Source organism: Notamacropus eugenii, chromosome 7 (assembly GCF_028372415.1).
Source record: "Notamacropus eugenii isolate mMacEug1 chromosome 7, mMacEug1.pri_v2, whole genome shotgun sequence".
Classification (NCBI taxonomy): domain Eukaryota; kingdom Metazoa; phylum Chordata; class Mammalia; order Diprotodontia; family Macropodidae; genus Notamacropus; species Notamacropus eugenii.
Genome location: NC_092878.1, coordinates 12,643,540 through 12,715,628, shown reverse-complemented (window position 1 = coordinate 12,715,628; position 72,089 = coordinate 12,643,540). Strand labels below are relative to the sequence as shown.

Below are 72,089 nucleotides of genomic sequence, written 5' to 3'. Positions count from 1 at the left end.
ATCATGAATATGATTATATCTCATGCTCTTCACTTAAGCCTAGTGTGGCAAACTGTCCTGGGGTAGAGTTAGGGAGAACAATAGTTTAACTTAAATAAAGCCAAATCATCCTGTTCACATTTTCCTCACATTTCTCCTACTTCTACACTGCCTGGCCAAAAAAACTAAGTCTAATTCCTCTTTCACGTGAAAACTCTTTGAAAGAAATGATTAGTAATAACAAATGATTTGGGGAAATTCAGAGCTGCCCCTTTTTCTATTTTCAAGACCTCAGTCTCAAGGTTGAGTTAAGCTTCTCTATCAACCTCTACCCAAACTTACAAGAAATCTCTAGTCTAAGGTAAATTTCATTCAGTCAAACTTGGATGGAGACAGACTCTTTTGTCTAAATTGTTCAAGGATGGGGGTGGTCTAGGTATAGAGATAGTCTCTCTCTGTCCAAAGGCGGCATGATGTCACTCTCAGCCCCTCATTGTAATATCCGTTCTCTCATTACTTGTTAACAAATTAGGATAGATGCCCAGTGGGGAATCACCCTACTCTCCCTCCCTTTCCCATGATTGTCCATGGTCTAAGAGAAATGACCAAATGACCATCCTTTTATTAATGAACATTCTGGTAGGTGCAGAGTCAAGATGGCAGAGTAACAGCATGGACTTGCTAGAGCTCTCCCCACCAAGCTCAGCCAAATACCTGTAAAAAAATGACTCTAAACAAATTTTGGAGCTGCAAAACCTACAGAATGTTGGAGTGAATCAAATCTGTATCCTAAGACAGGGGGACGGTTGACGGGAAGCATCCATTGTGCCAGGCTGGAAACAGGGCACAGTCCAGCATGGGCCATACCAGCACAAACGGGACCTGAACAGACATAAGGCAGGGGACTGAATCTGAATCTGGTACCAGTGGTGGTTTCTAGACTTCACAACCCCAAATCACTGAGGACAAATTTCAAGATCAGTGAAAAACACCTGTGGAGCCCGTGTGAGAGAATAGAATGGTCCAGCTCTAGACTCAGGTAAGCGAAAGGGGTGGAGGAGCCCAGGGCAGCAGTAGGGGAAGCAACAGCAACTGTTTCTGGAACTCCAGGCCCACAGATTGTGGGGGAAATCGAGCAGCTGACAGTACACTCCCCCACCCCCATTGGAAGGAGAAAACTTCTTTGACAAAGAGCTCAAAAGTCAAGGAAATAAATGGGGAAATGAGTAAAAAATGGAAAAGGAATCAGACTATAGAATCTTACTTTGGTGACAAGGAAGACCAAAAAATACAAACAGAAGAAGACAACAAAGTCAAAGCTCCTACATCCAAGGCCTCCAAGAAAAATATGAATTGGTCTCAGGCCATGGAAGAGCTCAAAAAGGATTTTGAAAATCAAGTAAGAGAAGTAGAGCAAAACTTGGGAAGAGAAATGAGAGTGATGCAAGAAAATCATCAAGTCAACTGCTTGCTAAAGAAGACCCAGAAAATGCTGAAGAAAATAACACTTTAAAAAATAGACTGACCCAAATGGCAAAAGAGATCCAGAAAGCCAATAAGGAGAAGAATGCCTTAAAAAGCAGAATTGGCCAGATGAAAAAGGAAATCCAAAAGCTCAATGAAGAAAATAATTCCTTAAAGATTAGAATGGAGCGGATGGGAGCTAATGACTTTATGCAAAATCGAGAAATTATAAAACAAAACCAAAGGCATGAAAAAATAGCAAATAATCTGGAAAAACAACTGACCTGGAAAATAGATCCAGAAGAGACAATTTAAGAATTATTGGATTATCTGAAAGTCATGATAAAAGAAAAAGAGCCTAGACATCATCTTTCAGGACATTATCAGGACATTAATTGCCTTGATATTGTAGAACCAGAGAGCAAAATATATATTGGAAGAATTCACAAATTGCCTCCTGAAATTATCAAAGAAAACTGCCTTGACATTCTAGAACCAGATGGTAAAATAGAAATGGAAAGAACCCACCAATCACCTCCTGAAACAGATCCCAAAAGGAAAACTCCTAGGAATATTGTAGTCAAATTTCAGAGCTCCCAGATCAAGGAGAAAATATTGCAAGCAGCTAGAAAGAAACAATTTGAATATTGTGGAAATACAATCAGGATAACACAAGATCTAGCAGCTTCTATATTAAGGGATAGCAGGGTTTGGAATATGACATTCCAGAAGCCAAAGGAGCTAGTATTAAAACCAAGAATCACCTACCCAGCAAAACTGAGTATAATACTTCAGGGGAAAAAATGGTCTTTCAATGAAATAGAGGAATTTCAAGCATTCTTGATGAAAAGACCAGAGCTGAAAAGAAAATTTGACTTTCAAACACAAGAATCAAGAGAAGCATGAAAAGGTAGACAGGAAAGAGAAATCATAAGGGACTTACTAAAGTTGAACTGTTTACATTCTGAAATGGAAAGATCGTATTTGTAACTCTTGATACTTTTCTCAGTATTAGGGTGGTTGGAGGGATTTGCCTACATGTAGACAGAGGGCACAGGATGAATTGAATAGGAAGGGATGATATCTTAAAAAATAAATTAAGGGGTGAGAGGAATATATAGGAAGAAGGAAAAAGGGAGAAACAGAATGAAAAAGACTTTTCAATGAAGGGGAAGAGTGGGGAGGTGAGAAGGAAAGAGTGAACCTTACTCTCATCGGATTTGGCTTAAAGAGGGAATAACGTACACTCAATTTGGTATGAAAATCTATCTTACACTACAGGAAAGTGGGAGAAAAGGGGATAAGCAGGGGGAGGGGTAGTGGGGAGAATGATAGAAAGGAGGGGAAATGGGAGGATGGAGTAATTAGAAGTAAACTCTTTTGAGGAGGGACAGGATCAAAAGAGAGAATAGAATAAATAGGGGGCAGGATAGGATGGAGGGAAATATAGTTAGTCTTTCACTACAGTCTTTAATACTGTTATGGAAGTGTTTTGCATAACTACACATGTATAATCTACATTGAATTGTTTGCCTTCTCAGTGGGGATGCATGGGGAAGGAGGAAGGGAGAGAAGCTGTAACTCAAAACTTTTAAAATTAAATGTTAAAAATTGTTTTTACATGCAATTGGGAAATAAGATATACAGGCAGTGGGGTATAGAAATCTATCTTGCCCTACAAGAAAATAGAGGGAATGGGGATAAGAGAAGAGAGGGGTGTGATAGAAAGGAAGGCAGATTGGGGGAAGTGGTAATCAGAATGCATGCTATCTTGGCAAGGCAGAGGGGAGAGATGGGGAGGAAATTTGGAATTCAAAATCTTGTAGAAGTGAATAGTTAAAAACTAAAAATAAATAAATAAATTATAAAAAAATAAACATGCTGGCCTTATTAATAAAATTATTAAATTAACTAGAAATTATATCTCTCAAATCTTAATTACCATACCTTCAAATACTTGAAGACATCAATCACATTCCCCCTAAATTATCTCTTTTATAGCTTGTTATTGCTGCTTCAATCTGTCTGATTCTAGATGACGCCATTGAGGGTTTCCTTGGCAAAGATACTGGAGTAATTTGCCATTTCCTTGTCCAGTTCATTTTATAGATGAGGAAACTAAAGCAAACAGGTTTAAATGACCTGCACAGGGTCACAAATCTAGAAAGTATCTGAGGCTGGATTTGAATTGAAAATGAGCCTTCCTAACTCCCCAAACAAAACTCTATCCCCTTTGCCACTTAGGTGTCTACCTTTGCTGATCAGTGGTTTTAGTGGTAACTGACTCTTCATGACCCCATTTAGGTTTTTTTTGGCAAAGATACTGCCATGCCCAGGGTCACACAGCTACTAAGTGTCTGAGGCCAGATTTTTGAACTCAAAAAAGATGAGTCTTTCAGAATCCAGGTCCAGCAACAACAACAACAACAAAAAAGGAGACCATTTGTTGAGTTTCCTCTTCTCCCCTCCTCATCTCAGATCACTCAGATGCTTCCTTCAATATCTCCTTCAGAGGTAACCTTGCCTTGTCAAGGCAAGCTCTTTTACATGCTCAAGTAATCCTATTTTAACACTCACACTGACTCAAACATCTTCAGCACCTACTGGAAGCCTACAAACAAGTCCTTGTTTCCCCCACCTTTTTAGCTATTGTCCTATATCTCTCTTCCCTTTTATGATTGGCTCCACTTCCTTTCACCTCAACTCTTCTTAACCCTCTCTAATTTGGCTTTCAGTTTCATCATTCAACTGAAAGTGCTGTCTCCAAAGTCACCAATGATCTCCTAATTGCCCAATCTAATGTCCTTTTTCTCAGTCTTCATCCTTGATTTTTCTATACCTTTAACTCTGTTGATCACCCTTTTCTCCTTGACACTCTCTTCTCTCTAGGTTTGACAACACTGCTCTCACCTAGTTCTCCTCTTACCTGTCTGATTGTTGGTATTTCATTCAGGTCATGACAACTAGTTGTAGACGTCCCCCACCAAAGGGCTCTGTCTTCTGCCTTCTTCTCTTCTCCATTTAAGTCGTTTCACTTAATGATCTTATCATTTCTCATGGATTCAATTTTCATTTCTATGCACAAGATTCTCAGGATTTTCATTCTGCCCTAGTCTCTCTTCTGACCTACTCTCACCCTCTTCGTCTGCTTATCAGATCTCTAGAACTAGATGTCCTATAAACATCCATTACAGATTCAGCATGTCCAGTACTGAACTCACTATCCTTTCATCATTGCCTAACTTACCAAATATTTCTGGGGGCACTGCTATCCTCCCAATCACCCAGACTCACAACCTAAGTGTCATCCTCAGCCCTCACTCCCCTATATCTAATCTGTTAGATATTCTTCATCAACTCATGTCTGTACCATTTCTGATTGGTCTCCTTGCCTCGTCTCTTCCCGGTCCAGTCCTACCACCACTTAACTGTCAAATGATTTTCCTAAAACTCAGGCCTTCTCTATTCAATAAAGTTCCCTATTAGTTACAGGACTAAATATCAAATCCTCTGTTGAGCTTTTAAGTTTCTTCATAACCTGGATTTCTCTTTTCCTTCCTTTCTAGTTTCCCTACAACCTATTCTACTCCTGCCTCACGCTGCTGAGGTATGATCCAGTGACACTGGTCTCCTTACTGTTTCTCAGACAAGACCAAAAGAATTTGTGAAGAAAAACAATTCTGAAAGACATAAGAATATATATGTATACAAATATAAATATATATGTGTGTGTGTATAATACATATATACAATACACACACACACACACACACACACACACACACATATATGTGTCAATGCAATAACCAACCATTCTTCCAGGCAGCCTATGATGAAGCATGGCCCCCAGCCCCTGACAGAGAGTTGAATAGACGCAAAGCACAGAGACAGACATGTTGGATTGGAGTCACTATGGATTAATTTTGCTTGATTTTGCTGATTTGACCTTTTCTTCTCCATTTTAAATTATGGGCGATTGAACAGAGTTGGAGTTTGCAAAGTAATGCAAATAAAAAAAAGAGCCATTGTAATGTTCTTTAAAATGAATGGAACAGAACCAAAGATTTTGAAGAAAGCATAGACAAGCAAGACAGTTTTGAAAGTAAAATATAGAATTTATAACACACTTTTAAAAAAGTGGGAACCAATAAAGATGCCAGAATGGAAGTAGTACAATGAAACTCATCCCCATAACTACTTCATAAAGATCTATCCAATCAGGAAATTCAAGAATTAAAAAAAAAAAATCACAGTGAGTCATTTTTTTAGCCCTGGTCATATAGGGAAAGAGACAGAGATGTGGGGACAGAGTCTTGAAATATCCCAGCTGGGGACTGAATGAGGACCTAACTTCAGTCCCCCAGGGCAAGGAGAGATGGGAAGAAGGGTCTGACCTTTTGCAAGGAAAGAAGAGGTGCCAACTGAAGTCTCTGTTGCTCATACCCCAAAGCTGGGCCACAAATCCAGTGCAGAACCAGGAGGGCACCTATACCTACAAGGCTGTGTATTAGGGAAGTAACAACAACAGAAGTAAGCAGCAGCTTTGTGGCTCTGGCAATAGGAATACAGTAGAATCTCTGATCCAGCCTCCACCTCAGTCAGAAGCCGTTTTGCATACTATAAAAGGTAAACACAAACAAGCAACCAAAATGGACAAAGATAAACTGTTTACATTCTAATGAGGAGGTGGTGGAGGAAATTATGTCATATAATTTAGATGCATCAAGTAGAAGACTAAATGAATAAGGGGTGGAGTGAGCAGGTCACACACTGGATTCTCACTTTCATCTGAATTGGTTAAAGGAGAGAAGAAACATGCAATTGTTAGATATAAAAATACATTTCACTCAACAGGGAAACGGGAGGGATAGGAAATATTGATGATGAAACATGCTCCTCCACTTCCTGACACAGAGTTGATGGATTCAGGGCACAGATTGAGACAAAAATTTTTTTGGACATAGTCAAAGCAGAAATTTGTCTAGTTTGAATATGCATATTTATTACAAGGATTTTGCTTTCCTTTCTTTTCCCATTGGATAGGGGTGGGGAGAGGTGAGAGAAGGAAAAAGTAGATTTTCATTAGTGGAAAAAATAAAATTAAGTACACAAAAAAAGAGGGTATAGTTGCATGTTGTTACAACCACAAGAGAAACAATTAACTGAGGGAGAAAAAAATCTTTGCAGTAAGTTTTTCTGAGAAAGGTTTTATTTCAAAGATATATAAGGAAATGATTCAAATTTATGAAAAAAAAAACAGCTGTTCTTCAACTGATAGTCAAAGGATATGAACAAGTATTTTTCTAAGAAAAAAAATCCATTATCTCAATAGTAATATGAAGAATGTTCCAAATGACTAATAGAGAAATGAAAATTAAGGCAACTCTGACGTTCAACCTCACACCCATCAGATTGGCAAAGTTGAAAAAAAAAAAAGATTTACTTCTAAAGGCAAAGAACTGGAAATTAAAGAAAGTGCCTGTAATACAGGAATGGCTGAGCAAATTATGGTACATGAATGTAATATAACATTATAGCACCAAGAGAAACAACAAAAGGGTGAATTTCAGAGAATCCTGAGACTTGTAAGAAGTGCTGCATAGTGAAGTGAGCAGAAGCGGAGAAGTGATACATTCTAGAGGCAAAATTCTAAAAACTTGATCAATGCAATCATGATTCCAGAAGACTGATGATAAAGCATCCACATCCTGACATGGAGGTAATCACAAGATGAAGAGTGACACATACATTTTACAGCTGAGGAAACTGAGACAAACAGGGTGAAGTGACTTGCCCAAGGTCACACAGCTAGCCAAGTTTGAACTCAGGAAGCTGAATCTTCCTGACTCCAGGCCCCCTCCCCTCTACTCACTGCATGATCTAACTGCTCTAAACAGGGAAAATAAATGTTGGTTAACAGGAAAGAAAAAATCTAAGTTAATGATATGAGATGGATTCAAAGTTTCACATAGCACTCACTTTGTGTTCTGCCATGTATGGAAATACTTTTTTGGTGTTAAAGTTCAAAATAAAAACATCTTTTTAAAGAAAATTCTTTATAAAACATTGATTAGGGTTAAGGATGAGAACTCAAGGCATTCCATTACCTTGCCCCATGCAGTTGATTCATTAATCAAATCTCTTCTGTATCATTGTTCAATAAACCAAGAATCTGATAAACTGTATTACCACTCAGTTTACATTTCTCTAGTTTATTCAAACAGCCTGCACAAAGTTCATGTAAAAGATAAATTGGTCCCTTATTGACAGACCTTATATAGATAGAAGTTCCTTATTATGGATGACATTTTGATTGCGCCTCATTCTGAATTGCTACAAGGACTCCCCAGTGATATCCCAGACCACTTAAGAGATCTGCCTAGTTATACATACAGGAAAATTCACATAAATAAAAAACACACACAGCACAGATTGCCACACAGAGGATAGACAACCAATTTAATTAATCTGTACATGTTATCTTAAGCAGTAAAGAAAAATGAGCTGGTGCTGAATTAAGCAGAATGACCTGGATCATACTTGAGCGTCCGGTGTTTTCTTAAGACTTTTCAATGCTACCTAAGCCCATATACTTCTCCAATGACACCAGAGGACTAAAACGTGGAGGATCCTAACTCAGAAGAATCGTAATCATAGATGATTGATGGAAAAAGTAATGGAAACTCAGACTAAACAGACTGAAACATATTAACAAGGCTAGATTGTGTGTGAGAAGTAGCCTAAGACACCCATCAATGTATATGATCTAAAAAGAAAAGCGATCTGATCATGCAGTTAGGGATATTTACAGAATAGATTTAGAACTAGAGGAGACCTTAGAATTCATTTCGTCCAAACAGCCAAATTTTGCAGATAAGGAAACTGAAGGACATGCATCCATAGAACTTGTCTGAAGCCACACAGACATGAAGTAGCAAAAACATGCCCTGAATCCAAGCCCTTTCAAAGATCCCAAATGTGGCACTCCCAAGTGATCCATTATGTTGACTATAATATGATACTTGGACATGTTAAGCTCAGTTCCTTAGACATAGCCTCTACTTTGTCTGGATTTACCTTAGCACAACCTCTGAAGACTTGCCCCTGGTGAAAGAATCCAGTATGTTGAGCGGATATATTTACAGAAGATACCCACATAGATATTCCACAGGACAAAGGGGTAGAATGATTTCAATTATGTCCTAATAAAGGACTAATTCACTAATTATAATTTTTAGGTCCACTGAAGTTCTGAAGTATCCAGACTTTGTCAAATCTCTGGCAGAAATTAAAATAAAATTTCATAAGCTTTCCCTGACCTTGAAAGACTCCTAGAAACAGAAATTTAGTGATCACTTCATTTTCTAACTCTTCACATAACATTTGTTTTTTAAATGCAATCTAGAATTGACACAAATGCGCATCAAGCTGGTAATTTTTGTGAACCTGGACACTTTTTTACCTAGATGCTTTCTGAGGCTTCATTTCTCTTCATATTTATTTTGCCCAGTTGTCTTAACAGAAGCAAAATATTTCAGCAATTCTTTGTTCTCAGTCAATATTTCATCATCATAACTAAGGGTTCTCTATGCTCCTATTTCTCTTCTCCAGTTACTCATATTTTCTTTGGCACTTTTGTTGTCATAGTAGATTCTAGAAATCTGCCTCCTTGACATTATCTTTGATATCTCTAAGATGTCAGCTCATCAAAAAATTCTGTTCAGTCACATTTGATTTACAAGTCTCTCCTTTTTCTTCCTTTGTGACTTAATGGTAAGAATTCCAAATTTTCAAGCCTCCCATCACACTTTACTACCCAGGCTCAGGCCATTTGTTATGTGTATTCCTAAAATGTAGAACACACATTGTTTTATTATACTCACATAATGATCGCTTTCTCCCAATGTTTTCATCACTCCTGTATCACCGTTGGTTAGAATTAACACCAGAATAAGAATAAAACTACAGACTACTTTGAACAGAATATTCCAATTGTTAAGGTAGCACAAGTGCCTCACCAACACTCTACCTGGCAGGGTCTGGGCTATGTCAGTTTTGTGACTTATTTGGAAAGCGCCAACATTGTCCATCTGGTCAGATCTGGCGTATACTCTCACAATAGCTTTTGCTTTCCTCTCCTTTTATCCTCAGTGGGTTAATGGAATTCCAATCAGATCTGCATCAACAGTTAGCTACAGCAGAAAGTGATGAGTTAAAGGGAACTAAGTTTAAATCCCACATCTACTACTTCCTATACAAAGTATCTTCCCCAATTACTACATGAACTCACTGAGAACAGACACTTCTTTTCCTATTTGTATTCTTTTTCTGAGTTTAAAAGCTTAAGAAATGTGGTTTTTTTTGATTTGGCAGTGAGTACGCCCAGAGCCACACCTTCCCATTCTTTCCCTGCCCTCATGCCACCCACTCCACCCCACTGTTGAAGACAGCTGTTCACCAGCCCTGGTTGCTTTCTCCACCCTTGACTTCAGCAGTTCCACTCTTACTTTTGCTGCCTCTTCATCTTCGTCCTGACCAAATAATTTACATTTGTGTAGCACTTCTGATGTTCAAAAAATGGCTTTAGCTCTAGCTCACAATTCTGCCTGCTTACCAGGCACCTGCTATTTTACCTAAGCCCAGAAAATTGTAGCTTTTAGGTTGCTGATAAGTGATGTTTCAGGATGTGGGAAGTATACAGCCATCTGGAACCCCCTCAGGAAAGTACTCTGGAGAGAAGTGATGCTGGAGAATTAGGGAAACGTGGCCTTCGTGGGAAATGAAATTGGAAAGCCTGACAAATCTGGAAGCTGAAAGGTTGGGAAGAGCCATGGTTCAAAAGACACATAATAAAGCATATTTCAAGCACTCATTTTGCACTTATTTGGCTTCTCCACCAGGCCCCCAGTAACCTTATCCTGGGGGAAATATCATCTTGCAAGATCCAATCAGCCATATTACTCCATTTTTGAGAAAGGACCAACATCTCATATACCATTTCCCAAGCAACTGCACAAATTTTGAACTTCTTTTCTTCACCATGTCCTACCTTCCATTCCCTCCCCCATCCACTTCACCATTTTTGTCCTGTATTGGATTTTGAGCTCTTAGAGGGCTCATATCTGTATCCTCAGCTGTTAGCCAGTGCCAGATAAACGGCAGGTGTTTAATAAATGCTTACTGATTTAAACGTGTAGTATCTACTATAACCAAGAGCTAGGTGGTGGAATGGATACAGCAACGGTCTTGGATTCAGGAAAATACATCTCCGAGTTCAAATTGGGTTCAGACACTTACAAGCTGTGTGACCCTGAGGAAGTCACTTAACCCTGTTAGCCTCAGTTTCCTCATCTGTAAAATGAGGTGGAGAAGAAAACAGCAAAGCACACCAGTATCTTTGCCAAGAAAGCACAACTGAATAAAATAACCAAGAGCAAATCATTTAAACTCCTTAAGGCTTCAAACTTACTCATTTGTAAAGTAAAAGGGTTTGGCCCAGTTGGCCTTCCAAGGCCCTTTCATATTTAACGAATTATCTTGGCATACAGTACTTTATTACAAGATTACAGACATACACTGCCATGGTTCTTTTATTTTGAACGCCTTTCTCTCACCAAATCTCAAGACATCAGATAAAACAGTCACTGGGAAAGGTGTTTTAGTTTGGTAAGCCACAGGGAAAACTAGTGGGAGGGAAAAAGGCATTTGGAGTACAGTGTTCAAAAATGTCAGCTATCTATGTAATGTTAGACAATTTACTTAACCTAAGACTGCTTACTCACCTCTAAAGCGGCCAAGATTGAAGTTCTAAGGCCCCTTCTAGCTCTCTATGATCCTATGATCTGAGAGGGAATTTGATAAAAAACACCTTTCCACAGCCACAGACAGTGGAAGGGCAAGTGGCAAGACGTCTGAGGTAAGGTCTAGAAGCAGGGTAATAGTCAGGACAGAAGCTCCAATAACTTGAGAATTAGGATCCTCCATAATATGATAGTTAATACATAAATACAATACATGCATGGCCAATAACGATCCTTTGTTCTCTGTAACTTACAGATCAGCATTTATATGCTGGACAGCACAAAGTGATAAGACAGAAATTGCCAGTACGGCAATCTTTTTATAAATAAAACTACCTACTTCCTCATTTCAACAAATCTTTTTGTTTGACCAATTTTAAACAAGATGATGTCCCATTTCAAATTATATTCTTTACTTGACACAAACCCTTGGGTATCAACAAAACACAAATACATAATCGCTAGTAAAAGAAGCAATGAAAAGACAAAGTGAGAACTGTGTTCTTGTCTTTCTCTCCTCATTCTGTGACCTTGGGCAGATGGGACACTGAAAGGAAGACTTCTGAATTGAACTGTCTCTGGTGCTTGAGAACCAGATTTGTGTTGAGAGGCACTGCCCATGGAATTCAAGAAGCATCAGAAAAACCTCTAACTGGCCCAGTCACACACCCTCTGTTTGGGTTTAACCGGACCCTGGCTGCTCAAAGCTCTGACTTCTGGTTTCTTACTGGTCTGGTCCTTCCTTTCACTTCTGTTGTTTTGTTTAGTGGTTTCAATCACGTCCGATTCTTCGAGACCCTATTTGAGGTTTTCTTGGCGAAACAACTTAAGTGGTTTATCTTTTCCTTCTGCGGCTCATTTTACAGATGTGAAAGCTGAGGCAAACAGAGGTAAGTAACTTGCCCAGGGTCACACACCTGTTGTAAGTGTCTGAGATCAAGTCTGAACACAGGAAGATGAGTCTTCCTGACTCCAGACCTGGCACTATCCACTTAGCTACCTAATTGCCTTGACTATTAACTAACCCTTGCCAACAAAACACTACTGTCCACTTCCCAGAGATGTTACTTTATATTTGATTGCCAGTGCAATCGGAAAATAAAGGTGAAAAAAAGCCCACCATAATGAATGAAAGGGTAAAAATAGCACATTTTAACTTTTAACCAGTTCTACAGAAAATGTTTACCTAAAACCCTAACACAGTGTGAATTTTAAATAATATGGTTTTTTAGAGCTGGTGGGCCTTTAAATGGTTGTTACAACTACAGCTACACCTATAAGACTGGGTAACACGACAAAACAGGAAACTTACAAATGCTGGAGAAGATGTGGGAAAATTGGAACACTAATGCACTGTAGTTGGAGTTGTAAACTGATCCAAATATTTGGGACCACAATAAAAATGTACATACCCTTTGACCCAGCAGTACTAGGTCTGGGCCTGTATCTCAAAAAGATCATAAAAATGTGAAAAGAACCCATATGCACAAAAATACTTACAGCAGCTCTTTTTGTGGTGGCCAAGAACTGGAAATCAAGGGGATACCCATTAATTGGGAAATGGCTGAACAAATTGTGGTATATGAGTGTAATAGAATACTATCGTGTTGTAAGAAATAACGGGCAGGTGGTCTTTAGGAAAACCTGGGAAGACCTGCATGGACTGACACTGAGTGAAGTGGGCAGAACACTGTACACAGTAACAGCCACACTGTACGATGACCGACTGATAGACTTAAGCTTTTCTCAGCAATGCAAGGACCTATCCAAGACTCTTGATGGAAACCGCCATCCACATCCAGAGAAAGAACTATGGAGTCTGAACGGAGCGGAGGCATACTATTGCTCTGCTTTGGTTATGTTTCTTTCTTCCTCCCATCTGTTCTAATTCTTCATACAACATGGCAGATGTGAAAATGTTTAATAAGAACGTATATGCAGAACCTATATCAGATTTGCATGCTGTCTTGGGGAGGGGAAAGGAGAGGGAAGCAGAGAAAATTTAAAACTGATCAAAATTAATGTTGAAAACTAAAAACAATTTAAATTTAAACATTTAATAAATTAAATATTAAAATAAAATTAAAACTAAAAATAAATTAAATTAAAGCTAAAAATTAAAAAAGAAACCCGCCAGAAGTGTTCAATTGAGTTAAGATGTTTCCCTTTTAAAAATCAAATATCCTCTGCAAAGATTAAGCCATTAACATTAATTATTTTGATGAGATAATTTCCCTCATTCAACTGTACTACATAAAACTAAGGAACTGGACTTTTTGAATGAGGAGAAGATTGAAACATGGGGCACTCTGAAGCAGGTTCAAATTGTAGGACTTTTTATTCAACCCCAGAAGACAGCAAGAAAACATACGGTACTTGCGGAGATAGAAGTCATCCAAAAAAATTAATCTACTTTTTTTCCCCTCAAAACTATCCTGTGTGCTAAGGACAATCATATCCATTTTAGAGGCTCCTTCTGGCTTAGAGTAAGGACATTTAGTTGAACCCCTACCAATGAACAAAAAGGAAAGCACAGACTGACTTGCCCAAAACCTTAATGACAGGGAGGCCAATGGTGAGTCATGAGATCAAAAATTACTAACCCAACCATTTACTAGCAGCATATGAGCTGAAACCACTAAGCGTTTCATGCTTAATGTAAAGCCAAATGTTATTACTATTTTGCTTTTATTATAAAAGCTAGGGCTGGAAAAACAAGATCCAAAAATTGCCATTCCCATTAAGGACTACTGCGTAGTGACCTGGAGACCCTTACAAACTCACTGACTGGTTGTTGGAACAACAATGATACTTTCTGGAAATAAAAGTTGGTGAACGTGTACTCTGAACTAAGGGCTGATAGTAAGAAAAGAATCTGACAAACAGCTTTCCTTATCAGTTTCCTAATGGAAAACCATGGATGTATGGTGTTTTAGAAAACGCACAAGATGGAAAGATTTTAGACTCATTGCTCACTGTGTTCTAACTGCAAATTAAAATGACCAAATCAAGAAATACCGATAGCATAACTGACTTTCCTGCAGTCTATTTTTTAATGAATAAAACTGTCAGATATTAGGCAGCTTTCGAGCCCAAATTAAGTGTAAAAATACTTGAAGAACTCAGGACATTTTGACCTTTGCTTCACCAAACTGGTTGTGTCACCATTATTAATAATTTCCAAAAATGAAAAAGACAAAAGCACATGTAGACCAATCTCCCCAATTTAGCAGGATCACCTGCCTTGGGGAACGTTGTAACCAAGAACCTCAATCTCCCTACGCATCAACTGATGCCATTTTGTCCCCAAACTTTACTTCTTGCTCTTTTTAATTATTTTAATCATCTAACAATTACAGTTTCAACTCCTTTGTTCTGGGAAGGCATTACTCTCTCCCTAAAGAAAATTATTAAGGAGATACTCATAATTCTTAGTAAGCTTAATGATGTGAAAATTATCTTATTCAAATTCCACTGCCCTGGCTCAACTCTGTGTCTTTTGGTTATTTACTGACTGGCATGAAATTTATTTTCACTCAAAATGAACTCCCAATATGTAATTAAATAACCACAGACACCATCTGAAAAAGGATCCATAGAATTCAAAAAAATTCCAATGAGGTGGTACATCAACTCCCTAAATTCACTCCACAAAGAACCCCCAACTCTGGCCAAATGCAGCCTTTTGAAACAAAATTTAAGCAAGAAAAATACTGAAGTGAGTATTAATCGGACAGTATGACCTAAAGTTGCTAAATCCCTTAAGTCCTAATTAAACCGGCTAAATTCATGGAAAGTTCATGGAAGTTCAATAAACAAACAATTACAAAACAGTGAAAAACTTTTTGTAAAAAGAAAAACCAGGGGTTGGGATCATTTTTTCCTCTTCAAATTCCTGGTTTAATAGATTTTTTTTATTTTGAGAAAAAAGTTCCAAACATCAGGCTGTTTCACATGAATAACCCACAATATCAACTTTAGAAAAACAAAGTCTGTTTAAAAAAAAAAAAATATAAGCACACACTAATTCCTCTTCTGAATGTACCTCTTTATGCATTTCTACTGACAACTGTCATTCACAAAAAAAAAAGTCATCGTTACATTTTTGTAGCCCCACATTGTAATCCTAGGCAAAGGAGAAGACACTCAAAGTTCTCAGGTACAGGGAACTGAATTAAATGAGATTGCCTTTTCACTTTTGGAAGTAGCTACCAGTCTCTCATGTTTGAAGTGAACAGAGAACTGTGCTTACTCCCTGCATAACAAGAGATTCCTTTGGAGACAGCTGATAAAAACCATACATCCTTTTTATTGTTAAGTCATAAAGAGGTATCAAAATTAAAAGAGCAAAATTACAAGAGACAATGTAACTACTAGGAGAATTGAAGGAAGTGGCAAAGGGACTAGGCGCAGGGCAGAATTAATGAACATGGGAAGGATAAAGTTGGGTACAACAGTGAACATGTGCTGGAAGATACTAAGGGAGAGGATCTGGTGAAAAGTTTGATCAAAGACAAGCGCCTAGGTAAAGAAATAATGGACGAGAGTTCTAAAACCCCAACATGTGCTTAAGAGTCGTCCTCGCCATTGGCGCTGTCTCTGTCATCCTCTCCTTCTTCAGGTTCTTTTTCATCATCCTTGATCAACTCCAGCTACAAAAGAGACAAAAGAACAGAGTTAGAAGCATTCCAGCTGTGCCTAGGCCCCACCCTTCCACCATATCTTTCTTTCCTTCCCCACAGTTTTCACCTGGTCATCCCCCCGATCTTCATTATCATCATCATCCAGTAGGTCCCCCTCCTCAGCAGAGTCATCTGCACCCCCCTCAGACTCCATCTTCACATTAGTCTCATCTTTCTTCAGGGAGCTGCTGCTCTGCTCCTCTTCTGACTTATCATTCTTCATCTCTACTGGGGATGAGAAGGACAAGTCTGTCTAGGGGGCAAGTAATGTCCACAGGATGTAGACAATCCCCAGCTAATGATCATACAACTGCAGCACGAGTCTAAATCCTCCCACAAAAATTCCCTTCCCAATTTCACAAAGTTTCATATCCCACTACTCCATCATATTCTTTCAACTACCTTCTGCGATAATGGTACCCAACAACATCTGAGACGGAACACCATTTACCTGTTTGTTTGCTTTGCTCTTTCTCAATTTTTTCCAGGCTCTCCAATAAAGAATCCACTTTCTGTTTTATCTGGGTCAACTCCTTCTTAATTGTCTGAAGATCATCACCTTTCACTAGAACCCCAAACAACAAACCACTAGGTTAGATTCCACCAAGAAACCATAAGTATCTATAAAGCATCCCCACAGGACTCTATACCATCAGATCATCATTAGACAAAAGCTAAGCAGGAATCAATGAACTTGTGAAAATCAGCTGAATTCTACAGGAGATGTGCAACAGCACTCTCCTTTATTACCCTCATTCTATTTTAAGGACTCTTTTCTTCTACTTTGTTACCAAAATGCTGTTATCTATAGGACTACAAAAGAATAACAACAAAACCAAAAACACTTCTCTCGAAGCAAATAAAAATAAACTTTTATTTATGTTTTTCCTGTACACAAACTTATAAATAATTAAACTGTAACTTCCCCATGGAATAGACTATGGTACACTTTAGTTTTAATATTCCATACCAATGTCTGATTCAGTCCGCCCTAAAAGGGTCTTTTGAAGGTTGTAAAACAGATTAATGAATGAGGAAGGCACAGAAAAGTAACACCAGAACTGCTATTCCTGCCACTACCCCCCAAAGCTCCACCTTCTAACACCCCTGTCTGCTTCTAACAAAGCCCTACGTCCTTAAGAGACTAAAGTTAAGAAAGCTGTACTTGGTTGCAATTATAATAACATACATTTGCCAGATTTGGATGAGGAGCCCCGCTGCCCACTCTTGGAATTAAAGCCACTTTTGCCTCTGCGGGAAGTGTTTCCTGATACACGTTGGCGTTTGGAGGGCACCACTGCACGAGCAATGGGAGGAGGAGGTGGTACACGTGCTGGGTAACTGTACATCCTATAAAAAAACAAATAGGATAAATTTCTTTATATAAAGAAAACCTGCAACAAAAGAAAATATAATACCTAAAATATAAGGCCATGTCACCTAACCTATGTAAAACAATAAATCTACTTTATCTTATCCATGGCTTTCTGTGCTTTTGGAAGACAAAGCTCATTTATATTATCCAAGCCCAGCAAAAATGAGAGTGAAACAAAGAAATTTCCATTTCTTATTAGTCTGTAAGAATATAATTCATAAACAACGTGTTGGCTGCAAATTCAAACTGTGTAGAACTTTATTTTCTAACATACTTTTTTCACTATAAGCCAATATGTAAGCTAATCTTGGGTATTTTCCTTAAACTTAATAAAAAAGATAACCAATTGCGAAATTAATGTAGCTGTCACTACTTTAGAGCACAGCCTTTTTGTGGTAAAGAGGTAGCAACCATGATTTCATCAGATAATATAAAATGTCCACTAAAACATCACAGTTGTCATTCAATTTGTGTGTACTACGTTGTCCAATTTACACAAAGGTAACAGAACTTCCCATTCAGAAGCCAACTGCAAACATTAATTAACCAAACAGTAGTTATAAAGTTAGTTTGTGCAAAGTGGAAAAGACTGCCCAGCCAACCATTACATTAACTACAGTGCATGTCAGTGGCCATGAAGTTATTTTCTCTCATCTCTGAATATCAACCAGGATTGCTGAATCTGAACTAACACTTTAATTAAGGTCCTGTTTTTAAACTTCAGTCATATGCAGCCATAAATAAGGACTTGCCTTAAAACCTGTCTAATGTAAATAGCTCTTCTGCTATAGACTTAACCTCTGGCCAATATAGCACTGGGCCCAGATTCATGAAGTACCAAGCTCAAAACTCACCTCAGACACCTCCTAGCTGGGTAACCCATCTCAACCCACTGGTTTGCCTCAGCTTTCTCAATTCCAAAATGGAGACGACAACAGCACAGGGTTGTTGTGAGGACATAAGATGGGTCTTACATGGTCTGTTGTCCCTCTCCCCCTCAAATAAAAGTACTTAGCACAATGTCTGGCACACAGCAGATTTCCATTCACTTGCATTATGTACTGCCCAGGGTTGTTGATGAAGAAAACTCTTAGTGAATAAACATTTTATAAATGAGCTATCATTTACTGCAAATACACATCTTAAATTTTCTAGATTTTCCTTTACTGATGACAAACAATATCCACAGCTTGCTGAACCTAAAGAGGCTGAGAAGGTGAAGGGAAGTGGGGAAGAAAGTACAGACCAAAATGATGGCTTAATACTGCCCTTAGCACTTCTGGTGAATTATTAAAAACTGATTTTATCAGTTTACCTACTACATTTTCACCTAGTTAAAGTGAATCACAAGACATAATTCATGTATCAGGATGCACAGTTCAAAACTTGTTATATATAATACTTTTTGCTGCTTGCTGGCTAGCCTTTTTCTCTAAAGTGCCATATATGGTAAATGTAACTCAGGATATGAGTCAGAGAATGGTTTAAAAAAAAAAAAAAGACAGTATAATTAAGAAAAAATCTGGTAAGCTGTGGCAAATTCAATCTTGATGGGAAAGAACTGATTAAGAATGTGGGAGAACTTCAGAATCAGTTGCCCAAGTAACCAAATAGACTATTTACAGCAAAGGTCAAAATCAATATCAAATTCCAAAGGATCAAAGATGGGAAAACATTCTATATAATCACCACACATTATAATCCAGACAGCTGCTGAGGTCAGTGAGTTGATAAAGGCAAAGATACTGACTCAAGTTATTTCTTAGATAAATTGAATTGACATAAAACAAAAGCTTAATGGCCTAGGAATCATCTCTAGACATTAATATACATATATATTATAATATAACATATAATATATACAGTAATAATATCTAAAGGTATCAATGATCCTGGTGTAAAATACAAGTTCATTTGCATTAAGGAAAAGCACTGTGTGCGATGCTCGAAAGACAACCCAAAATAATAGCCGTTTTCTATCTTCGTTATCAATATTGGAACTACTTCATTCAGATTAAGTGAGAGACACTCTAAAATAGCAATTATAATGAATCAAGTTAGAGCGAAAGATGAAAAAATGCACCAATACCATTTTACTTCAGAGGTGGGGATATTTTTTGGAATATTTCATGAGGGTCAGACAGTTGCTGTATTTATTGGTCTAAGTTTCTCAATGCTTATTTTTTTCTCTTTCACTTTTAATATTTGCTGTAAGGAATACATAGCCCAGATAAAGGAGGAACAGTCAGGAACATGAGATGTAAAAACAGGAAGACAATAAAAATTAAGATTTTTTTAAAATGTTATTAATTAAAACAGAAAAAAAAGATGAGCTAGACTAGACATAACACTTGACCAAGTGTATACAGAAGAAATCAATGTTCAATTTTCATATCCTTTAACCCAAAAGATTCTATCACTAGGTATATCTACCCTAAGAAATGAAAGAAAATTTTGTATATACCAAAATAGTATTTTTGGTATAAAAGAGCTGAAAACAAAGTACCCATTCATCAACTGGGGTATTATTAAAAGAAACTGATACACAAATGAAATGAAAGACTGCTTTGCTCAATACAGTAACTGGAGCAACATAGGCACTGAAACAGTGACAAGAACGACAAGTTCAAGCACTATCTTCTGCATGAAGCCCTTCCCGATCTTCCTCACTGCTCTTATCCAAACTGGCTTAGAGTTAACCACTTTGTTTATTTTTTATTCATATATGTACATCTCCCTCAGTAGATGCAAACGCCTTCTGAGTAGGGATTATTTCATTCACTGTGCCCCTAGCACAAGACAGAAATTAATATTTGTGAATGGGATCTTTTTTTTAAATTTCTTTAAGGAGCACTTTGTAACTGAAAAGGTATGTGCTTTAGTAACAAAAAAATGCTCCCAAATATTTTATCCATTTTGAAATTATTGAAAAATAGGAGTTTCCTTTCACTGTCTTAGACTGCTGTTATATAGAAATGCCCTTGATTTTTGAGTTATTTTGTAGACTGTAACTTTGTCAAAACTATCATCTCAGTTAGTATCTTTGCTGATTTTTCCGAGGATTTCCTAAGTAAATCATGTTATCGATGAGTAGGGACTGTTTTATTTCTTCTTTACCTGTCTTTTATTCCATTAATTTCCTTCTCTTATTGCTATTGCCAGACTTTCTAAAACTGTATCAAATAGGAAATGGGGAATCCTTGTTTTCTTTGCTCCTACGCTCAGTAGGAAAACTTGTGAAGCATCCCATTACACACAATGCTTATTTTGGGTTTTAGGTCCTTCTCTATGCTATGTTTTCAGGGGTTTTAGCATAATTTCATACCATACCTTGTCAAAGACTTTTAGTAAATAAAATGATGACATTTTGAAATAATCAGTTTTGAAAGTTTTGGGCTTTTAATTATTAACTATGTTAATTGTTTTCCTACTGTTAAAGCATTCTTTGGTCTTTCTTAAAAAGCCAATGAGACATAAAAGCAGGAAAAAACCTCATAAAATCCATCTTTGGGGGGAGGGAATAATGGGAGCTCAGAAAAAAGAGAGAAGAGAAGAAGGTGGCAGAATAAGGCAAGTGCCAAGCAGAACTATGTAAAATACGAATTTTGTATGCATTAAGAAGGTTAAGGTAGAAACTCAAACACAGGTAAAATGGGTTCAACATTGATTCAGTTACAGTCCCAGTCAATTTGATTTCACTTTTCCTATAAGTAAAAGCCACAGACAACGTAAAAACGAGATTGCAAGCTGTTAATCTCTTCAAAGTTGCAGTTTGCCTTAAATGAAACATATACCAAACAAATTAGGAAAAAATACCCCAACTTCCACTTTGCCTAAAATGCAGGACTAATTATTTTCTCTAGTCTCTGATTTTTTTTTTAAGTTTTTAATGAGAAAAGAAAAAAATTAAAGAGAAATGATGTGCTAGAAGTAGAATTATGAAAAACAATAGCACCTTCTTCATGGCATAAACTTTAGAAAATAATATTGGAGAGTAATTCTCTTACTGAGCACCCATCCCTCACAAGCTTATTTTTTCCCTCCTATTGCAAAGAATGTACACTCTATCAGACTAGTCTTTGCCCAGCCACACGTAGAAATCCCAGGTAGGGGCAGTCTTGTCTCTACAGTACCGACTCAGAAGCAAAGAGAACACAAAATTTCCAAAAAAAAAGGAAGTAAGTTACAGCAATTTTGCAGTCGAGTTACAGCAGTTGTGAACAGTAAAAGATTAAGAGTCAAAGAGACAAAGAAAAAAATTAAAGGAGAAAAGGGAAGAAAAAAATCTAAAATTTTCAAGATTTAAAAATAAAACCTAAAATATAACAAAGCAAAAACTAGTACTAAATCCTCAAAAAAAATGTTAAAGTTCCATAAAATATTATAATACAAAGGAAATGGAACCAATCCTTAATGAAAAACAACCCTGTGGAATCCCAAGAAAGCATGGAATAAGAAACTGCAGAATAGTTTTAAACAGGAATGAAGTTTATACAATAAAGAGACAAAAGGTCATACTGATGTAAACTTTCAAAGCTACAACACTCAGCCCACCAAAATGAGGAAATAAAACAATTCAAACTACCTAAAACTTCTGAACACAGAAAATAAAGCATTAAGCAAGAATACAGATTTGTCTCCAGAAAAAAAACCCACCACCCTACATTTCAAACTCCAAGGCACACATTAAACTAAATCAAACAACTCCAGTGACAAGTTCTCTAAGAAGGGTGAAAAGACTTGAATATAAAGGGAATTCAAGATACAAAGACTACCTCAGACTCATTCAAAATGAAAGGAAACAGAATATTCCACAAAGCAAAGGGCATACTCTACAAACCTGGAGCTAATTAATGAAAAAAGATGGACATTTTTGAAGAGGAACTAGAGGTATGGCAGTTTAAAAAAAAAAAAAGCAAAGCAGTATGTTCACTTTGCAAATGCCCCAAATAAAAAAGCATAAAAGGTAAAAAAAGTACAATTATCAAGGAAAGAATAATGAAGTCACTTCATGTCTATTGTTACTGAAAAAAGAAGAAAAATACCAAAATTTAAAAAGCAAAAAATACTTCACTGTAAATGGAACTTGGCTAGCAATATAATGATGAAGAAGGGAGCATGAAGGGTACCTTTAACAAGTCCAAACTTGATCAATACCGACTGGGTACAGAAATGAAGACTCTACAACTCAACATTAAAGGTACAGTTCAGCACCTATCAAACACCTAGCAAGAGACGACATGATGAACTGACTAACATCACTTATCACCACTTACGTGAACTGACAAAACAAATCCCTATAATTCAAACTTCAAATCATCCTGAAGAACTCACCCAAAAAAGTACCAGGACATCACACTAACTCATAAAAACACAAGGATGCTTTAAATGTCACCATCCCCAAAATTCAAATTTCCAAGCTACATGAAGGTGAGATTTGAGCTAAATCTTGAAAGAAGTCAGAGAAACTACAAGGTAAATAAAAGTGGGGAAAAGATCACTCCAGATACAAGGGCAGAGGCACAAAGATGGGATGGTTCGTATTTGATCTTGGCGGTACTAAGAGAATCACTGACGCTCGTCAGGAAAAGACAAGGTGTGACATGGTCAGAATTACACTTCCTTAAAATTACCTTAGCTAAATTGAGATTGGAATGAGGACAGTCTTTAGGCAGGAAAACCAATTACAAGCCTATGGGCACTAGCCCCTAACTATACTATTCGATTTTGAATGACACATTTCTACATGGGAGAATGTTGGTATTTCTTGCTATTTTTTCAAGAAGCAAGAGGTAGGTGATGAGAGTGTGAGCTGTTGCTGTGGCTGTTCTAGTAGTACAGAAAGGGTGATTTATATTTTGAAAGAGCAAATAACAAAATCTGGCAATGTGACGAGATCAAAAGGCCCATTTCTATGTGAATTTCACAAAAAATTCAAGGATATAAAAGTTATTAACACTAACACTAAAGCTCAATGGTGCCCATATTCTCCGGAGCCAGACCAGTTCCAATTCTGGGATGAATCTTAGAATTCCTGTTTGTTCCTAGAAATTATGTGAATAAAGGAACCTGAAACAATTACCTGATGTCTTCTAGAAGCCACCTCTAATATTTTATGAAGGTTATTATTTTAAAATTTTTTTATACAAAGGAAAGTGAGATTAGAATGGTACTTGCATGTGTCTTTTCCAAGAAGAGTAAAGATCAGACACTTCTGTAATGCAATCAAGTGCCAGCTCATTCCTTCTACCTTCACTATCTCTTAAAATCCTTTTTTTTTCCATTCACACAGCCACCAGCTCAGGAGTCATCTTCATCTTTCATTTAAGAGTATTTAAAAGTCTTCTGTAATTGGCACTCTTGCAAAAAAGATTTTTCTAAAACTTGAACGCTAATCATGTCATCACAGCCCATAACCCGCTCATAGCACTCAAGTCTAGTGATTCTCTAACACCTCCACAACCAAGTAACTTGTTGGCACTTAGAAGTTTATCACCAACAGGCATTTTCCTTTTGTTCCTACTTTTTCCCTACCTTCCTAGTTTTCCAGTCTTTTTATATTCTTCTCCTCCAATCAATTCTACAATCCTGATACAGTGGACAACTTGTTACCTCTCAAATGACAATACCTTCCATCTTCATGCCTTGACCTTCAATGGCTTGTCTTCCATGCCTGGAATGCTTTTTCTTAAGAAATCCCCATTTCCATAAAGACACAGTTCAAGTATTACCATCTATGAGGTCTTTTCAAGTCCTCCCCACAGATTCTTTAGGGTTCCTCACTAAAATAACATTCCATCTACCCTCCATACATTTTAAATGTATTATTATTTATGTATTTCCCCAATTGAATGTATGTTCCTTGAGGTCAGAAACAATATCCCCAGTAGTTAGCATAAAGTCTGACACACAGTAAGAGTTAAATAAATAAAAACTTGTCCACTGACTAAAAGGTGATTTAAAAGATATTAGCAACCATCAGTGCATATACAAAACAGGCTTTGTGCATGTCTCAAAAGCTTACTTGATAAAAGGAGAAAAATTTCAAATGTATTTCTTCACAGAAGAGGGTATCTAGTATCTTCTACCAGGCGAGAGTAACTGCAGTGTAACAACTATAAGAACCTAAGTTTCTTCATTAAAACAAAATAACCTTATGGATTTTCTAACAAGGTGTCTCTTATGCACATGACAATATATTTTCTCACAAAGCTCTAATCAGTAAGTAGATACTGCTAGGGCAAATATGTTTACCAGTTTCATGAAGATGTCTTGCTCAGGATCAAGTAGAAGATAAATTACCCTAAAGAAAGTAAGGTTCTCCAGATGTTCCTGGATCCACTGAGATCCAAATCACCTCAAAGAGAGTTATGACTACTCAAAACAACAAGAACCTACTAAACCACATGAGAAAAGACAAGTGGATAAAAAATTGTCCAATATCCATTTTATGACACAGTTGAACAGACAATCCAACTACTGAGTTGGACACAAAACTCTAATGCATTTAATAAAGTGTTTTCAATCACTGAATTGCTCCCTACCATATATTATCTTTTTAAGACCACCACTGATCCATTAACAATATATGGGTACCAATCATTAAACAACATAAGCTCTCAAGATTTATAATTACAAGTACCCAAAGGGTAACAGAAAGGCCCATGGTAATTTTAAGGCTATAACATTTCACTGAGGGAAACCTATTGGCAAAAATATAAGCCATAAGAAAACCTACAACTGGGAAGAGACAAGGCTACCACAGACTGAACAATACTCAGAAAAATAAAAAAAGACCCAGAAAAAAAGGCCTTCCGCTTGGTTGATAGATTCTTCATGGATTATTTATGGAAGGAAGGACATGGATCACATGGCTTGTACTGAGCTCTATAAAATATACATGCATTAAAGTGGCAAAAACAAAAACCAGTCTTATTACTCTAAATAATTTTGCTTTCTCAAGGGCTGAATGTTGATCTATTTTCTGACTTTATTCAAAAGACTTTCTAGGATTTTCATCTTCAGCAATTACACTGTTTCCTTTTCTTCACATTAACCTGAAAAAGGAAGTCTTCTCCCCCTTCCTAAAATGCCAAATGCCCACTTGGTCATCATTTTATTCTTTTTGACCCATATATTCCCTCAAATGGGGAAAAAAACTTTTCCATCTTTTCTTAAGACATATAAAAGCAATGTGGTGTAGGGGAAAAAGAGTGCCAGTGGAACTGTTAAGACCTGGATTCAAATACTGCCTGACTCTAAGCAAGTCAACTTCTCAGTGTTCCCTAAGAACCTCTGGTAAGATCACAAGAAGTTGCCTGGCTGCACTGGCAGAGGAGAGAACTCCTTCCACTGATGAAATCACAGTTCTAGTTACACCCCCTCTTCAAAAAGACACAAAATTTAGACTCCAATATCAAAATACCATCTATACTCTCAACCAAATTTGGATGGCCGAAAGATGCCCAGTTGACTTGTGTTTTACACCACTCTGAAGCTAGGACACCATGAGGCCCCTGCCTAAGGGCTCTTCTGGACCCTCCTGGCTTAAGAGTGATTATCAATAGTGACTGTTCTGTTTCCCTCCCAACCTGATGTCTTTCCTTTTCTTTGTCTCATTAAAGGGTTCATGTTCTGGCTATTTCTTTAACAGGACTATTCAATAAATGGGCGTTGTTACCTCACCCTAAGTGAGTACCTTCAAAGACCTTGGCCTAAAGGGGCTAAGGTCTCCCAGTGCATCCTGGGTCATCATCTCCAGTCATCCTGATGAATATCTGGTCGCTGGATTCAGATGGCTCTGGAGAAGAAGTGAGGCTGATGACCTGCCCAGCCCTCCTTCACTCAAAACAAAGTCAAGGGCAAGTCATGTCATCATTTCTCTGATGGCATGGCCTTCTTCGGAAACGAAGGGCAAACACAATCCTGTGTATAGATGCAGCTGCCTGAATGGGGGCTAGTTACCAGCTAGCTAGGTAACTCAGCTCCTCCTCTGTCTGCCTCCCCCTTCCCCCCCACTTCCTTCTCTTCTCCAAAGGAAGGTAAATTTGGAAGGCCAAAAGATGCCCAGTTGACTTGGGTTTTACTGGCCAGATTCCATTCCCCTCTTCTCCTCTCCTCTCCTTTCCCAAAACCTGTACTCTGAAGCTCAGACACCTAGGGGCTCCTACCTAAGGGCTCTTCTGGACCCTCCTGGCTTAAGAGTGATTATTAATAGTGACTATGGCTGTTTCCCTCCCAGTCTGATGCTTTTCCTTTTCTTTGCCCTGGCTACTTCCTAAACAGACCTTATCCTGGTATCACTTACTGGAATATGAGTTCACTTTCAGTTTAAGAAACTGAGTCTCACAGGTGGCAAATTCTCAACTACACTGGTCAAAGCTATAGCTATTTACAGAAAACGAAAGAAAAAAATTCAAAGGACAAATTCCAAAACCTCCCTGGAATGCTTGTGGCTCTCCTCACCCTCAAGGATGAAACTATTCAAAATCAAAGTACTGCAAAGTTCAGGTATAATTTTGTAAAATCCTCCTGCAAAAGCTTCACATAATCTTGACCACACCACATCCTTCATACTCTAGTTCAATTACCACTTCCTGTACGTGGCTTTTGATATACCCACAGCTGAAGTTATCTCTTTTCTCTGAACTATGAAAGCATTCAGTACCCTGTAATACATTAAAAAGTACTTTCCCATTACACCTTGTATTAAGAGTTAACTTCTGTATCTCTTTTATCTCCCCTATTAAATAGAAAACTTCATGGTAGGGATTCAAGTGTCCTGCAAACAGGACTTCAACGAGTACTTATTGAAATAACAAAGATGTCCAGCTTAATAACATACTGCATAATCTTAATATATAAAAGTTCCTCCTACCTTTCCTTAAAAGATTTTTACATAAGTTATCAGAGATTAAGAACTGCACTGTAATACAAGATAATACTCCTTCCAAGTCCTAAAACTAATAGGTTTGTTTCAAATTACCCATGCTCTTTCTCCTGATCTCCAATGGAATGGCATATTTACAAGATGGCTAAGTTCAAGGGACAATAGCATTAAACAAGACTTTGTATATAATTAAGCAAGCAACTAGTCAAATTACAGATGGAAGTTCATTATCTTGGACAAAACCTTTCATCTAAAAAGTTACGACATGTCCAGACACAGTGTCAAGTGGTACACAAGTTACATGCTACTAGGAACTTCATTAATTTGAGAAGGTGGAAATTTTCATCTGTCCAAAAGTTAAAATAACTGAAAGGGTAGACCTCATGTGAACGTATGACAATATATCACACGGTAAACTAACATAACATTAGACCTACTATGAGTAAGGTTACCTACTTTTATGAATGATTCTCAGATTCACAGACAATTTCCAAACATAGTAACAGCACATGCGCAAAGAGCTTTATCTCATTTGATCCTCAAACAACTGTGTAGTATGTGCTCTATTTTATAAAGAGAAAACTGAGGTTGAGAGGTTAAATAGAGATTGCCTAGAGGGTCACAAAGCTAACAAGTTTCTTTAACCAGATCTTTATAATTCCAGATCCTGGAATGAAGCCACTATGCCACTTAGATGCTCACAAGTTCTAAATCTTAAAAATGCTGGTATCAATAAATTGACAAAAATGTCCAAAGCTTTTGACCCAGAGATTCCATCACTGGGCTTCAAAACCAAGGAGGCCTCAGATAATAAAGTCCCACATTCAACAAAATATTTATAAGCAGCATTCTTGTGATAGCATAGAACTAGAAACAAAGTAGATGCCTACTGTTGGGGGAAATGGCTAAATAAATCATGGTATATGAATGTCATGGAATATACCGTACTGTAAGAAATAATGAAGTCACAAGCATGAAATGATTCAAAGTAAAATAAGCAGAACTGCACACGCAAAAAAATCAAAATTTAATGCTGCAAAGAACAAGCACGGCTTGATGAATAGCCTCTAAAACAGTATATATAATAGTCTAAATTTTAAGCCATCCAAAGAATTTCAAATACATTAGAATTTAGTTACTTGAATGAGGAAAGAGATCTTGCCCACTGCACTTATTAGGTGAAGGAGACAACTAAAAGGTTATGTCGTAGTTAAAGCAGAGATTATATACTGTGAAATCCCATGTCCTTCAAGATTTCCCTAATTCATATATAAATAACTGCTGCTTCCATGAGTCCTGTCTAGAATATGATTACCCATCCCCGAAAATACCAGTTCATTAACTTATTATCTTCATAGCTGAGGAAAGAGAAGTTCGAGAGGTGAAGTTTCCAGGGTCAAATAGCTATTAAACACCAGCCCCACTTCTTCAGTCTAGCCATCTTTTATACTCAAATCCCATCTCTCCATCTTTACAATGGCTACTCTCCACACCTCCAATGCTCTTCTTCCTCCTTACCTCTGCCACAGGGTCAGCCTAAAAGTCACTTTCTGCTTGAGACCTTCCAGCTACGTGTCCTTCCCGCTGAAGGTACCATCGATCCACAAATTACCACCTATCTATTCTGCATCCATCCTGTTATACATGCATAAACACACACAAGCAATTCTACTGAAAATAAAGAAAAAATATGCAAAGTAAAACAAATGTCCACATTGTCCATGTCCAAAAATGTCTCACTGCATTTTCAGTCCGTCATCTCTATCCCAAAGTGAGTAACATTCTTCATTATCAATCCTCGGAATTATGGCAGACTTTCAAAATAGCTGTTTATTTTTACAATGTTGTTATAGTATAATTCACTATACCAAAAATGAGAATGTTACCTGCAAACAGATCTGGAGGACTTCCAGCTCCAGAGGATTCCTCCATAACTTGGACTCTTTCAACCACCCAGACAAGAAAAGTTAGAGGAGGATAAGTAACATCTACTCCTCAGGTTGACACAGATGGAAAACCATTACAAAGGTTGTCTGTAATTATGTGTTTATCTGGTAGAAAACCACAAAGTGAGACTAAGCTAGAACAGGATGAATAAAGTGGAGGAGATTTACTTAAAGAAACTGCAAAGCTCCATTAATGACCACAATCTTTCCACTGGAACAAAGTCTCATCTTTTCAATGCCAACATTTCACCAAATATTTTATGTGGGAGTAAGATATGGAGTACAAGTTTCTGAATGAAAATGTTTTACTAGAAATTATTAGCCTAACTTGTCTCTCCTTAATTCTCCCTGCTTTAGACAATAAGGTCACATTTGTATCATAAGATGATTTTGGTAGCAGCCCTTCTGTTCCAAGTTTTGCAAAAATCTTGTATAATACTGGAATTGCCTTTTGAATCTTAAATCCATCTAGTATCAGGGCTTTTATGTTCTCTTTGGGAGTATATTAATGACTTGTTCATCCCCTCCAAGATCAGGTATTTAAACTCACCATTTCTTGTTCTGTTAATATGGTATCCTCATATCATTATAAATATTTATCTATTTTCATTGCAGTTGCCAGTTTTGACACACAGTTGGTAATAATCTCTAATAACATCCTTCTTCCTTCATTTGTTGTGAATGCTTCTTCTCCAGTTTTGATATTAACTATAACATAGTTTTTAAAAATGCTGTTTTGAAGACAAAGAATTTTGATCACCGGATGACCAACCACAATTCCAGAGAACAATGATGAAGCACATGACTCACCTAACAAGAGGTGAAGGACTAAACATGCCCAAGGAGACATTCATTTTTGGTCAGAGCTAATATGGAAATCTCTTTTACATGGCTATGTATATTTGTTAGAGCCTACCTAGCAGCTGCCCCACCACCACCCAGAAAGAAGAAAAAAATGAATGCTCAATTGAAAAAAAATTTTAAAGGCTACCACAAAGACTTACAGGGTGTGATGGGTGTAAGAAGATAGCAATTACTTTTAAAAATAGTAACACTGAAGAAGTTTAAGGTGTCATCAAGCAAATATATGTTACAAGGTCACACAGCAAGAGACGATAGGTCCTCCATTGGTCTCACTGTGTGTTCATCCTTCGTTGCCAAAGACCATGCCATCAGAGAATAATGACATGACTTGCACTTGACTTTGTTTGGAGTGAGGGAGGGCTGTGCAGGTCACCAGCCTCACTTCTCCTCCACAGCCATCTGAATTCAGATATTCATCAGGATGACTGGAGATGACCCAGGATGAGGCAGTTGGGGTTAAGTGACTTGCCCAAGGTCACACAGCTAGTGAGTGTCAAGAGTCTGAGGTGAGATTTGAACTCAGGATCTCCTGACTCTGCACTGGTGCTCTATCCACTGCACCACCTAGCCGACCCAGGTCTCACTACAACTTCAAGAAGAAGGAACCCAGAATATTGGGTGGGCCATTTCCTTGAAAGTATAGCAAGAAAATGGACAAGGAAAGCTAACCCGAACTGATGAGATCATAGATTCATGAGTATCAGATTTCCCTAAGCTTGGACCTGATAAAGTAATCCATTCTAATTATGGTGTAATGATAGTAAACATGACATGTTAAATGCCTGCTGCTTTCCTTTTATTATATTTAATTCATGTCATTATTTAATCAGTTTCCATCTATACCTTGGCCTATAAACCTTGCAGGCAAGACCCTGGTCTAATTTAATCTAAATACTTCTTAGTATAAGCATTAAATAAAAAGTTCTGAGATGGAGTTTTGCAATGATTGGCTTCTGGGGAGTTCCAAAAACTTTTGCCACTGTCTATCACCTATTTGAATTAGGATGAGCAAGGGAAAACTGGTTTCAATAATATTATCCAAAAAGACTTATGTCCAGGTGCTATTTTCTATCACACGTAATTGCCTTTTAATTCTTCCTTTTGGTCAAACAATATTCTGGTTTCAAAATTCATCCCACTTTTATCCTTTATTATATATGTACACTGGGCAAATAGTATGAAGATCAATTTTGAAAAGAAGTACTTCATTTTCACCGTAGATTTGCTAATGTGGGTGAAGGCAAATCTTCACGGCTATACATTACAAGCCTCTGTAAAGCTAATACAAACATAAAATGTTGGACAACATTCATAAAATGCATTGCTAATTTTGGAAAAAGAATCACAGATATTTAAGGAAAGTGTATTAAGGAGATAAGCTCATTCTCATGCTCAGAGGATCGACTACACATGGTGTTCCCCTTGTGACAGAATCAAAAAATTTTAAAGCTAAGAGGGACCGCAGCATACCCAACGTACCCAAAATAATCTCCACTGAATAAAGTGGACATACCTGCTATGCAGTGATCTAGCCTCTGCTTAAAGACATCCAAAGAGACTGCACCCTATCACCTCTTGCAGTGATTCCACTATTCTTATATGGCCATTTCACTTTTAGACAGCTCCGTTATGAGTTTTTCCTGACATGAAACCCAAATTCTCTTTCTTTGTAAATTTCATTCAATGTTCCTGGTTCTGCCCTCTGGGATCTAATAAAACAAGTCTTAATACCTCCAACAGATAAGACTCTTTCAAATACTTGAATGGAAAGAACAAAAGTGAATGATTTTTATCTATAAAGTTTATCTCTTTGCAAAGACTACGGGTGTAGAACAAAGTATATTCTGTTAGACTTGGTTCACTGGTTGGGCTAGGTTTGCTCAACTGCCTTGCTTTCAAAAAAATTTTTTTCAATAAAATGGATGAGGCTCTGGTAAGGGATGGATGTATTCAGAAATGATAAATACTTTTTAAAAATCATTAACAATTAAATAACTTTAAAGGATAGCACTGAATGAACAGAAGGCTTAAATTTAAATCTCAGATCTGCAACTTCAATTGTCACAACTTCCCTGGGCAATAGTGAATAATCTTTACTGTTACAGAGGACCAGGGAAGATTTTGTAGATAGCACAGCATTAAAGTCTGGTAGCATGAACAAAGGTTTGGAGGTAAGAAGAGGAAATACATGTTTAAGTACACAGCAGTGTAATCTAACACAGCAGTTAGATTTGGCACTGAATATGTGTGGGAAGTACAGTGACAGTACCTCGGGAAACGTGTAAATTTATAAATCAGAGGATCTTGAGTGCAAATCCTGACTGACAATTACAAGCTGGTATGACCTTGGGTCAATCACTGTCATCTTTAAAATGAGGCCAGTTTGCTTTATTTCACTATGTATTTGTTCTAAGTCTTTGTTATATTTGGTTTTGTTTAGTTTCAATCCTACTTTCTCCCATTCGTTTTAATTCTTCTATGCAACATAACTAATGTGAAAATGTGTTTTAATAAGAACGTAAGTGCAGAGCCCATATAAAATTGCATGTCTTCTTGGGAGAAAATTTAAAACTTTATGGAAGTGACTGCTGAAAACTGAAAATAAATAAACAAATCTGGAGGGAGAAAAATCTCCCTGTGGGTTACTGAAAAAAAAAAGTATGGTCCAGGGACAGCTGGGGGTGGGGAAAGGTTCCCAAAACCATTTCGGGGGATTCACTTTTGTAATAACAGTAAGATATTTTAAATTCTAATATAATAAACAGTGAGAGATGTAATCCACAAACAAAAGTTTTCTGGAGGGGAAGAATGTGCAACAAGACCCTAACAAAAGATTGAAATCGACAGATTCAATCCAATCCCTTACCCCTTTCAGAGATGAAATGAAACTCAGTTGATTTACTAAAGCTACAAAAGAACTTGAACCTAGACCTACTGACATCTAATTTACTGTAACTACACATGCAGATAGATTCCTTGTCCTCACTACTGTGTTACAGAGCATTTTGCTCATAGGAATAAGTTCAGGCACCCCTTTTTTACACAGAAGGCAACAAATGAAAAGCATCTTATTTAGTCCAACTACTAGATCTAGTGTTTTTTGATTCTTAAAACTAATTTGATTTAATAACTAAAACTTAAATCCTTCCTACTTGTTGCAAGCAACCAACTAATACCATTTGTTGTAGGATTATGCAGTATTGCCCTCTCATACAAGTGCCATCCTTACTTAAGGATTCGACTTCTCCTTAAATTGTTTACTTAATATACTAAGAAGAATCAAATTTCAAATCTAATGTTAACTCTTCTATTATCTTAAAACTTGGAATTTAAGGCAATGTTCCACCAGCTATTAACCAGTGGTTGAATTTTTTTGTAGCTAAAATTGTAGTATAATGGGAGAATGGGGAGAGAAAATCGCTTTTCGCTGCTACTCAAATATCATTCTATACTCTTTAATCCTTTAATAAAAAGAACAAACATGACTTTCTAACAAGCACATCTCCCCCAATACAGCCGTCTGCAAATGGCTCAATTACACGATACTATGGAACCAGTGAACTGCCTTTATTTTTTTTTTGAATGAAAGGCAGAAGACTAATAATCAATAAAACAAGATGAACCACCACCAAATGTCTATACATTTGTCACTTAACAACTCAAGTACTGCCTCCGCAGGGAAAAGCAAAGGTATTGTGGTATACTAGTAACAGTGCTATACTCAGGGTCAGAAGAGTCACCTGAGGTTCAGAATTCCTCTTCAAACACTACCTAATTCAAACATGGGTAAATCATTTTAACTTCCTCTTCCTCAGTTCCCTTATCTGTCAAATGGAAATAATACTTTTGAGTGCCTACCTCACAGAGTTGTTGTAAGGATCAAACAAGATAAGGTACATGAAAATTTTACAAATCTTAAAAGCACCAAAAGTGTCAACTATTATTAATTGAAAATGTAGTTAATAAAATGTTCACTATTTTAATTTCTTCTAGGTCATTTTTTAGAATTGATATAATTGTAAATGCAAAGAAAAAAAGGAGAGAGCTGGATAGGCAGAAGTTGACAGTGTAGTATCAGTATGGTCTACTCAAAGAAGGATGGCCTAAACCAGTCTGACATGACTATACATAGGAGCAAGTCACCAAACTACATACTGTGTAATACTTTTTGTGGTTGCAAAGAACAGGAAGACAAGAAGCATTATTTGTAAGGTATATACGTGTCATGGAATAGTATGGAACTATCAGAAACAAAATATTAAGAAGAGAACAAAGATAAACAATTTACACCATTACCACTATAAGATAAGGGGAGAGGGGTGAAATATTACTTAAGAATAATTTCTCTCTCAAATCTAGGCTCATCAAATAATACTGCGATTGATAATATGATCTATTTTAAATGGACATACCTAAAAGAAGGGGGAAATCAAATTATGATTTGCTTCATATAAGAGGTAGAGAGGGAGGGTTTAAAATGTTGAAAACATTTTATTTTTAAAATCTTATGACATCACTGATCTGAGTAGAAATAAAATAATAAAACACCTTCATTTCAAAGTTAGATCTGATTTTCTGTCCCAATTACAGCAAGCTCATACAGCAACATACACAGTAAAAGAAAGTGCCAGATGAGAGGACTTCTAAAATGCAATAGTTTTGAATGACACTAATATGTACTTGGGGGATGCGAAATATTTTGTTATTGTTCTCAGGATCATTCTCCCACCGTAAGACAATAAAGAGATGTTAGTTTATTGCTAGGTTTTTCAAAGCTTGATCACCTTGAGTGAAGTAATAAAATAGTTTTGAACTTCTACCCAGTGACCTCACTTAGGATAACCAACTGAGGTTCAGTTCAAGGAGCAGACCAGTTAAGAGTTCAGTTTACCACTCTTTACTACCTTTACATGAAACAATAGTACCTTATACCTTAAAAAAAGTTAACTAAGCAATAAAGAAAAAAGGGAGGAACATATTTTGGGTCTGAGTACAAATCCTGTTAGCTCCATCTTATTTATTACAAATGTAATCATTATCGTAGAACAAAAGAGATCAGTTCCTCCTCTCTATCAATGAGAAAAATATCAAAAAATAATCTCCTCCCAAACTTGTACTAAGGGGGAAAAAGACAAATTTGGTTTTTTATTTGTCTAGGTTAGTATGAAACCAAATTATTAGTATTAAGAGTTTTAGAAAATATTCAAGCTGTTCCTTTTAGAGATGAAAGTATTCTAGCTTAAGCAAATATAAAAATCTGACATTTAGTTTATGAATAAACTATAATCATAAAACTCAATAAATAAAACGGTCTTACAAAATCAAAAGAATCACTAAGCCAGAAATGGAAGGGACATGGAGATCATTTTCCTGAGCCCATTATTTGCCCTGACTTTTAAAAAGTCATAACTAAACTATATAAGATTAATAATTATCTATTAATCTTTTAAATTCCATCAGAAATAGATTAGCTAGGTTATTTTGATTTCTTTTATTAGTGATCTGGATTCTTTCATATAGTTGTTGATATTTTAGTTCTTATCTATCTAGACCACTCATCTATTCGGAGAATGGCATTTGGTCACATTTACTTCTGTTTGTTGAATGTGTATCTTGGATAACAAACACTTATCCAAAATATGACAACAAAACATTTTTATTAGTCAAGTGTTTCCCTTCGTACACTACACGCTATTTTGTTTCTGCAGAAACTTTTCTGTTTTATCAAAGTTAACTATTCTACCTTTCATAATTGTCTCTCTCCTTTGGGTAAACAGACATCTCTTCCTACCTATAGCTGTGAATTTTTATAGTATGATCTTTGGTATTAAGGTGATGTATCTATTTTCAATTTATTGTAGAACGCTGCACAATGTTGGTGGATTCAGTACAACCATTCTGGAAAGCAATTTAAAACTATTCATTGATATTGATTACTTTACTGGGGAGTTTTCTTCTTCCTCTGTTTTTAAAAAATATTTTATAGAACAGCTTTCCAGGATGGAGGAAAGGGGAATACTAGAAGAAATTCTGCTGATAAACCAAAAACTATAAATTAAAATTTAAGACAAAGAAAAATGTTCAAAGGAAAGGTGATGTAAAAAGGACTGAAACTAACAAAAAGCATGAGAAAATATGCCTTAATGGACATACGTTGGGCTCTCTGCCAGTTCCTGTACTACCTCTGATAAAAACTGGCCTGACTTAACAGTTTCGTGCTCTAGGTCAGACTGCAAAACTCTGGCTCCATCAGATTAAAATGTAATTAGGAAGTGTTTAATCTACAGTTAGTTCTAAGTCAATACTGCAGCCCAAGGAGGATCCATTTCTACTTGAGTTTGACACCATTGCTCTAGGCAACTCTAAACTTTTAAGCTGTAGAGAACGTAATGATCTTCATTATTAGAAGTTTCCTCATGAGGAGGCACCAGTGTCAATGAAAGAACAGATCTAATACCTACCCCTAAGGTAAGCTGTATGAATTTGCATGGTGCTAAGGTATTAACATACTTAAGAGTAAAACTTAAAAGACTTAACAATCCAAAAAAATTACCTCATCAAGAAAGAAACTGATAGACCAAATTCCTAGTACCCAGAACTGCTATGCTACTTTTAATTAGTCAAAAAGTTGGTGAGTGATCATGAATTTGTTCTGAAACTACTACATTCCAAACTGGCAAAGCAAACCTTGCTATAAAATATAAATAAGACACTTATTTGAAAGAACAAGTATTTATAATCCATTAACTTTCACTGCTTCTAGAGCAAAGAAGTTAATCTGTAATTAGAACAATGATCTAGGTGTTAGAAACAAATTCTAAGAATTGCAATAGTTTATTGTTTAATTTCCTCTTCTGTAATTGAAGAATAAACATTTAGCCAGGGACATAATTTCTTCCCACCAGAGTGATCTATTATGTATTAGAGATCCATATATGGTAGAAGGCTTAGTTGTTCCTTGAAGTACAAATACCATTCTCAGCACATCCACCACTCAAATACCTTCAGACAATATTTCCTGACCTCAAACCTCCTTTCTTCATGGCTTTTAAAGCTTTCCATAATCTGGACATACTGTGTTCAACCTACTAAGTATTAAATCCACTGTGTAGATTCAATTTATATCTTCTACTGTTTCCTAATTTACATTCTCTGCTTTGGTCCACTTCCGATGAGAACCTTCCCTAACCCCCATGACACCATCGCTCACCAGATGTACAGACCCTTATATGTTGTCTGTTAGTGTCTAACATGCGGGGTGAATACACACTCAAATATTCAGAATCAACGTGATTAACTTCTTTCACAAATAACAATTTAAACAATTCTAACTTAAAAACTGAGTTCTAAGTAGTTGTCTGAGGCGCACTCAGAAGTGCTCCTTTTTCAAGTGAGGCACTATTTCAGGATACTACAAATTACCAAGCACACAGTTAAGTGCTTTAAAAAAAGTTGAGAGAAGGGAAGAGAAATGGTGAAGGAGTATAGCACTAACATATATTCTACTCTTTTACCACTGACTGCATGATTGGAGTGATAGCCTCCTTACCTTAGCTTGGAGAGTAAAATAAATACAATATTAACTTTTACAAGTGAACACAGAACTACACCAATACAGCGAAGGACCTACACACTACAGCAACTAGTTAAACTGCTTTGATTTTTCACTTGATAATACACTTTAGGTGATGACTTTTTAATATGTTTTGTTTGAGAATCTCAGAGGCAACTAACTTAAAAATGATTCATTCTTATTTCAGAAGGAGAATAAAACCCATACCTGTCATAATAATCTCGTTGAAAATCATAATCCAGGTCAAAAGAAGAGCTGAAAGACAAATCCCAAAAGACTGTCAGTGTGGAGCTGTTACCACAACATCACAACAGCAGACTGGAAGAGATAAGGCCAAAAGACAGCAAATGCCTCAACACACACCCCAGTCACTCACACAATCCACCCCTTAAACAAAAACTCCTTGCCTCCAAATGAGTTCCTCAGAACCCAGGGCTACAACATACCTTATATCTAAGATAAGGAAAAGCTTAATAAAACGTTAATTTCAGATACACACACCACAAGTGTAGTGTTCCAAATGATAAAACAGGCCCAAACACTCAGAATGAAGTACTTTCACTAGTACTTATCCCCCCTTCCACATTAAAAATACTCCTTCCCAATTTCTAAAGTTATTTCCTGAAAAGCTAAAGTATTACCCTAATACTAACTTCCATTTATACTACATACACTAAAATATTAACAGGAAAAAGATGGAAGGAATCATAATCCTTGGGAGTAAAATAACAAAGGAGGCTTGGAAAAACATTCTAAAATACATTCAAGCTAATCTGTACATAGAATAAGCATTAAACTTTATTTAGCCCTCCCACTTCCAGAAAACAGATAGAGAAGAAAATGTCCATGGATGGACGCAATGCATTTATAAATAATAAAGTTCCGGACCTGAGTAGAGGGGACGGAGAAGGGTGTTCTGGTACTGACCCGTACATCTCCGCTGCAGAACGCTTCACACCTGCTTTTCCTCGGTTCACTTTTGGCTCTGCAGCCAGATTAATATCTGAAAAAAACCATAAATCTGAATGACAACTCTATAAAACAACATTATCTAACAAAAGGAAAATTTACTAGACAGTTTCTTAGTGGAATCACTTACTTTCATATACCACCCCTAAATTTCTCAACAGTACAAGTCTTCAAAAGGTAGGCACTTAATAAGCAGCTGAATATATACACACACACAGAACAGAGACAATCATTCTTTCCTTTTACAATACTCCTCCATCCATCAACCCTTCAAAATAGTGCTTTACAAATAGGAGGTACTTAAAGCCAAAAAAATATTAAGGCAGGCTATTCACCATACCCTTCACCACTCCTCACTTTGTTACTCGGTGATCTCCCTCATCATGGAGGAAAATAATCTGATAAAAATCATGCAACGTTTTAGTGACTTGACATCATTAAGAATCATTTTTGGCCGAGAGTACCTAATCTCTTCAATTCCCAATTTCCTGTTTTGCCTGTCTAGAAGGCCAAACAACCCTATAGACTGGATGAGCCTTAAACACATGTTTGAATGCTTATGAATGTAAACTGCTGAATTAGTTGCTGTCCACCTTCTGAGGCCAAGGAAAAGAAAATAAGACTGACTTTAAAAATAACCTACTTGATCTAAGTACCTAAGTTATTCTTATGCTGAGGGACAGGCATTTCAATAGAAATTCTAATAGACTGTTAGAAATTATACCTGTGGATCACAAATCTCGGTGATATCTTCCTCTTTTTAAAATAGCCTACACTATATATCTCTATCACTTTGAATCCTGCACTGTCCAACAATACCACCCACACTCAGTCGTAACGTAGAATTCAGCTGTTCACCCTTAGTAATTTAAAATTCAACAATTTTCTAAGAAACAGAGCCCTTCACTGAGATTCAATCTCCAAATAAGAGAGCAGAGACGGAGCTCTACTTTGTGCAATTTTAAGGAGATTTGTAATAGTCCACATATTATGAAATTAGAGCAAACTTAACAAAATACAAGAAACATCCTGGCCTTTTCACTTCTGGTACCAGGCTTGCCATTTGAAGTTATACAACCACTACTACACACAAAGTAAAACAAATGAGATTGTTTTGCTACTTGACCTACTATACACTTTTAAAATTTCACAAGAGTAATCTTTTCCCTCCTTCTACTGACCTACCCATGCTCTCAGAGCATTAGATAAACTCATGATGTATACCATACTATTATCACACATAATAGCTGCCATTAACTTGCACTAAATGGTTACAGGCATGAAAAATGTCCAAGATCATTTAGAAACTTCATATCAATCAAAACTTACCTAGTACCTGGCCAGCAATCATTCTGCCATCCTCTCCTGCCACAGCAGCACGGGCATTGCGCTCATTAACATACTGAACAAAGGCAAAACCCTTATGAACTGAGCAGCCCACGATCTTGCCATACTTGGAGAAGATGGCCTCAACATCAGTCTTCTTAACAACCAGAGTGTTGAGATTCCCAATGAAGACACGAGAGTTCATGGATCGGGGGTCAGTCTTGTTGGTGACGTTGCTGGCCATGGTGTTTGATGGCAAGGGTCAAACAGCCACAAGCTATCAAATCAGGAAGGGGAATAATTATTCAGATGAATAGTTAAAAAAAAAAACTAAAATAATCCTTTTTATTCCAAAGAATTTGATAATATTTTACTCCTAATCCCAGTGAGCACTGCCTTAAATTAAAGAATTCTAATAGTAATAAGTAGACCAGGAACAATCATCAAACTAGGTAGAGGCCCTGATCATCCCAAAATTGAAATCTCATCAGCAATCTTTCTACCACTATGCCCGCCAAAAACACTCTTCACATTCTTTTCTCGGCTCTTGGGCATTAGGTCTAAACTTTTTTCTCTATTTTAAAGTCCTCAAACTAGTCTCAATTTCCCTAATTTCTTTTAGGTAAATTAGCAACTTGTCTTTATCACTTCAAACTATCCATTTCTCTTTGGGCTTCCTTTGACCACCTAATGCTAACCTAACTCCTTCTCTAGTTTCAAATACTTCTTAGTGTATGCTGCTTTCCTAAATACAGAAACTTTCAACTCTACCCCATGATACCCCAGCTCTCCCTCCAGGGATGAATGCACATAATACACCTGGAAACTATTCCTAAGGTAAGCATGTGTTCATTTATTAACACCTGCTTCTATGTATATACAGTCAGATGTACAGCATACTCCAGATAACTTACACGATAATCAGCATGTCCTGTCTATAAACCCCCCTAGTCCATGCATAGGACAACTCGATAAATATTTGATGATGATGATGATAAACTAGCTAGCTGAACACTGCATAAATTCAAGGAAAATAAAACTGAAAATACGAATCCCTTTAAACTAATGATTCCTTTAAGAAGAGTCAACTTCATTCAATTAATCAGCCCACACCACTATAAGTCTATACATACACATTAGCTTTTGTACAATTCTGAAAATTCAAATCTATAAATACAGTGGAGCCTGTCCCGTGGTATATGAGGAAATGGACAAATTATCTGGGCTCCATTACATTTAAGAATGTTCAGGCCCTCCCAGTGTTTCTTACCTAAGCCACCTTAAGTCCTCTTAATGAATGAATCCTGCTCTATGCAGAAAAGTTTTGAATACAAGTTCTTAATTCAGATGTTCCAAAAAAACACAAAAAACCACAAACCAATAAAAGAGTGGGAAAGTACTGATTTCTATGATCCCTCAATATTTCTAATGGCTAAATGTTTTTTAAAAAAAGGATATGACAAATAAAATATATACATTAACTCCTGTGTTCTCCACTACCAAAAAATGAAATGATGAAAAAAGGTCAATTAGCTAAGTAGATTCTCTACAAAACCCAAGAAAATTACTGCTAACTACACATTAATTTTGCAAACTATACTCAGTGTTGCTGGCTAAAGCTGCTCCAATAGATTTGAAGCAATTCTGATACCATCATGATACTAATAGCACTACTTAAAACAGTCAGCCTCATAACATTTATACCCTCCTCTCTAAACTTTTCTTGTTCAAACATTCTCCATTCTAATTTAGTTTTATTCAGTATCTTGCATATTAGTAGGAATTTCCTAAAATTTGCAAAACTGGGAGGCTCAATTATGCAGGTAAAATGGCAACTGGCACTGGTACCCATACTGTTCCATAATGAGGACGGTCAGGGAACACACAAGTGGAAGAACCACTAGGTGAAATGTGAATGTCAAGAGCCTTCTATTAAAGGCTTTACATGTGTAGGAGAAATAAAATGAAGCCTCTACATTACCAAAAAAAAAAAATCAAACTGGTACAAGCCTTATTAGTCAGGTAGCTTTGTTAGTATACTATCATTCTATCCTGAGCGGGGGCAGGAGCTTCTTTAAAAAAAGTCACCAATAAGAATTCACAACTGCTCTCCTAAAAAATAAAAGCTGAATGAGGAATGGAAGAAGAGTAAGGTCTTTTGTCAGTAGATCACTAATACAGGACACCAAGAGGTTTTCTTACTTTTCTTCCCAAACAAACCTTCAAGTTTCTACAGTAAAACTTTACAAGATAGCATTCCAGAAAGGAAACATGGAAACAACCCACTAAATCCTATCAACTGCACCATAAACTTGGACTGTATGTATTAGTATGTAATTAACAAAAATCAAGGGCTAAAGAAATGGTTAACAAAAAACCTGATCAAACTGAATGAGGAACAAAGTATTAAATGCAACACTGTTTAAAAGCAGGGATTATTTCATGATTTATATTTGTATTCTCAACAGCTGGTAGTGTGGCACAAGGAGTAAATGCTCAATAAATGCTAGTAAGATTGACCACTTAAAAGAATAAAACAGTAATAACTGAAAAAGATTCAAGTTATAGTGACTCTACACAGCAATTCGTTTTAAAAAGAAATCTATCAAATACTGTGATACAATTTCAGGACTGACACATTGTCCCTAAAGGAAATAAGCAGAAACCAAATTGAGATTCTGACCACTTAAGTAACCAGCTTTCTCCACCCCAATTCTGCCCCTTGTCTCATTCTCTTCACAATTCCTGGGAGCAAATGATACAAAATTCTCTCTCATCTCTCTTCCTGCTGACCCCAAAACTAGTGCCATGCATTACATTCAAAGGCTGCTCCATGCAAACTATCATGGCAACCTGTTACATCATTAGACCCTAGAATTGCAGTGGGGAAATAAATCACTGCTTAAGATTAGGGCAGAAAATGGCTCCTCAACCACTGCCTGTAGATCATGAGGCATTATTCCTTCTTCAAACAGACATATAAGTAATTATGAAAGACATACTACTGGCCAACATGATCAAATATGCTAAACAGTCTACATGTAACCACACAGCAAACTGAAACTACGAAATCAAACAGTAATTATTCACTTTACAGAAGGAATTAGTTACAAATTCGTCTATTTTGAAGCATGAAAAAATTTATAAATTTTGATTTACATAATTCAGGAACACATTTATTGTTTAAAGTAAGCCCACAGATCACTGAAGAGTTGAAAAAAAGAGCTGACTCTGGGTCTAGCACTAATTAAAATATTTTAATTTAAATATTCAATCATTTCTTAGGTTTAAGCCTCAAAGTTTATTTTAATAGGAGTCATAAGAAAAAGATTTAAGTGTAAAGATGGAAAGGGAAAAAGGTAGGATCATTTACAAAGTCATTGTTAATCTATTCCAACAGCATCCTAGATAAAGGTAACATGGAGGAAAAATATTCCTTGGATCTACAATATCTAACTAAAATAAACCTCATTCAGAGAATTTAGTAGTTCTGCCTGAAAGCAGGAAAACTGGATAACCCCTTAAATTTGTACCAGCCCTGTTATTACTGCAAACATACATGGAGCATAAGGCAACAACAACAACAGCAAAATCACCGACTGCTCCTTGTTTTTTAGCAAAGATTATATCATGGACTGGGTTAAAAAAAACAACACAAAGGAGAATTTACCATTGACAGTACTGTAACACTTCAATTACTCAGTATCTTCAAGGGAATGTTGTTCTAAGAAATTCTCAGATAACCAAAGCTTAAGTTTCAAAACATTGCTAATTAAACACCTTTAATACAAATCTTTCAAAAACATCACGGCTCACTGTCTTCAATGTAATACACTGAATATAATTTAACAACTTCTGGATGACTCGGGACTATCATTATTAACTATTTTTTGTGTAAAACCCTTATAGGATAGGTATAAGGCTATTTATCATTGCCCAGAAAATTGCTGTGTCTCATTCACTTTTTCTCCTTTACTGTCAGGCACAGTGACATCTGTGTGGATCTCCCAATGTAATTTGCCATTTCTAATCAGGGTATAGAATTGGAAAACAAACTTTAGAATTAACATACAGAACTCCCCTTTGAGACAAGTGAATGAAATTTAACAGGCGTGGATTGTGTAATATGTCGGAACACCTCAATAGACTTTCTGTTCCTTCCTGGTTGTCAGCTATGTACTATACAACTCTTGAGTGTATACAGCTGGGGTTGCTAGATTAAAGCAATTTTTACTGTATGTCTGACTTGGGTATTTCTTAAATCAACTGAGACCTACTTTTTAAAAAGTTAGCTAACTGCAAAACAACAAAGTATATTAATCCTTATTTTTTTCTTTATACATATGGATACAAAACAAACAGTTCTGATCAATCCACTTTCTTGACTACTGAACATGCCGCTCTAAAAGAAATAATCTTAAAATAAAGTTATTTTGTTTCTATTCAGAAAAAGAGAGGGAGAGAGCGTGTGTATGTGTGAATTTGTATGTTGTCTCCCCCGTTAGACTATAAGCTGCTCCTCCTATCCTCAGTTATCTAGTCTGTTGTGTTCTCAGAGCTAAGTACACAGTAAACATTTAATATATTCTTCTGCTCACTAGAATCATAGCTTCTTACATGCTTAACACAGAGGAGAACAGATTGCAGGGTATTTTCTACAGTTAAAATTTTCAAAAGTTGTTACTCAAAATAGTTGTCTTGGGATTTGTCAACATGTTTCATGAGTTTGATTTGGTCTATGTCTCAATTTTTTGTGATTTATCTGAGTTACTTCTGTGTGTTTGCCTTATTAAAGCATGGAACTTTTGTTATTTTACCATGTGGAATCCCACTTTTTAAATTACAGCTGTGACTCATAAACACACCAACAATGCAGTGTAACAGAAGCATGCTTATGACTAGTTCTTATCATTAACTTACTCCTGGTTTCCACAAAATGATAAAGCAAGATTCTTTTTTCAAATTTTCAAGCAGTACTATACCACAATAAGGAAGAGTTATTAACATATTGAATCCAGATCTTAATATGACCACTTAAGCCACAGCATCTAGTCCTGGTGAAAGCAAACAGTAGTAAAAAGCTAACCAGAAGGCTATGACAGACATCAATGAAATGATATGCAGCATTTTTTAAAACACATGCTAAACAATTTATAAAGTGATAAAAAATAAGGAAAAATTTATCAGAATATATTATGTGCCGACTACAGAATGATAGAAATCTAACATGAACAAAACCAGATGATATACAAAAGAGAATCAAAATGGCATAAAAGGTACTATTATTTTAAGTCTATGTAAATTATTAAAACTTTTGAGTTTACGAAATCAGGTATAACTTTATTTGAATTAATGTAACCTAGCCCCAAGAACATAAAATCATAAAAATATGTATTTTCAAAAAAACAGAAGCTGCATCATTAAAATTATACCTAAATAGAAGATTGGTTCCTAAGTTCTTTTAGAAGAGCAAATAAAGGAATTATCAGAGTTGATTTTAGAATAATCACTTCATTTAATTCGTGAATATCTCCTAGTGTCAATACTCATAAGAAGCATAAACAAAATGACCACAAAGAAGCAGGAGCAATGTTATGGTGGCCTTGGGTTCAAAGGTCACCTCTAATGACACTGTCTACTTTGGCCAAGTCATTTAACCTTTCCAAGTCTCAGTTTCCTCATCTATAAAATCAACATCTGGGACCAAAATTATTTTCATAATACTAAGAAGTATTTACCAATTTAAATAATCTTCCCTTTCCCAACTCTTTACGTCTGAGGCCAGATTTTCTTCGTATACTTCAACCAAAACAACAGACTGAATCCAGTATTCAGTAGTTGTCATTTATTAAACCAGACATTTAAGATATTTGCAAAAATATGTAATAATGTCTTCTCACTTCATTTGTATAACAGCAATTTTCATTGTTTGTTTATATTAACATACAATGGACTTATTTTAAAGGAATTATTTTTAAATTTCTTTTTAATTTCTAATAAATTAATTTGATTTCTATTCAGGTAAATATCAACAGATAAAACCCACATAAACAAAACCTCAATGGAATTCTCCCTCACTTTGCAGAGTACAAAGGGATCCTAAGGTCAAAATACATGAGAACCACTGGGTTAGAGCAGGCCTGCACAACATGCGGCCTGCAGGCTACACACCAAAAGATTTCCTCTACATTTTCTTCTACCTTTTCTCCAGTTGCAGGTTGTGCAGGCCTGCATTACAATAAAGGGCAAAACTGATCATTCAAAACCAAATAAAAATTAGAATATATAATAATTAATTAGCACCTCTCCAACCTGAGCTAAACAAATTATTGACCTCCCAACATGGGAAATAAAGGAATTGATGTAAATTTAAGTTCTATAAAACTTTCCACAAAAAGGAAGGTCTAAACACTACTTCAGGTAACAAATATTTCAGCTCCTTGACAAAGTGAAAAAATGACAACTAAGGGCAACACTAGCTTAAAATATAAATTCATTTATAAAACTTCATAGTGGAAGGTGAAGGAAGATTACGAGCAACATCAAATACCACCCTCAGCCGACAATCATTGGAAGGTGACTTTTTTCTTTGTATTCCCAACACTAGCATACTGCCTAGGAAACAGTAAACACACTTAAGGAAAAAAACCAGTTTGAATTTTACAACAATTATTTTCTCTGTCAATGATGGCACTAGTATCTATGTTTGGGATCTGAACTCCTAACCTTAACCTCATAATCCTCAATACACTGAATGATGAAGTGACAGAAGTGATACTTAAAGAAAACAGATTTAAGAGCAGACAGACCAGGCAACTCACCAGGAGAAAACTTTGGGAGAACAATGAGTGATGCATTCAAGACATCTAAAAGAAGGAAGGTACCAAACAAGTGGAAACTCAAAAATTACTACAAAATTCTGCATGAAGAAAACATCAATAATTGCTGAACCATAAGATCTTTTCTACAAAAAGGTTTACTTACAAAGGAATCAATGGAATCCTTAGCAAAAACACAGAAACATTCTTTTTTTCACAAATGTTATTTTTAAATTCTTTTATTAATAATTTTTGTTTTGAAAGCACATATTTCCAAATATATGTCCTCTAACCTGTGAGCCATCTCTTGTAACCAAAAAAAAAAAAAATGCAAATTAAAAAAAAGCTCAGTAAAACCAATACACATCAATAGCATATGCAGCAGTTTCCCACTTTTGCCAAAAAAGGAAGGAAGAACATTTTTTCAACTTCTGGCAGAGGCTACAGGCCTGGTCACTATGGCATTTTTTTCATCACATACAATACTCTACAGAAAACATCTTTAAAATCATTTGAGCTGACTGAAAATATAGGATGCAGAATCCCACCACACTATAAAACAGGTAAACAAAGGGTGTATTCTCATGAAGGAAATTCAGTGCAATCTCCAAATCCAAGATTGACTCTGTATAGACAGTGAGCTTTTCAAGGTACTCCTATCTGCTAATGACAACCACGATAAGGCAAGGATACTGTGGCACCTCCTACGTGAGATACAGTTTAGAAAAGTTTAATTAGCCACAGAGGGAAAAAAAGTGGATGAAGAACACCTATGATGCATACAGAGTTAAGAAAACTCATAGAATGCTTTCATTACATGTTAAGACATTTGCAAAACTGCTGTTTTTGAAGACTCCAAGTTTCTCCTTGAAAAAAATTCTTAAATACTAACACTATTCCAATTACACTACATGTCTGTAAATTATGGAACTGCTACAATTTCAAAGTAATCAAAAGGAATTTCAATGAATCACCCAAAGAAAATGGAGTTGATGAACATAAAGAGGCTACATAGGATACCCACAAAAACTGCACTGTGGGCAAAAGGCAACATAAAAAACATCAAAGATACATGTGAAGAGCAAGAAGAAAGACAGATGAGAAAAGTACGCAACAATGAGACACAAATAGACTTCCCCTAAAGTCACTCACATACTGAACCCCCAGAGTATTTACGGAAGGACATGAACTAGAATTACAAGAGGAGAAGGCATAGATAAGGCTTCGTTCTACCACCCACACAAACGAGTAGACCATCAATACATTTAAGGATCTGAATGTTTCTTTCTTACTTTCATAATGCAATAAATTTCAAAAGGCCCAGCTAGAACAGGTTAACTAGTAAAAAAGAATTTTTGCAAAGGCTAAGCATATTACACATCATGCTCTAAATTAAACTTTAGAGTAGGAACAGAGTAATGGTTCACTACTAAAAACCCAAACAACAATGTCATAAGATGTGTGACCCTAAGGATGTGTACTTACCTACCACATACATAATGTAATGGCCGATAATAGCTACTCTATCCCCTGGCAAACTGGCTATACCCTGTGTAATATTATCCTTATAGAAAAAAATTTCACCTCTTGCTAAAATTGTCACAATTAATCGTTAAAAATCTAACTCAACCAAATCTAGGATTGAGGACTGGGGGAAGAGAAAACAGGAAAAGGACTTCAAAACCATTTTAAGTAATGACTAAACAAACTGGAACATTTGGCCTAATGAAGACAGGAAATGTCACTAGCTGTCTTCGAACATGAAGGACTGTCACATGGAATAGGGATTTAACTCTGCATAGTTAAAGGCAAAACAGATACATCCTAGTGGTGGGAGCAACAGCATCTGCTTTCAAATCAAAGTCTGTAATGTTACCAGGGGACTGACCAAGTCGCTTCATTTACTTCTTTAAGCTTTAGTTCCACAAATAAATAGGAATACCATTACTATCTGCCTCAGAGCTCTAAAAAGTGCTTCAACAGAAATTTAATTAGAACCAATACGCATTAATTAGTAAGAAGCTCTGTAAACTACAATTTTCTATAATCAGAGCTGATCAAAAATAGAACGGTCGGCCTTATGAGGTTCTAAGTTCCTTGTTATTAGAAGCGTTTGAAGAGAGGTTAAAGCAATGTTGTATATAGGATTCTTCAAGGAGGCAGAAAGTAGAAAGTAAGGTTACGTATCTTCCAAAAGCAAACTAAGCTCTGCCAAAATTGTATTAAATATTAGAAAAGCAATCTTCCATGTAACAAGCTTGAACTCATTCATTTGTGGGTTCAAGGGACAGCCTGTTCAATTTTAGTGTTAAAAGACATAATTACATGGTGTAATCTGAAAAGGTCTGATGGAAATTCACAAGGGAAGTATCATAACCAAGCAGCTATTTGTGAACAGCTGCAGCTAAGACAGATCTAAACTACAAATGGATTAAGTAGATCCAGAAGTTGTGAACAGGATCATACTGATCACACCAACAAGAATACTTGTCTCCCTTTGTAAAAAAAAAAGTTGTGTGGCATATACAGCTGTGCCGAGATGCAGCTAAGCATTGTGGAACATTAGCTAGATTTTTGTGTGACATCACAAACATCATGTAAACTGAAGAGGCAGGCAGGAGACATAGTGAAGAGAAGGATCGAGGATCCTTCAGGAGGACCTAGGTTCAACTAGGACTTCACAGACTCTTACTAGTTATGGGACTTTGGGCAAGTGACTTAGCCTTTGCCTCAGTTTCTTCATCTTGAGGATGGAGTAGCATCTATGACACAGGGCTGTTGGGGGAATCAGATGAGGAAATGTCTGTAAAATGCTTGACAAACAGTAAAGCAGTCTATAAATGCCGTCATGATGATGAAACTGAAGAGACTCGACAAAACTATCTCTTAAGGTTCCTTCCAGTGTCCACATCCTTTTACTTACTCAATGATTTCTAAAGCAGAGACTACATTTCTAGTGTTGTGACTCTGAATGGGGCCTGAGGAATCTTACTGTTTACTGGGGCTTAGAAGGACCTGAGATTTGAACCCATCTAATCAGCCTATTTTCTTCTCTAACTTCAAATAACCAAGTCAAGAGTATTAACTAAACGTCCCTCTTATGCTTTTTGCTTTCAAGATCACTTAAAGCTTAAACCATCCCTTTTTGTATAAAAGTGGATGAAGGACTAGATTTTAAAGACTTCTTTGGAAACCCTCACTGCTAATGTATATGATACTGATTCTTTCTGATATTTAGTGCTGCAATAGCTATGTTCATGGAATCTAATCTATAGCATACTTCTCATAATAGGCTCATGGATTCTCATTTTTTCTTAAAGTCTCATCTTTCACCATAAATCCTGGGATAAAAGTATAATGTAAGGGTGAAAAAAATGAATCTGCAGAGAATATGAATGGGTTCAATTTCTACCTGCTTACTATCTATATGATGATCTCAGTTTCCTCTTCTTTAAAAGAGTGGTAGGGAGGGGAACAAAGAGAGAAGAGTTTGAACTAAATTACCTCAGAGTTCCCTTGCAGCTTGAAATCTACTATCTTTGTGTCCAAAAGATTCTAGAACTGAAGTCTTCCTACAGAATCAAGAGGAAGAATCTGATCCTGGATTCAAAAAGTGGTTGCCTTCAAGGGACTTAAGTATCTAGGAAGAGGAATATAAGCAAACCTTAATGAAGTGAGTACTGTACTATTTGGAGTCAGAAGAAGTGAGTTCAACATCCAACCTCAGAGATTAAGTCATGTGACTTTAGCAAAGGCATAAAAAAGTTATTAACTACAAGAACTGGAAAAGACATGATGGAAATAGCATGCGAGTAAAACTTTAAATAAGCATACAAGATTTCAATATGTAATTAACAAGCATTTATTAAGCCCCTCCTATGTACAAGGTAGAGAACTACATGGATCAGCAGGTAGAGCGCTGGGCCTGGAGTCAGGAAGACCTATGTTCAAATCTAGCCTCACACACTTACTAGGTGACCCCGGGCAAGTCACTTAATCTGTTTGCCTTAATCCACTGGAGAAAGAAATAGCAAACTACTTCAGTACCTTTGCCAAGAAAACTCCATGGATCGTAAGGTCCACAGGGTCACAAAGAGTCACACACAACTAAACAACAATCTACATGGTAGTATGCTAAGCACTGGAAATACCCTCTGTTCTCTTCCCCAAAAAGGCAAGTTCCAGCTTCCAGAGAGTTCACAGTCTAATGAGGAAAACAACATGGAACGAACACACGAACACAAACACACACACATGCAAAAGTACACAGTAAGGGGAAGCGCTTTCCTTCTGCTGTCAATATCCACAAAGGGAAGGCACTAGCATTGACATCAACTAGGAAAGGCTTCTTGTAGATGAATGTTAAGACTTTAGCTGAGACTCAGTTTCAGGGAATGCAAGTGGTAAAAATGAGGAAGGAGAAGTAGACAGTCAGTGAAAATGCCCAGAGATCCAGTGTACTGAGAAGAGCCAGGAGGCCAGTTTCATTCAATTTGAAGAGTGCAAGAGGTAGGCATGAAGTGTATGAATACTATAAAGGCAGGAGGAAACCACACCATGGAGGGCCTTTAAAGCCAAAGAGGATTTCATATCTGATCCTATAAGTGAAAGGGAGTCATTGGAGCTTACTCAACAGGAGGGTGATATGACCAGATCTGCACTTTACGAAGATCACTTTGATACATAAATGGGAACAGTACTGGAATAGGGAATACTTAAAGGCAGGGAGACAAACCAGAAGGCTACTTTAATAGTCTAGAAATAAATTTATGAGGGCCTGTGAGCAGTGCATAAGGCAGAAGAGAGCTGCAAATCTGGGAAGCATCACGAAGATAACAAAAGTTTTAGATTTAGGAGTTAAAGAGATTGAGGAATTGAAGAAGACACCTAGGTTGAAAGCTTAGGTGACTGAGAACAGAAGTCTTGACAGTAATAGACAAGTTAGAAAGAGGGAGGGACTAATTCAGTTTTGGACATACCTGAGTTTAAGTAGTTTATGAGACAATCAGTTTGAGATGTTCAATAGACAGAAATAGAAGAGTGAAGGTCAGGAGCCAACACCTGAGATCTAAGAGTCATCTGCATAGAGGAGTTGAATCTGTGAGCTGATAAGATCACAAAATGCAATATTACAGAAGGAGAAGGGAGAGCCCGGTGGGACACTCCCAGTTGGTGGGACACTCCCAGTTAACGAGTGTGACCTAGAGAAAGATCCAACCAAGATTAAGGAGGAATGGCCAGAAATGTAGGAAAAGAACCATGATAGAGGAGTGCTACAAAAACCTAGAGAACCAAGTATCAAGGAGAAGAGATTAACCAAAAATATCAAAGGCTGAAGAGATCAAATGGGACATGGAATGAGAAAAAGCCATTAGATTTGACATCTACTTTGGTGACTTTGGAGAGAGCAGTTTCAGTTGAATGGTAAGAGGCAGAACTAAAAAGAGAATGATGAAAGGATATAAAGGTATCAATTGTATACAACCATGTCAGAAGTTTAGTCATAAAAGGAAAATGAGATCTAAGGTGACAGAAAAGCAGTAATGAATGAATTAAAGTGAGTTTTTTGAGGATGGAGCAGTAGAGAAGCAGCCAGTAAACAGGGAAGAGGAATGAAGATAAACAAGGAAGAAAATGAAGATAAATGAGTAGGGACAATTGCTGGAGAAAACAAGGTGGAATGAAAAAGGTTTGCCTCTGAACTACCTCTGCTCATGGGAAGGGTGAAGAATAAAGTGGCAGAATGAATGGGAGAAGAGAGAATTCTCAGGGAATGGCTTATTTTTTTAGTAAAATTTAAGACAAGGTTTTCAGGTAAGTGGGGTGGGGCAAGAACTACGGGAAGTTTGAGGAGGAATGAAAAGGTTTCAAGCTGCTTTCACATGTGTGAAAGTCAATATGGAAGACATAAAAGACTGCCTTGCTGCAGTGAGGACCCAGTTTCTAATGAACCTAGGCAGCAGTTTTGTGATTTTCTCCAACTTCAATCAGCACCACAAGTAGTTGGAAATTACTGAAGATGGAGGCTTCATTTCTGATAGCATAAGGGGACAATGGATTGCACAGTAGAGAATAGTGCAGAGTTAACTGATTTACTAAAGGGTTAAGAGGGGGAAGCAAATATATAGCCAATGTAGAGAAGATGGTCTGAGAGCGGGAAGACCTGGAGGTTTGAGGCTGCAAGGAAAAGGGAGAATGACAACTCAGTGTAATCAGATAGTTGGATTTCAGAGCTTATCAATGTGGAAGCAGTAACCTTGTGAGTGATTGCAAGATCAAAGGATATGACCCTCTTTGCCTGTAACAAAACAATTCTTTCCCTTCCCTCTGTCCATCCACATACCATATCATATCCATACCTGCTGGTGCTCTGCCCAAAGGAACACAAATTTTGATCGCTGAAATTTCCCAAGATATTTTGGGGTTTATGGGCTAAATCAGACCTACACAACTTTTAAACTTCTTTGGGAAGCAGGTTAAGTTACACTAGAGACAGACTGCCTATCGTTGGTTGCCATGGGTCACATGACAAATAGGAGAACGTTCAGGGGCAACCCAATTTTTCACAAGCCTATTCTCTTAAAGACCAAGCCTTAAACCCAAATCACTTGGGCTCTCAGATTGAACCAACAATAAGTTCTAGGTCAAGCCCCACTTGTTCCATTGTTTGGGCCCAGATCAGCTCAGTCAATGTAAATAGCAATGTTTGTTTTGGCCAGAAATCCACAGGGTCTTCCCCTCCCAGATTTGTTTTAACTAGGTAAAAGAGGTCATACTCTGCCTCATTTCAGACCTAGCATAATCAGTGAATATATATTGCCTCAGTCAAACCAAGACCTAGGAAAAACCTTAGTTTAAAAAGGCCAAAATCTCCCACTACATCCAGGGCCACCTCCAGTAGCACTGATCTGTATTATGCCAATGGACGTAGATGGCTATGGAGAAAGCGAGGGCTGATAACTCCGCACAGCCCCTCTCACTTAAATCCAATTCATTTACATGTCATGGCATCACCTCAATAATGATATGGTCCTCTTCAAAGCAGAAGGAAAACAGTAAGAGGACATTCTCTGTTATTAATGTAGTAGAGTGAAGGAGGTCAAAATAAATATAAATTGAGGAACTGGTAGCCAAGGGTATTGGAAAGAATAGCATTATTTATGTTGATATGTGAGCCAGGAACTGAATTTTATGAGGAAAGAAGGATGGTGTCCTGGAGATGAACAGACAACAGCAAGCAAAATCTTGACTGTTCAGTATGTGCTGAGTGAACCTCCAAGGAAGAAATATTACTGAGTGACGGTGGGAGAGGGAGAGCATGTACAGGCAATGGGGAGCTCATGGAGTATTCCAACTCTCATCATGTCACAGCTGAGTGTCCAAGGATGGAAAAAATGGCCATTCCATCAGGAAAAAGCCAGGTCTCGATGAAAGAAAAGATGGAAAGAGAAAACACTTAAGATGAAAGCTAATTTATTACATATACATCAGGCATTCCAGAAAGCATTGTTAGGAGGGTGGGTAGCTTTAAAATGAGTCATCTGCAGGGTTAAAATGAGGGGATGGGAACAAAGAGAGGTATCAGTGGAAGACTAAAAATCAATTCTGAATAAAGGCAGCTAGAGATGCAAAATTACTAGGAAGGGTAGAGAAAGTGACAGTGGGAATATTAAGTAGGTGAAGAGGGAATTCCAGAAATGGAATAAGCAAAGATTGAGGCAGGACATTTCAGTGGCAGGATGACTAGTTCTGTGTAGTTCTAACCTACAAATTTGTCTTTTAATAGGGCTTCAAGAAAATTATCAGTTTGACTCTAAGACTCAAACAGTATAATGGAAAGGTTCTGGAGACTGAGGAGCTGGGTTTAAATCCCACCTGTCTCTTACTTTCTTTGTGACCTGGGACAAGTCATTTCTGTTGGCCTTAGTTTTCTCACTTGTATATAATGAAGGGATTGAATGTCTATAGTGCTTTTTGAGGTCTCTTCCAGCTCTACATGTATGATCTTCTGAAAAATCTCAGATTTTAAGTAATATATCCTTAATCATCAGATGTAAACATGAATCCGTGCCACTCACAGTATAACTGATCAGTAGCTAAAGCGTAAACATAGTCCAATACAACTTCTCAGCATTCTCTAGTTTCTCCAAGTCACAAGGTTCTTATCTGACTATGGAAATAGTTTTGATGGAACCAAATCTCAAGAGCATTTAGGTTACGTTACAGTGCTATAAATTTAATGAGAAGAAACTGCCTTAAAAGTTTTCACGTGCCAGAGTTCACACACATTCCTGGTACTGGACCCAGGGGTGTATTTTTGTCAACAAGTTCATAAGGGAAGGTGGTTAAAAATGTTGAGAGCAAAGGAAAAGGTGATTTTATAAAAGAAAAATATGTAAAAGCTGTTTCCTGAAACATTTAGGTGATTCAGTCCAGACTAAAATTTTAATCTCTTACTGTACTTAATTTATAATACTATCAAAATTAGTATAAAACTTTTTTTTTTTACTAATGTGTGGCAAGCCATACATACAAGCATTTAAAGTTCCTATGTGCCAGGAGTTAAAGATACAAATACATAAGTGTCTTTGCCCTTGAGGAACTTAACTTTTTACCTAAAGAATCCCAAAAGATTTGCTAGTGTTAGCAGATCATAACATGAGGATTTTAGAGCAGAAAGAAAGTGGTTCTCTAGGACAACTCTTTCATGTTTTACAAGTAAGGTAACTGAGATAAAGTATAATGTTGAAGATGACACTGATGGCACAGAGAGGATGAGAACCAATTTAAACTTAGAGCTCATCACATTTTACCACACTGAGAAAACAAATAACAAATTTTCTACCTTTCTATCCTAGACGATTAAGAGGAGGGAAAAGGAAGAACACATAACCAAATCTAAAATCCAGATGGAACATCTACAAATTGTGAACCTAAACTATGTGGACTACAAGCAAAGCTTCCTTTCACAAATAATTCCATGAGGCAAGAAGAAAGGAGAGAAGGGGCCAGGATACATAAATGAGAATGTAGAGACTGTTCACTGTTGCCTGAGGAATATCTTGAGGCAATTATGGCAATGAGTCCTCAGGCTGAAAATCAATACAAAGCAAAGTAGGAAAAGCACCTCTTAGGATGCCAGTCAAAAAAGTGAAGATCAAACTTTCTGTTTACAAAGAACTAGAAACAAAATGAGTGCCCTGCTATGTGACTATATGAATATAATGCAATATTATGAAGGAAATTACAAATATGAAGAATTTTGATAAACAGGGGAAGATTTGTATGAAATAATGCAAAGTAAAAAGAACCTGAAGAAAACATAAATAACGTCTACAACATGAATATAAACAAAAAGAGTACACTATACCTCCCTCCTCTCTTCAAAGAGGTGGGTGAAGGTAATAATCATTTATTAAGTTCCTATTATGTTCTAGGTACTATACTAAGCATGGGAGATACAAAGCAAGGCAAAAGACAATCCTGCTCTCTAGGAAGCTCACAGTCTGATGGAGGTGACAATATGTTAACTAGGTACAAATAAGACAATATACAGGCTAAGCTAGAGATGATCAAGAAGGAAGGCACTAATATTAATACCACTAGCATTAAGGTCAACTGGAAAAGGTTTCTTGTAGAAGATGAGGCTTTAGCAACTTTAAGGAAACCAGGAGGTAGAGATGAGGAAGAAGGAAATTACAGGAATGGGACAGCAAGTGATGGTGTTTTGTATGAAGAACAACAAAACCAGTGATAATGGATTGGACAACACGTAGGTGTAAGACTGAAAAAGTAGAAGGGGTCCAGGTTATGAAGGTCTTTAAAAGCTAAACAGGGACTGGTCATAAATCAACTGTTTCACTTAACTTTGTCTTTAAGAAGGAAGAGTCAAATGCAGGGGACAGAGGAAAGGACACAAAGGGTTAACATTCAGTAAAACATAAAACAAAATGCTTTTAATTTTTAAAAAGTGAAGGTCATCATTCCAAACACATTATCAGACTTCAAAGAATTACTTTAAAACGGAAGCGCTACTCTGTAAGGATGGCGTATTTTTGGATATCACTAAATACCAGAAGCTAAAAAGTTTCAAAATAAAATTTAGGTAAATTCACAAAGGCTCTGTAATGAGTTAAGAGAAATTGTGTTGTGGCAATAGATGTTGAATGTTTAATGAAGTATTATCACATGTTCTATACATGATGCTAATCAACAACAAAATTAACCACATAATGAATTATAGTCTGGACTACTTTGGCAATCCTTTTGAGAATACATGAAAAAACACAGTAATATCCTCGCCCTACCTTTCATGATTCCCAGACCACCTTTCTTCACATTTAGATTCCCACAAACTATCATTTCTGATTTGTCTTCTTACAGGAAAATTAACAAGAGAAAGCATACACAGTAACATTTCTAACAGATTTTTATAATTAAAATACTTGCAAAACAAATCACTTTCCTTAGACAATAACTTGTGTAGTTCATCTTGGACTTCCAATACCTTTGTTTCCATCACTTAAACAGAAAGCCTCCCCCATTTATTTGTTTAGCTGTAATTTCTACGTACTATCCAGTGAAAATTAAAATACCTGTTTCCTTAAATGCTATATGCCAGGAGAATACAAGTGCTAAAGGCCAAGCCAAGCTGGAAAATCTTGGCAACAAAAAGTATCTGCTATCCAAACCAGAGTGGTTAAGTACAGAGCTCAGCACCAAAAAGTGACCAGGTGATAAAACACGAGTCACAGTAAAGTAAAAATACAAAATACAAGTCAATCATGGCTAGTATCCTTCAATAAGAAGAAAGAAGGCAGTGGGGCTGTAACTGTCTACAAGTGTTAATTTAACTGCTGTATTCTACGTATTCTTCCCCAATGAACTGAACTGAAACAAGAATTTCTTAACCTATCAACATTTTCACTACAGATGAAACTAGAAGACAGAAGCTGAAGCTAAATTAAAAGATGACTCAAGGAGTTGGTTTCATCATGCACCCTAAGGCAACACAGAGGATTTCATGGAAACCTGGAAACACTTGCAATGCTCCCATGAGCTTAAGCAAACCATCCTGAAAATATGTGCAGATTACACATCTGTTGGAGGAAAGAAATACTATTATGATCAGACACGAACTTTCAAATTAAGTAAACCAAGATGAATTGATACTCCATGACATCAATGCAAAGGTGAGCACATGGAATGACAATAACTACCCTGAAAGACATAGGTAGGTAGGTATCAAGAAATGAGTCCTGAGAGCCACAGATTACTCAGAAGCCACAAAAGCTAGTTTAATACTTTTTCCAAGAATTAAAAGATGTTAAATGTGCTGAGCACTGACCATATGATCATACCTGCATTTTTAAAAATGTAATCCTAAAGTCACCTTTATCACCAGATGGCAGCAAAGAGTTAAGAATGTGAATAAATTGACCAATTCAGATTTGTAACTGATTTAGGGTTGCTAAAACCATATGGTCCTTAAACTCTTCGATTCCATTTTGGCTCTAATGGTGACAGAGAGACAACAGGGCTAGTAAACTACAACGCCAACACAACAAATCCCTCAGGATTCAAAGGAAAAAAACCCCTAAGTAAAAGCTCAGCTCAAGTGCCTCTTTTGCCCTATAATCATGTTTTCCCCTCTTTTTGCTATGGCAATGGACATAGAAAAGCAAGTCACAGGTAAATAAATGGTAAAGATTCAGGTGGTTAAATTTTCCAGATTGGTTATTATTAACCCATCTATATTTATCAGTGTTCAAAACACACTTGCTCCAAAGTCCAAGAACTGGGAGGAAACCAACAGATACAGCTTTAGACAAAGAGGGAACTTCAATGTTAGGCACTTCTGTCAGCTCAACTATAAATCAAGACAACATATGTTACTTCAACTGTAAATCAGGACAACGTACTTAGTCTTTATTATACAGCTTACCAGAGATGCTCAGACACACCATTAGTGGTGACAGGGGACAGTAAATTCTTAGACATAAGTTTAAAAATTGATAGAGCAGATTCCATGCTGTCTAGCCTGTTCTATTATTAGAGAATTAGAGTGAAGATAATTTTTACAATGCAAATAACAGGAATAAGAGGAAAAAGACTTAAAATCTGTGAACTAGGAAAGGACAATTTAAGAATTGCAAAGTAGAAGACAATCCAGGGCATGTAATATTTGCTATTCCCACTTATAAGGAAGAGACTTATAACATATACATAATCAAATTTCAACAGGCTTAGGGAACTAATAGACAAAATAGCTGAATTTGTATTGTTATGGTATATGGTATATCTAGACCTCCTAAATTTGACTGCTATGTAACAACTTCATATTTTTTCCTTCTTTTATCTCAAGTTAGAAAATTTTATTTAAAATTAACATGAAGTACCTTTAATGATTCTGAAACTATAAAGTACTATAAATACACCAAAATGCTTATTAGAAAAGTAGACATGAGTCTTGAACGATTGCTGGGAAACTCCAAAGTTATGTCTCCTTTGATGAAAAGACATCTATTAATATAAACATATAACTTTGGTATGTGTTTTTCTATCAGACTCTTCAACACTGACCTCTTTGACCCTTAGTATAAATATAAACTATGGCAAGAATTGGACCTAGACGGATACTTCCAAGTCCCTTCCAACTATTAACCTTATAAATGACACTAAAGTACTCAGATAATTCATATCAAAAGGTAATTTCTTAAAATGCTGGTCAAGAGCTCTATTTACATATAAATAAAAGAATTTTAATGTCATCTAGGTCTTTTGTGTTAAAGGAACTAAACAGCAGGATCCTAGGTATAGGGGAAAGGACAAGGTACACAAAACCTCTCTTTTAAAGTAGGTTACTCTTATCTCCCTTTCCAATTCATTCTTCTGCGGCTAAGGATGTAGTCACACCAAATTTGTTTTTCCCTTCTCCTTCCATATATATCATCTATCCTATGACTTCAGCAAATTCACTCTCCTCAAGGTTATCTCGGTCGACTTCCACTGACACCCCGGCCCTCCCATCCTTTCTGATGTAATCTCCACAATTTAATTAAAACCAAACACCATAACTGTTTGGTGGCTGGCTCCTTAGCAATTTAGTATATCAAGATTTTACAACACTGAAAAATTGATCAATGTGATACAGGCCTTCTCTGTCAGTTTTTAATATGGTGCTCTAAACATCAGAAGCTTCATAATTGTTTGCAGTTATAATTTGGCCTAATCAGCAGTCAGAAATAAGGAAAAATTCAGTGTCTTTCTGAGTTCCATCCATTCTAACATATCCTCCCTTAAACCTTGTAACCAATAAACTAAAATAAAATGATATTCTAATCTCCAGGAATGGAGATTTCGATAGCTCATGAAAACTGTTTTGTCAGTCAAGCAAAACAAAAGAATTTGGGGGTCTGTTAAGTCATCGATGGATATTAATTACGTTGGGCAAATCTCTGGACCCCAGTTTTCTCCTCAGTAAAAATGGGGCAGGGGTCCGCCCAAAGCCCTGAGGCTGGAAGCAGCATTTGAATCTCAGACCCCAAACACTGGCTGGGAGGATCAGGAGGTGAGGTGGGTGTGAGGAAAATATTCAGAGGTCAAGTCACTGGCTGGGAAAATGCCCAGAAAAGGGAAAAGAAATAAGACTATAGAAGGTTACTTTCTTGGTGAACAGGCATTTCCTCCCTTCCTTTCTGATGAGGAAGAACAATGCTTACCATCAGGCAAAGACACAGAAATCAAGGCTTCTGTGTCCCAGCCCACTCAATGGGCTCAGGCCATGGAAGAGCTCAAAAAGAATTTTGAAAATCAAGTTAGAGAGGTGGAGGAAAAGCTGGGAAGAGAAATGAGAGACATGAAGTCAAAGCATGAACAGCAAATCAGCTCCCTGCTAAAGGAGACCCAAAAAAATGTTGAAGAAAATAACACCTTGAAAACTAGCCTAACTCAATTGGCAAAAGAGGTTCAAAAAGCCAATGAGGAGAAGAATGCTTTCAAAAGCAGAATTAGCCAAATGGAAAAGGAGATTCAAAAGCTCACTGAAGAAAATAGTTCTTTCAAAATTAGAATGGCACAGATGGAGGCTAAGGACTTTATGAGAAAGCAAGAAATCACAGAACAAAGCCAGAGGAATGGAAAAATGGAAGATAATGTGAAATATCTCATTGGAAAAACAACTGACCTTGAAAATAGATCCAGGAGAGACAATTTAAAAATTATGGGACTACCTGAAAGCCATGATCAAAAGAAGAGCCTAGACATCATCTTTCATGAAATTATCAAGGAAAACTGCCCTGAGATTCTAGAACCAGAGGGCAAAATAAATATTCAAGGAATCCACAGAACACCGCCTGAAAGAGATCCAAAAAGAGAAACTCCTAGGAACATTGTGGCCAAATTCCAGAACTCCCAGGTGAAAGAGAAAATATTGCAAGCAGCTAGAAAGAAACAATTCAAGTATTGTGGAAATACAATCAGGATAACACAAGATCTAGCAGCTTCTACACTAAGGGATCGAAGGGCATGGAATAGGATATTCCAGAAGTCAAAGGAACTAGGACTAAAACCAAGAATCACCTACCCAGCAAAACTGAGTATAATACTTCAGGGGAAAAATTGGTCTTTCAATGAAATAGAGGACTTTCAAGCATTCTTGATGAAAAGACCAGAGCTGAAAAGAAAATTTGACTTCCAAACACAAGAATGAAGAGAACCATGAAAAGGTGAACAGCAAAGAGAAGTCATAAGGGACTTACTAAAGTTGAACTGTTTACATTCCTACATGGAAAGACAATATTTGTAACTCTTGAAACATTTCAGTATCTGGGTACTGGGTGGGATTACACACACACACATGCACACACGCACACACACATAGAGACAGAGTGCACAGAGTGAATTGAAGAGGATGGAATCATATCTTAAAAAAAAATGAAATCAAGCAGTGAGAGAGAAATATTGGGAGGAGAAAGGGAGAATTGAATGGGGCAAATTATCTCTCATAAAAGAGGCAAGCAAAAGACTCATTAGTGGAGGGATAAAGAGGGGAGGTGAGAGAAAAACATGAAGTCTACTCTCATCACATTCCACTAAAGGAAAGAATAAAATGCCTACTCATATTGGTATGAAAACCTATCTTACAATACAGGAAAGTGGAGGATAAGGGGATAAGCAGAGTGGGGGGGGATGATAGAAGGGAGGGCATGGGGAGGAGAGTGCAATTTGAGGTCAACACTCATGGGGAGGGATAGGATCAAAAGAGAATAGAAGTAATGGGGGACAGGATAGGATGGAGGGAAATATAGTTAGTCCTATACAACACAACTATTATGGAAGTCATTTGCAGAACTACACAGATTTGGCCTATATTGAATTGCTTGCCTTCCAAAGGGAAGGGGTGGAGAGGGAGGGAGCTAAAGAAGTTGGAACTCAAAATGTTAGGATCAACTGTAATGTTCTTACCACTAGGAAATAAGAAATAGAGGTAAAGGGGTATAGAAAGCTATCTGGCCCTACAGGACAAAAGAGAAGACAGAGACAAGGGCAGAGAGGGATGATAGAAGAGAGAGCAGATTGGTCATAGGGGCAATTAGAATGCTTGGCGTTTGGGGGGGGGAGGGGAGAAAAGGGGAGAAAATTTGTAACCCAAAATTTTGTGAAAATGAATGTTAAAAGCTAAATAAAAAAAAAATGGAAAAAGAAAAAAAAAAAAATGGGGCAGGGGTGGGAGAAGGTTAAGACTAGATGACCTCTAAGGCCCCTTCCAGCTCTAAATCTGAAGCTAGCTATTTATAACCTTTATTTAACCTAGCTACACTGAAAAGGTCAAATAAAAACTTCAGCTTGTTATAGTGACTAGAGTAGCAGACTTGAAGTTAAGACAAATCAAGACTTACTAGTTCTGGGGCTCTGGGCAAGTTTCCATTTCTAAATGTGTAAGAGGGGAGAGAGCACCTACTTCACAGTGCAGCTATGAGGACTCAATGAGAATGTAAGAAAAGTGCTTTACAACCTCAAAGAACAATATTCAAGTCAGATCTTTATTTTTAAGATAATGAACATACAATGTCCCCTACCTTTCCTTTAACCATTCCTGTCAAAAACCACCATATACCACTAGCTTAAAAGTAAACTAAGAAAGCCAGAATTCCTTTCTTCTGCTTTTTGGCTACAAACACATATAAAATTCAATGGTACTCTGTAGTTCCAATGAATTCCCCCAGAAAGTAAATAAGAAGCCTCAAAGCAGGTAACAGAAACTACAGAATCTTTTTAGCAAGCATACTTTTCTACCTTTACTTAAAAAGGAGAAAATTCAGATTATTGCAGTTACTTGCAATATAATACTTTCTACCCTTGGATGAGGTCTATGTAAAAATGACATTAAGGTTATAAAAACTGTCATAACATGCATATCACTTTCTGTAGAAAACAAAATTTTGCTCTAAACTGATACTAAGGAAATATTTGATATTATTCTATTAATTTAAATTGCTAAGTTAAAACCTCTACATTCTTCAGATTCAGCCCAGAAATTGTCTACCCTCATATCACCACTGATACACAATTCTGACTTCAACCAAAGGGTCAGATTAAACTATTATTGTAAACCCCAGGACTTCCAAAGAGAATCTTCCAGAAGTATTTACTCACAATCAGACCAGCCTTCTTTAGTAAGGTTTTAACTCAGCATTGATCCAGGTGGCATGTAACTACTTCGCTCTTCTAACCACCACTCAGGCTAGAGCCGGTTATGGGACTCATAACTATAACTCATCATGTGACTGCTTTCCTAAAGCTACCAAACACTTCTGAAATCTCTAAAGAGCTTCTCAATAAACTGGATAATCTATATTTTGTGACAAATTGCTTTCAATTCTGTTTTTTTTATTACATCAATATAAACTTTTAAAGTTCTTTGTTCATATGACCATCTGGCTTAACCATCCTCCAATCCAGGTGGTTAATATATCTTAAACCAAAACTATACCCAACTTCAAGCAAAATGTAAGTAAGACAGCCAACCAAACTACATAAAGCATAAACCCTCCACAGGCTGGAGGGGACACTTAGCTCTAAGTGTAGCTTTGGGGAAGATAAAGAAAATTCATGGCTTTCCAACTTTTTCCTTGGCAAGAAATCTAGTCTATTCATTTTTTAAACTGAATTATCAAAGGAATTAACAAATTTGACAGTCTAAGTATTACACTCATACAAAAAATGTTAGAAGACCCTGCCTGAAAGATCTCTACAGGCTTCCTGTGCCACTGAGGAGATCCTAAAGCATATCACATAAGGTGAAAAAGTATGGATGTGTAGACCTGTTTATCCAAATGGATGAGAGATCCATGGAAATATATTAAAATCAGACATACCTTTATACAAATGAGCTAATTATTTTTGATCATTTTGCTTCCTAAGATTACACACCCTCCCACTACCCTCCAAGAGCATAGATAAAATTTATAAATATTATAAAATGCCATGAAACAGCTTCCAGGAATTTTGGCAAGGAACTAATTCAGATCCTATTCCCTTTTCCTTTATTTCCAAGTCAGGAATGAACTATTACTACCTCTGAGCATTCCCAGGGAGATTTTCAGGTTTATGAACCAATAATTCCCCAGAGCTGTTCACTGTCATCTCACCAACCTGTTCCTTACTACCATTTTATATGCCAGGTGATGCCTGCACCTTACCCAAAGGCAGCACCTTAAAATTCTAGTCCAGGATCCATGCTTTAAAGGAAGCTCAACTCAAGGAAGACTATGTACAGGAAGGAGGTGGTGTGTACATACAGTTATCAGGACCAGAGGCTTGTTGTCTTCCTGATTATCAGCCTCCCTCATACACCAACCTCTTATCTCTTTATCACAAACTTCTCAGACTTCAGGTTGCCTTTTACTGATTTACCACATAGCTCATCTTTTCTCCTTCAGCCCTGTTTATTTTAACCAGATTTCACTGGTATGAGGCTAATAGTGCTTTCTAATTTTGTTTTGTTTTGGTTTTTTTGGAAGGGAAGCGGAAAAGCAAAGCTAAATGAAAACAGAGCTACGTGGTAATTTGCTAAGTGCCATGACCTCCAGTTGTACAGGCTTCTAACAATAACAAAAACTGAATTTGTTAGAGAACCTGGTTGCTATTGAATATCCAACACTACAAGCTGTTTAAATCATCTTTCTGTACTTTTTCATGTCTAGAACACTACAGCCCATTCACTGTACCCAACAGCAGCATTCTCATTTCTAAATATGTAACTGCCATAAATGTCTAATCTCAGAACGTCCCTTTCCACATTCTTCTAAAATAGGCCCTAAATTGGGCATAAAAATCACACAAAGAATAAGTAATAGCCACAAATTCTTCCTCTGAATAGCAATAAAGGGTAAATTTTTTCCTCCTTACTTTCAAGGACCGAGCAGCGTATCTAAAGCTACTTAAATGCTTAAGATACTTTCATTCACAAATCACTTTGGTTATAACTACTCAACTTTGTGTAGTTTCTGTTTGAATTTTGAGGTGTTTTAATTAATTATAATAAAGAATTCACAACAAATCACAAGATTCACAACAGCTGAAAATCAGATATATTCCATATCAGATGTCTCATAATACACTATAAACCTAAATATATAGCCAAAATAATTTAAATTAATTTGGTTAAAGAATCTAAATTAGTGACGAATTTGAGTTCTAATACAGTTAAAGAAATGTAGTTTTCCTCATCTACCAAAGAGGGACTAGAAAACCTTTAAAGCCTTTTATAATTCTAAAATTGTTTTAATTTTAAATGCACACCCTGGATGCCCCTTGGGTCTTTAATTAGCAGGTTATGTATGATTTATAATTGCATTAATTGATGTTTCTAAAGTACTAAACCGTTTATCCCCTTAGATATGTTAAAATTGTTCTCAGATTTTAAGGACACTGCTTAAAAATCCTAAAGGCAAAGTTTAACTCAGCTCTTTCCTCAATTATCAAATTCTCACATTGGTCCAAATTAAGTCTTTTTGGATTTGTAAGTTGTAAAATAAAAATAAAGGTGGTATTTCCTAGGGCAAAGTCTTGTGAGTTTCAAAGTGAAGGCATAACCTAAACGTTATTTCCATAAGACATCTACATCAGGACACTTGAACTTGGGAGTATTTCCTAGTCTTTTCAATGAAACCAACTGGACCTCACACCTCTTACCATCACCCAGGATGGGTTTGCATCTGTTCCGAAGAACCCCTTTGGCTCCAGGTGATCCTGGCTGCTGCTGCTCCAGACTGGGCATCCATGATGTCGCAGCTTGTAGTTTGTGAGGGGTAGTGTACATGAAGAGCAGGAGGGGATTTCAAGGGGCATAGGAAGAAGATGGCTTTCTGGGAAAATGCCATCACCACCATAGGTGATCAGTAGTACCACACACATTTTATTGCAGCACAGTTTAAAAATGTAACAAATGAAAGATTAAAAATAAAAAATAAAAATAAAAAAAATTAAAAATACAGACGTCCAGAGATGCTCTAAAACAGTTAAGTTATAGATCAGGAAAAATTAGGTCACAGACTTAAGCAGCCAGTCAAATTCTTTTGAGTGTGGGGAAGGGGATGGGGGTGAGGGTGGGGTTGGGAGAGAAAAGGTTTATGGGATCAATCCACTTAAAAATTCTAATGCCTCAGCTCTCTCTCCAAGGTTGCAAAACTCCCAAGTCAATCAGGAGGTAGGAGAAATGCTCAGGAACATTCAGAAAAACTCGATTTAATCCGGTTAAAAATCAGCAGTGCCATTATCATCATCATCATCACCACCATCATAAGTATAATAATAATAATAATAATAAATAATAATAGTAACTAGTAACAACAATAAAAAGGAAATCAGCGGAAAGTCAGGAAAAATGAAAAAAAAAATTGGAATAACTTACTGTAGCTGAAGATCAAAAAAATCTCACTGTAAAAAAACAAAAATAAAAATAGCCCAGATTAGAAAAACGGGAGGTGCAAAAATGTCAAGTCAGTAAAGTTTTATTTCTTTTCTCTTTCCAAAAGCAGTTTCCACAAAAACCGCAAGGGTAAAGTTCTCAGTAGCAGACAAGCAAAGCCCTTTTCACATCATCATTTCAATCTTAAAAATACATGAGGAAGTAGAGAGGTCAGTTTATGAGAGGCTAAAAGGCTCCTCCTCCTCTAACCCAACTGCTGCAGAAAAAAATAGAAATAGAAATTTTAAAAATTACATCTTAAATCCAGGTTTCGTTTTCGAAAACAATTTTTAAAAAAAAACACCTACAAGTTTGCCGCAGTGCGCGCCAAGTTGCATCATTATGTTTAAAATTTCTTTACAAAATCAGGCTTTTGGATGGGAGTGTGTGTGTTTTGGAAGGGCAGGGAGGGGAGGTTAAAAATCAAAGCTGAGCTCCAGTGAGTAGGGATGGGGTTCGCCTTGCTGCCCTGTGAAAGGAGAAGGGACAGATTGAGTCAAAGTTCCTCAGAAACGCTGTGCCCTAAAACCCCCAAGACAGAAGCACCTGACTGCTGGGAAGAAGTTTTAAATTCAACTCCAACCCCACTTTGGCAAATATAAATATCCCACTGGACAGACAGGATAGAGATGAGCCTCTATCACCCCCATTACCTCTACTGTTTTCATAATTCAGTACTCTTAAAAGGGAAGGTGACCAGAATAAATCAAGAATACACTGGGGCAAAGGAACATACCTTGAAGAAACTCAAAAAAAGATTATATGTAAACATGCATGTTTTGTTACAAGCAATGTTAGGAAAAACTGGCCACTGATCGGAGAAATGAATATGCTACATTATTTTTATTAAGACTATATTTTCAAGTTACTTCGTTATGAAAAAATACTGAAGGCTTCTCTCCAAATCTAAAGAGATCTCCAAAAGTCATAGTACACTACACAAACTTGTATTAAGGCATGCACAATGATTAGTCCAAGTGATACTTCATTAAGCCACAAGGTGTGTAAAACTACCCATGGAATCTTCAATTTCTTTAAAAAAAAAAAAAAGTACAGAACTTACTGACGAGGGGGGATGAGGAATCCCATAGAATAACTATGAATAAAATGCAAGTAACTATTGTGCTTTCACATAAAACAGCACTTGGTACCAAGCCAAAACCAAATTAAAGGCCAGCTGAACCACTAGTTTGAATGTGAGTTATCGAAGGCTTACGAAGAATCATACAGCACTGTGGTAGATTATGGCTCACTAAAGGTTACTGCTTCCTCTTAAAAGCTAATAGGGTATCCTGGATGTAAAAATAGGAAAAACTGGTTACCTCACCTCCTATGAGATACTGAATTAAGAGACTCTGACTTTCCTCTTAGAATATAAATGGCAAGCACTCCTGATAACAAAGACCACTGACTCAGTTTCCATGTTTAGCAGTGAACTTTAGTAGATTTACATTATCTACAACAAAAGATTCTTTTTTAAATCAAATTTTATCTATCAAAAATTAGTTTAGAACACTGAGAGGCTGAATATAAAATTATTTAGAGCCACAGTGATTAAACTTGAATTACCAATTTCAAGACTCATTTGCAATAGTATCCTCCTTTGCCCAGAAGCTGAAAAAGAGCAGGAGCAGTATTACAAAGAGATATAATTTTTTCAACACTAAAGCTTACTCAGGTCCATGCTCGATTTTATTAAACTGATCAATTACAAAAGGGAAACAAGAGAACTTGGTATTCCTTTATGATCGCTTTACAAATACATTAGAACTTTGCTCTCTCTATACATGTGTAAAATTTTATAACCAATCAAATTAAATATTTCCGCATATCCTAGTAAAGGAATAATAAATTCTCTGGTCCAATTTTATACTTTTGGTTTTTTTGAGAGGGGAGGAAGTGGAAATGGAAATCATATTTCATTAAATCTATTTTTATTCTATCAGGTGGTTCACCAGAGTAGCACAAATAGGGGGTTTTGGTTGTTTTGTTTTCTTTCAATAGAGTTCCACCTTGCCCCAAAGCCATTTCTATACCTTGGGCAAAAGAACTTATCACCCAACATTTCCAACATAAAATAAGAATATGACAATACAAAGGCATAACCAAACAACACTGTATCTCAAAAACAAATCCCTAAAAAATTTAACTGAAATAGCCTAGTTATTCAAGAGAATTTTTTAAGGCACTTGTTCAATTACAACTTGTTTTTTTAGGCAATTTCATTTAAAAAACCCCAAACAAAAAGCTTCTAAAAACCAACCTTGCCCTTGGAGAACAGCTGAGAAAATGAATCTCCCTTTATTTTTATCAAAGATATGGGTGCAACTTCATCTACCACTGGTTGTAGCTATAATTGTGAAAACCAATTATATGAACCTTTATCCACTCTTTTTTAAATCCTTTGTTCAAATAATAAAGACCTTTCAAAGACAGACTGTACCTGTAAAAGACTAATTCCAACTTCATTTCAGATAAATGGAGGCTCATCATAACATGACCAAACTCGTACAGCTAGTTAGTGGCTGAGCTGTAACTACAACTTTCTTCTCATCTGCCTCTCAATCCCGCGCTCTTTATTTGTACAACACTGCCTCCCCACGGAATATGTTAATTCCTAACCTTTCCTTCACAGTAAAATACTTCACAAGGAAAAATGTACATGTAACTCTTTTAGTAAATCAAGACCTAAAACTTTCTTTTATTCTTCCAATGTGATACTAGATCTAAAATCTGGTCACATGTCATGCAAACTTCTGTTATAAGCTTTGATTATAACGGCTACACAGAAGAACTATAATCAAGGATTATGTTCTTAAATCTTTTTTTACCTATGACGGAGGTCAACAATCACTAGAAGGAGTAAAATAATGTAAATACTAAATGTTTTTCCACTGCCTTATCTGGAAATGTGGGAGGCTGGCCTCTTTGAACTCTTAAGATCTTTTAAGGTGGCAAAGAAATGTAAAGGATGCGAAAAGGTTGAGCACAATATGCCAGCAACGTACGCACAGCACCTTTCTTTGCTCATTTCTTCCCTTAGCCTGCTATCACAACATTGAAATGCTGCCTCTACCCACCCTACTGTAAAGTGCATCTAGATCTAGGTCTGTGGCCAGTCGCTCACGCTCACAGCAATGTTTAACCTGAATTCTCTTCATTATATGCACTCAGGATGCTGTAAGGATACAAAAATGACCCTCCAGTATTCACATAGTCAGAACTACAGGTCACTTCAAATTTTCCTCTCTTACTAACCATTCTTAACAAGTACACCCAGATTATCAGGTTCCTGCGGAGGATGTTTTGATAAAAGACTTCCTATTGTAACAGTGTAGTCCATGTAATCACAAATGTTTGGGAATCCTTGCCCTCCTCCACTATTTTCTGTGCTAATCTGGTAGAACAAAGGATCCTTTTATTAGCGTCCATAACACGCAGCTGGAAGGCACAGCGGGCACTGCGGGTCCTGAAATCAGGATAATGGGAGTTCAAATTCTGTCTCCGACATCCACTACGTGATCGTCACTTCACCTGCTTCCTACCTGTAAAACGGGACTAACAGCGCCTACCTGCCCTCAATTATAACACATGTGAATCACTTTACAAGCGCTGAGGCGCTACGTAAGTACTAGAGGGCATTCAGCAGAGATGTGCTACCCTGTGCCTAAAAACTAACAGTATGACTTCCCGTGAAGGATTTTCTGGCCCCATTTCCTCTACTGTATTTTACCCTAATTAAAAATTAGAATTGTCCATTTTCAGCTACCATTTTCAAACAGTAAGCTAACCCAAGAACCGTCATGTCGGTCATCTGAGGTCTGGACCATCTCCTGTACACTTTGGACGTGTCCGGCTGCCTGGCGGCGGTCTCTGAAGGAGACTCGGGCAAGCGCTCGGAGGGCCGGCACTCTCACAAACCCTCATCCCTGACCCGTCTAACTTCTCCTCTGGGCCATCCACACCGCGAGCCTGCAGGGCCATACCTACCTCCCAGCCAAGCTTCACTAACTATGACTGTAACCTGCAGATAGAAAGCGGTCAGTCAGCTACGTTAGGGTTAATTATGCTCCCCACAAACGCAATTTAGGGCCAACACTGCCAAAGCCACCTTTTCTGTCGTGGAGGAGAGAAAAAAGAGTGAACGTTAGTATTCTGCAGCCGCCACGGGGACTGGGTGCATGGACGGCACACCACCGGCCAGACGGGTTGGGATCGTTCTCCACGCACACTCGCGACGGCCGCTCGCCGCCCCCCCCAGAACGGAAGGGGCCCGGATGGCGCTGAGCATCTCCAGGGAAACCCGCCCCCTTCCCGATCTTTAATTAGGGACCAGAGCATTGAGTAAGGATCGGCGTCACCACGAGCTCACCCCCCCCCGCCCACATCTCGCGGGCTCCGCCGGGGCCGTGGGCCGTTACCCCAGGGGGAGGGGAGACGGAGGCGGGCGCCGTTACACAGCGGCACATGCTCGCGGGGCCTGCGGAACTATGTCCACCCACCATGGAGTCGAGGCCCATTCGAAGCCTTTCCCCCCAACCCTCAGACTCAAGCCGCGCCAGGAAGTCCGTCTGGGCCGCGCTATTATCATGGAGGGACGCGCTCTGCGCCTCTCCCCCACGTTCCCTTCCCCCGCCCTGCCTTCCCCCAAGGGTCTCAGGGTCTCCCCCGGCTTGACTGTCACCACTCACCCGGTGGGGAGAGGGAGAAAGGGGTGGATTCTGAATCTCCGCCTCCCCGATCCGACAGCGGCAAAGAAACGGACTCCCGCTCCCGCAAGCCTCTTCCACCGCTACTATTACTTCTCCGTCCCCGTCTCCGTCTCCTCACAAAATGGCCCCCGCGTCTCGTCCACCGACACCGCGAAAACCGAGACCTCCGCCCCACTCCTAGAGGCCTTTCTATTGGCTAATGCTGCTCTCCGTCCCTACTCCCGATTAGACCGTTCGACTGCCAGTCACAGCTCTGTCCAATAGGAATCATGGGTAGGTTAGTCAGAATGGCAGTGAGTCCGCACCAGAGGGAGAAACTGGCCTTTCATTGGCTGTAGATGTTGTCATTTGAACTCAAGAAGGTGCTCATTGGTCAACGGAGGAAACGAAGAGGCAACAGAGAGACTCGCCTTTGTATCCGCGCAGGACTTCACATCCGGGTACCACCAGTTTTACAAGCGAGCTCTGATTGGAGGTCGCGGAAGCTCCTCCTGACCCCTTCCCCCTCAGCGCGCGAGTTCGAAGGCCCGCCCCGTTCTCCGAATTCCCGCGGCGCTAACAGACGCCCACGAGAAGCAGGGCCCGAGCTTTTCCCTTTCATTCCCCCTCCCCCGCGCCTCGCGTTGCACCACGTGCGCACGCCTCCCCACCGATGCCCAACCCGAGGTGGCGGGAAGAACCAGAGGGCCGCGTGTGTACGAAGAAGGCCTGGCTGGGGAA

At 37.3% G+C, this 72,089-nt stretch overlaps 1 protein-coding gene across 21 annotated transcripts; it reads right to left on the bottom strand.

Moving 5' to 3' along the window:
* Window positions 1-15,119: 15,119 nt before the first annotated feature.
* Window positions 15,120-71,756, bottom strand: HNRNPC (heterogeneous nuclear ribonucleoprotein C). Of its 21 annotated transcripts, none has more exons than XM_072625331.1 (10): window positions 71,349-71,516; window positions 66,966-67,126; window positions 66,601-66,626; window positions 39,871-40,144; window positions 38,500-38,575; window positions 37,780-37,827; window positions 17,115-17,275; window positions 16,377-16,490; window positions 15,993-16,150; window positions 15,120-15,895 (listed from the first exon to the last, which is right to left on the bottom strand). In XM_072625331.1, the coding sequence occupies exons 4-10, from the start codon at window positions 40,109-40,111 to the stop codon at window positions 15,812-15,814; spliced, it is 882 nt and encodes a 293-aa protein (XP_072481432.1). In that variant the 5' UTR covers window positions 40,112-40,144; window positions 66,601-66,626; window positions 66,966-67,126; window positions 71,349-71,516; the 3' UTR covers window positions 15,120-15,811. The 21 variants fall into 21 exon arrangements, with proteins under 21 accessions (XP_072481432.1, XP_072481424.1, XP_072481434.1 ...); XM_072625315.1 differs by having other exon boundaries at window positions 15,533-15,895; window positions 15,993-16,153; window positions 38,461-38,575; window positions 71,349-71,537; XM_072625325.1 differs by having other exon boundaries at window positions 15,533-15,895; window positions 15,993-16,153; window positions 71,349-71,521.
* Between the last annotated feature and the right edge of the window lie 333 nt (window positions 71,757-72,089).

Excerpts from the sequence above, each read along its gene's own strand:
- HNRNPC (XM_072625317.1), bottom strand. The coding sequence starts at position 40,111 with ATGGCCAGCAACGTCACCAACAAGACTGACCCCCGATCCATGAACTCT. Across the intron at positions 38,576-39,870 it reads GATTGCTGGCCAGGTACTAG|ATATTAATCTGGCTGCAGAG; the intron begins GTAAGTTTTGAT and ends GGTTTTTTTCAG. Across the intron at positions 16,154-16,376 it reads AGAGCAAAGCAAACAAACAG|TAGAGATGAAGAATGATAAG; the intron begins GTAAATGGTGTT and ends TCTCATCCCCAG.